Genomic DNA, 72,089 nt, shown 5'->3' on the forward strand with positions numbered 1-72,089 from the left:
ATTAGGCTGTGCTTTTGGGGGAAAGAAGACTGGCCATTCTGGACCTGGGCAAAGGGAGAAGACATTGCTAGTAGTCAGGATAATCTGAGTAAAGGTATATATGACAGGGCATGAGCAGGAAACAGGCTCAGTTTGGGTAAAACACAGTAGATATGAAGCCCAGTGGAAGCTGGGAAGGTGGGGTGGGAGAAGCAGAATGTAGGTCTGTTTTAGGTTGGATGTTCTGGATGTGCATAGGGGCTGGATCAGAGTAAGGATCAGGGAGGAGGCCCACAGGTGGGTCGTTGCATTATGCCTGACCTAGGGGCCAGATGCTGAACTAGGTCAGTGTCAGTGGGGAAGGAAGATGGACTGAAACAGATCACCCCAGTGGAAATGCAGAAGTTGATAATGGGATTTTACCTGTCCCTAACTGGGGAAGCACTGCCTTCTTTTGGCTCTGATTGTCCAGAAAGGAAGTGCCACATGGGAGAAGTCCAGGTGTGGATAAAACTCTAGAGGCCATTTTAGGCCATTGGTCATCAGAGTAGAACAGATGGGGGTGGCCTCTATGATCTATATCTGTGAGCAGGGCAAATTCTGTTTTGAAGTGGCTGAGGTGAGACTATAGCTGGGCTCAGTGACCTAGGAGAAGCTACTTCAGTGGTCTCAAATCATTCACAGGTTTATGGGCACACAGTGCCAGATCTGCCTCCAGAGTCCTAGTTCAAGTAGGTCTGGAATGGGGCCTGATAGTTTCTATTTCTAAAGAGTTCCCTGTTTGTGGACTAAAGTTGAGGTTTCCTGGTAGTTGGACTTTTTCCAAATGGGTTGTGGGGGTGAGTTGGCCTGAGTGAGGACTGTGAAGAAATAGAATGGCCAAAATAATCCCTGGGTAAACAGGGTGTTGGCTTGGCCAGCTGGGAGTTCAGGGTCTGTCTGGAGGGCTCCCCCAACCTCTTCCTAATTAACCTGCCTTCATCTTTTAGATCTGAGTGGACACTGCTCCCATGTATATTCTGTCCCAATTTCTACCCGGGGCCAGGTTCACTTGTAGCCCCCTACCTGCCCAAGGCATGCTCGACTTTTCCTTTTTGGAAGTTGGAACATCTTTCAGTTATGTATTGGTTTGTGTGCATTCAAACCACAGGCTGTGTCTGCTTTACTTAGTGAAGCTCAGGGCAGCATCCAATGAATATATGTGGATGGAACAAGTAGAACAATGCTGTAATTTGGATTTGAAATGTCCACCAAAGGCCAATGTGCTGAATGTTCAGTCCCCAAAGTGGTGCTATTGGGAGGTGCTGGAACCTAGTGGAAGGAAGTTAGGTCATTGGGATTGTTCCCTGGAAGGGAATATTGGGAGTCCAGGCCTTCCTTTACCTCTGCTTATAGTTGCAATGAAATGAACAGCTTGACTCCCCCACACAGTCCTGTCATGATGTTCTCCCTTGCCAAAGCCCAAAAGCAATGGAACCAACCACATACTGGAACCTCTGGAACTGTGAGCCCGAATAAACCTTTCCTCCTTATAAGTTGTTTAACTTAGGTATTTTACCACAGTGATGGGAAAATGACAATCCAGAGTTTGACAAAGGACATTTTTGGTTCACACAATTATGAGCATTTTTCTAAGGAAGCTGTGTGGACAAAGACTAGGGATATCTGGTCCTCAGTGCCTACCAGCAAGTTCTGTGAGCCTCTCATCTAGCTGGGACTCTCCCCCACTAGTTCTAAGATTGACTCCAAAGCTCTGTCCTAGTCTAAACTCATTCTTACTTCTCTATTTAGCCTGGTTCTCCTCACACTTGCTCCCTGGCCCCCACCCCAAACCAGCCTACTTGTTTCTTTCACTGAATCGAAGACACCATTATTTTATGCACTGCTAAGAAAGTCACACTGCTAATTAAACTAGGTCAAGCTGCTGACTGTGACACTGTTATCCTGAAATGCCAGAGATTTTTGCCTATTGAATGTTTACCTTTCTAGGTGCAACTAAATGCATTACTTGCCCTGCAGAAGCCATGCCACATCCCTCTGAGCCTATACCACTTCATCTGAAGTTTGTGTCTAATTTCATGCCTATTATTATAGTGGCTTATGAACTCAGCTTTGCTATTCTAAATGTATCAGGGGCAAAGATGGTGTCTTATTTATGTTTATATCCCACTGCCCCACCCTCCCAGCATGGTTTCTCCTCAGGCAGAGGTAATACCCCAATAACACAAACTGCAGGGCTTGCACACTTTCACTTTATTGTAGTTTCCCACGTACCCCCTGCTCTTCAACAAAGGAAAAAAAACTTGAAATTACATTTCAATTAGGTGGAGAAGAAACTATATTCTACAAACAGATAATCATCAAAAGATAGAAAAGCCTAGATTATTATATCTGCTATGCCCTTTTGAAGTTGCTTGATGGATTTTATGAGTGTGATGTGCAGGGATCTCTCTGCATCATCTCATGATTTTCTGCCCAAACTCAAAGAAGATTAAGGAGGCTCCCTTTTCTTTGGTTTACCATCAACCAGCCTGATGTCCCATGTTAGATAAGAGCTAAATGGCTAATATGGCATGTCATTGAGCCAGAACACCACTGTCACTATAAATGACAAGACTCTGCTGATAAAAGGAAATGTTTTATGAAACAACATTGCAGGTGGGCACTGGTAGAGTCCCTGAGAGACAACCTGGAAGGAAGTAAAAAACCAGCTGTGCCTTCCAGAATGGCAGGGATCATAGTAATTTATGCCCTCGTGTTTTTTTTTTTTTTTTTTTTGCTCCAAACTGTGTTGATATGAAATGTACATCTGAAGTCTCATTTACAACTTCTGCTTTTCTTCTAGGATATTGTCAAAGCCATGGTTCCTTGAACAGACTCTAGTGGCTTCCACTCTAGTACTGGTTTGCATGATAAATATTCTGGTCTCCCATTCTCAATCAGCAAATGGATTGTTTCTTACAGGTACCTTGATTACGTACTAGAATACTAGAATGAAATGGATGATTTCAGGGTGGTCCTTGTGATAAAGAACCTTGGGTGGGGAGAGGGATTGTGAGTAGAGAGATACAGAGATATAGAGGGAGAACAAAACAGTACAATATGAAGCTGCCTGTTTTAAGAAATTCAAATCCAATGCTGTGAAAAGAGGAATGTCTGCTGTTCTTGTCACCCTCACAGGCACAGAGGGAGCAGGGCATGGTCTCATTTAACTAGCAAGAAGTCTTAAGCTCAGAAGGAACTCATTTGAAGGCTATTAGTTCATCAGTGCACAGGGGAAAAGGTTAGTGGCCAGAGCACACACTGAGATGGCCCAGTCTCCAGGGTGCCTCACTTGACCTTCCGCAGGTGGTGAAAGCTCTGTACGGTCCTCTCCACGGCGTCATCCATGGTGACCAGTGGCTGGTACCCCATGACCTTTTTGGCTTTTTCACAGCTGTAGTAGTGGAAGGTGCCAGCCAGTGCAACCCGCATTGGTGTGAAAGTGGGCTGGAGCTGGATGATGGGACTGACCACCATTACCAGCAGGGACACCAGAAGGGCCAGGTAGTAGGCTACCCAGTAGGGGATGTGGTATTTGGGGGCCTCATAATTAAGGCCTGTCAGGATGCGGGACAGGAACGTCCAGAAAGGGATGGGTTCATCGTTGGTGATGTGAAATGCCTGGCGAGGGAACAAGAAGTTAGAAACCTCTCCTCAGCTGCAGGGGTGAGAAGGCAGCTGGGACCCAGAGCCCAACCACAGCTACTGGCTCATCCAACACTCTCACTGTGGGAAACCAGAGGCTGCTCCCTGTCTACCCACCCGTCCAGCTCTTCTTCAGGGCAGCTAAACACTGAGGTGTATATTTGGCCTCCTCATGTGTCTGGCTGCTCCAGCATGTCACACGGTCTGTCCTCAATTCTGTAAATGGGCAGCATTCAGAGGTAGAGAGGAAAGGCAGTGCAAATTTTATCTATGGTCTAGGATTTTAAATGGAATTTAACTTGCCCTAGGAAGGTACATTCATTAATTTAGTAATTGTCAATCATGGTAAAACTCATCTTCTTATCTTCGTATGCAATGAATGGGTGGTTCATTTCTGGAACATACTATGTTTGTTCTAAACCAAAAGCCACTCCCCCTTTACTCCCAACCACCTGCAAGGTTATGAGTGGGAAAACTGGCAGAGGTGCAGAGTGAAAGAGGACCAAGCAGTGAGGAAGGATTCCAAATCTAGGTGTGAGAACCAAAGATGATGGGGGTGCCTAGGAGTGGGAGATAGGGTAAAGGGACTAATCGGGCTCTCCGATCTTTGCTTAAGAGCTGTTGTTTCCTGCCATATCCACCCCACTTCAGAGAAGGCCATCATCCCAACCCTGATCTGCCCACTGGACACCAAATGCCAGTAGATTCAGCTATATTACCCTTGTGGAGGGGTGACAGGCCTGAGTGATGTGAGCATGTGTGGGCCATGGGGAAAATGGAAACTTGAGGAACAAGTGGGAGAAATGGTAGGAAGCAAGCACACGATCACATGGTCACGCTCCAGAGAAGGTATGGTTTGGATATGGACTGCTCCCCAGAGGTTTGGGTGTTGAAAGTTTGGTCCTTTGCTCGTTGTACTACTGGAAGGTTATGGAAACTTTAGAAGGGTGGGGCCTAGTTGAGACAAGTAGGTCACTAGGGGCATGTCCTTGAAGGGAATATCTTATCCCTGGTCATTCATTCGTTCTCTAGCTTCTATCTCCAAACTTTCTAAACTCCTTCCATAAAGCAGTTACAAAAGCTTCTGAACCACATGGTCAGAGGTAGAGTGCTATAGATTGGATATGGAATGCCCCCCCAAAGGCTCATGTGTTGAAGGCTTGGTCTCCAGAGTGGTAATATTGGGAGGTGATAGAAACTATAGGCAGTGGGGCCTACTTGGAGCAAGTGAGTCACTGGGGTATATCCTTAAAGGGTATATTTTCTCCAAGGGCCCTTCCCCTCTCTCTTTGCATCCTGGATGACATCATGTTCTGCCTCACTACAGGCCCCCAAATAATGGAACCAACCAATTGTGAGCCAAAATGATTCTTTCCTCCTTTAAGTTGTTTTTCTCAGACATTTTGCCATTGAATGGAAAGCTAACCAATACAATGGGGAACAAAGCTCTTAAGCTCTGCTCACTCCCACCTAATTAACTCATGCATTTTGTGATGCTCATTGACACAGCTCTCCTTACTAGAGGGCCTCAACACTGGCCCAAGGGGATAATAAAGCAGACTTGTCATGATATAGGATCACAGGGACAAGCAGTGAGCAAACCCAATGGCAGAGAGAAGAAATCTGAAAAAAGGCAAACATGCAGGGGCAGGAAGTGGTGAGTCAAGCTGGAAGAAGCAGGTGCCTTACCTTCCCACCCAGTGCTGCATCCTGGGAGAGGTGCTCTGCAGCCAGGATGTGTCCATGGACTACATTCTCCACGAAGGTGAAATCTACCAAGTTCTTCCCGTTTCTGCAGGTGCACAAGGAATGGTTCAGCTGTGCTGGTAGTGCTCAGCTGTGAGCCTCATGGAGCCCCTGCAGCACAACTACTGTCTGCCCTGGCAGTGCCCACCCCCAGCATACCTGGATGTCTATAACAGATAAGGAAGTAGAGAGGGCTAGGACTCTTGGAGCCGTTACACTAGTGGAATATTTGAGGGCCAAGCAATGAATGTGGAAGTGGGGTACCCTGCCCACACCATCCCAGCACAGTCAGCACTGGTACTGTCTGTTTAAGCTTCAATTTGGGCAGCGACTCTTCAACAACTACTTCCCAAGATATACTGGGCCAATGCACAGCTCTTGGTAATTCCTCAAAGTGATAAGTGAGGGTGGTAATGAGGCTTAGCAAGATGCAGGGATAAGAGTGGGAAATGAAAGGGAGGGATTATGGGGTAGGAAGGATGATAGAATGAATCGGACATTATTACCCTTACATGACCAGTGTGATTGTACATCTCGTACAACCAGAAGAATGAGAAGTTATACTCCATTTATGTATGATGTGTCAAAATGCATTCTACTGTCATGTATAACTAGTTAGAACAAAAAAAAAGATAAAAAGAGGGGAAAATGAAGGAAGAAAAGGTGCATTTGGGAGATAGCCACAGTTGATGTCACCGGTGGGAGCCCTCACCACTACTTTTCTTGAGAAGGAATGTAACACCTACATCTGACTTCTAGAAACAAAGATTTGAGGCTTTAGTGTGTCACTCTGGGCCAATTGCTTCTGCTCTGAGCCTTGGTTTCCATAATTTCCAAATAGGGAAAGAGATATTTTCCCAGCCTTCCTGAGAAGGCACACCAGGTTAAATACTGGCCTTCAAAAAAAAAAAAAAAAAATCATGTCCTTCTGGATCTTTTGAATGCAACCTTATATAGAAATGGGGTCAGATTTTCCTTCCCCACCAGCAAAAGGAACAAACCTTACTAACATCTGAATTTTGGACTTCTGGATTCCACATCCATGAGACAATCAATTTCTGTAGTTTTAGGCATTAACTTTTTGGTAATTATGGCAGCCCCAGGAAATGAATGGAGGTCACTGCTATGGTCTGAATGCTTATGTGTCCCCAATATCCCCGATGTGATGCTATTAAGAGGTGGGAAGTTTGGGAGTTGATTAGGCCACGAGAGCTCCACCCTTGTAAATGGGACTAATGTCCTTATAAAAGAGGCTTGAGGGAGCCTCTTTGCTCCTTATGCCTTGTGAGGAAAAATAGCAGGTGCCATCTTGACAAATTGGCTCTTATCAGATACCAAATTTGTTCATGCCTTGATCTCAGACTTTCCAGACTCCAGAACTTTGAACAATATATTTCTCAGTTACTATTATGGTTTAGATGGTTTGAGGTGTCCTCAAAAGACTCACATGTGAGACAATGCAAGGAGGTTTATAAGTGAAATGAATGGGTTGTAAGAGGTTTGATCTAATCAGTGAATCCCTGACAGGGATTTACTGGCTGGTAACTGTGTGGCTGGAGGAGGTAGGTCACTGGGTGCATGCTTTTGGGGTATACATTTTGTACCTGGTGAGGGATTCTTTCTCTGCTTCCTGGTGTCCTGTCCTGAGCTGCTTCCCTCTACCATGTCATGATGTTCTATCTCAACTTGGGCTGTGTGGAATGGAGTTGGCTGTCTATGGACTGAGACCTCTGAAACCTTGAGCCCCAAATAAATTTTTCCTCCTCAGTTTTTGTCAGATCTTTTAGTCACAGTGACAAAAGAGCTATCTAAAACAGTTACCCAATCTAAGGTATTTTGTTGTAGCAGCCTGAACAAAGTAAGACTGGCATGGAAAGCTGCTTGTGCACTGCATGGGTCAGGGAGAGGTGAAGAGCAATGGGGGCAAACTCACCCAATCATGAACTTCATCTTGCCCTTCTTGGCTGCCTCAATGAGGATGGGGACCAACTGGGGATCTCCTGGGCCAAAAATGCCATGAGGACGGATAGCTGTGGTTAAGAAATTTCTCTCAGGATCATTGGCGTCCAGAACTGCCTGAAGGAGAACAGGAGGAGTGTGTCCATTGCAAACTCTCAGCCCAAGCTAAGATGGCTCCTCACTAGCTGGGTACCATTTACCATAGGGGACTGACAGATGATGTGTTCTGTTGGTATACAGACTACTGGGCAGTAGTCTGCTTTGGGATGACAACCCATATCAGTCACCAGTACCTCTATATTCCATCCATCATCCAAAATGTGACATGCAGGAGAAAACTGAGTAAAAACCAGTGAGCTCAAATTGAAAGGCTTGGGTTTGGGTTCAAAGGCTAAGATGCACAAATGCTGCCAGGTGGAATTGTATCTTGGCAGCAGTTTGTGGAAAAGGTCGAAGGGTTCCAGTTATTGAGCCAGCAGTGAGCCTTCAGCAAGGCTACTGCCACAAAAAGGGCTTGGGACTTAATGACATGTGCCAGACTGGGCTGTTTCGTCAATGCTGAGTGTACCATCTCATAGGAAAGGACTTAGACAAATGCAACTGGGCCCAGGAGGAGGGTCAGAGTGAGTGAAGAGTATGGAGACCCCTGGGGAAACAGGGCAGCAGTGATGAGAGTGAAAGATGTAAGTGGCAAGTGCCCCAGAAAAGGCAGCCATTCTTCCTGTTACCACCTCAGGAAGAGAGAGGTGTCTTCTGTGGGGCTATGTGAACACAATAAAACCCAAGGGTTTTAAGTACAGTCATGTGCCAAATAATAATGCTCCTGCAAGTCTGAAATCACCTAACAATGCAGTCCCCCAGTTAACCTGTACAGGAAAGAGGTTTTGCTTCAAAAGTAACAAAAAATCTTAAAGGAGTTGTTGCACTCTTGGTAAAACAGGGATGATTATGGTACCCACCCTGACAAGACTGTAAGAAGGCTAAATGTGACAACTCAAGCCAACTGCTTGGGAATTATAGTAATTGTTGGGGTGTGTCATCTAGGAGTTCTATTCCATGGTGGCAAGATGCTTGTACAAGTTTCAGTCCCATCAACTGTTATTTATTGATTAAATTTATAATAATCAGAGCTGGCCAACAATGGAGAAGCTGCCTCTTTCAACAGATTCCCAGAGTTGCTCTGCCTCTTGCTGTCAGGCCTGTGGTCCTCATGACCATAAAAGTAATGACTAAATATGGATTCCAAAAATGTCTACCAAGGTTCATCTTGATTACTAAAGGCATGTGACTGAAGGGGTCCTGCACTGACATCAAATTTGGTTTATTATCAGTAAAGAGATTTAAAACCCACACAGGTATTGATCTTGGCTGAAACTAGGCTCTAGGTAAGTTACTGCTAGTGTCACCCTCAGGCTTTGCTGATTCCAGTTGAGCACCCAAAAGTCCACACAAGCAAGACACTGATGGTCTGAGCCCAAGATGCCATTTGGAGTTCCTGAGCCTACATGGGCTCAGATGATAGTTACTAAAGTTGTCAGGGCCCAGCAGAGGCTTCAGTGTTCCTTGGGCATAGACTGAACACAGCCTGGACATGGAACTTCAGCTTATCAAGGCCAGGCCTGTACATCCAGGTTTGGGGAGGTCTCTGAGTCTCTCTACACCCAGTTCTACTGGGGCTTTCTGAGCTGAAGTAATAGAAAACAGCTGGGAGACACCTGGCTGTCAGATCACAGAGGACTCAATGCCAGTTTGGTGGTAAGATCCAGTTCATTAAGCACTGGCATTGAGGGAAGACCTAAGTGGGTGTGGCATGCTACAAATGCCTGGGAAAGGTAAAGTCATAGCTATCCAGTTAAGGTGGGCTGTCTGGGGCTCAGGACACCCATAGCCCACAGCTTAGGACTGTCTCAGGGTGATGGTAATAGCTCATCCAGGTCCCATGCAGCCTGAAAGCTCAGTGGCTATTATTCAGTCCAGTGGCTGCCTAATCTAGCCACATGCAAAGTAGGTGCCCCTTGATGAAGGTTCTGGATCCCTCTCTGCATCAATAATCTGGTGATGATAACACTGCCTGCCTATGGGATCATTGTGAAGGTAAAAGGAGGCAGGTCCCAGAAAATACTCAGACTAGTATCCAGGAATATTAAGCTATACTGTTCTTATTTTTTTTTTTTTTTTAAAGAGAGAGGCAGAGGCAGAGGCAGAGACAGAGAGAGAGAGAGAGAGAGAGAGAGAGAGAGAGAGAGAATTTTTTAATATTTATTTTTTAGTTTTCAGCGGACACAACATCTCTGTTTGTATGTGGTGCTGAGGATCAAACCCGGGCCGCACGCATGCCAGGCGAGCGCGCTATCACTTGATCCACATCCCCAGCCCCAATATACTGTTCTTATTTTAAAATTTAATTCACCTATACATTTTATTTCCCAAGTTTGATACTCAGGCCTCACAATGCTAACTTTCTATGTTCCCACATTTTTCTTAAGAATATAAACCCTTCAGATGTCCACTCACTCAAGTGGGTCTAAGGTACATACTCTCTCTTGTAGGATCTTAGTCTCTGTGTAGTAGTCTATGGGTTTCATGGCATAAGGAAGGTCTTCGGTTCCATTTTTGATGTCACTGCCCTCAAAGATGACACTGGCACTGCTGGTCAAAATGAGTTTCTGGCAGAGGAAGATTTAAAGAAAAATACGAGTCATAAATTATTACAATTCCAACAGCCTGAAAGTCGTGCATGTGTGAGAATGAAATGGCGCCTGTTCCCTAGCCTCACATGTGAGTGTCTGCAATATTTATTAGCTGCAATGTCTTTGCTTTTTGGTCCTTCTTAAGATAATCACCACCTTCTGCAGCTATGTGGATTCCAGATACTTCATGGTATTACAATCTGAAACACTGGACCTCCTGTTTTTTTCTATCTTGTCACACCCGAGGGACAGAACAGATTCCCATTATTCATAGTATATCACTATCAGATATATTCTTCATGGGGAAAAAACAGCCCACAAACTTCCCTCCCAGCACGGGCACAGATAGAGGCCAGCACAGCAGAGGAGGGAGCATGGGAATAGGCTCAGTTCAGATACAAACACTGAAAGCATGGCTTGCTGCATGCTGCAGGTGGCGCTGAACAGTAAGAAAAGAATTATACAGTGACTGGGCTGAACTGGTCATCTGTGTGGAGAAAAAGACTTGATTTCAACCTCACTGTATATAAATATAAACATAAATCGATTCCTGGTAGATAAAAGGACTTCAATGTGGGAAGCAATGCTTTAAATTTTTAAGATAAAATATATTAAATAATCTTTTGATCATCGTATTGGAAATATTTTCTTAAATACAACACAGAAAGTCATTTCCTACACCCCTACTCACTAAGCTATTCTTCTCTTTCAGCAAATGAACAACAGTTCTGTATTCCAAGATGAACAGAACCCCAAAAGCATAATACTGGAAAAGAGCAAGTTGCAGGAGGACATGTTCAATATAATACCATTTTATAAGGTTTTATAACATGCAGAATAATACTTCATACTGACTGCATATGGAACAAACAAATGATAAATCTAGATTCAGAATATTGTTACATGTGGGTAAAGAAAGGGAGCAATGTTACTGAGGAAGGGTACACAGGGGACTTAATCTCTGCCAAGATGCTGAGATCTTTAAAGACTTTGATGAATGTATGGGTGTTGTACTATTCTGGAATCTTCTTTTAGGCCTGTTCCCTTCCATTTAACCATAGCAGTAGTGGACTTTGCAGAACTTCAGTTATATAAGACAAAGTGGAGAGTCTGGAACTTGGCATCAAAGGATATGCTTGAAATCCCACCTGTTCCATTTACTGGTAGACTTCACTTAGCCCCTGGCTACCTATCAAGGAGAAAAATAGGAGGGAACCACAGAAGGGCAGGGTGTCTTTTCAAGTGCAAAGTGTAGGAGTTGCTATTATTAACACTGATGGGAGCCCACCTATTCTTGCTGGGCCAGACAATCATGCCAGAGACTAGCTGATAGTACCCAGAAGGAGCACTGGGAGAAGGATTCCCAGCTCACTGAAGGCTTTTGTTCTAGTTATAATTGTCTCTTGCAAGCATCACCACGGGGAAGCTGTTATATCCACTGGCTTGAGTCCCACAAAGGTCATTCCCAGGACCAAGATTTGTAACAACAGTGCAGAAAGCTACCACATGGCACAAATTCATATCTTCTCAGATCCAGCAATCCCACTTCTGGATGCAGACATCAAAGAAATGAAAGCAGGGCCTGGGACAGATGTTTTTACAACCTTATTCATAGCAGCATCGTTCACAACAGCCCAAAGGTGATGATAACACAAATGTCCACAGGTAGATGAACAAAATGTGGTCTATTCATAAGATGGAGTATATTCAGCTTAAAAAGGTGAGAAAGTCCCAACACACACCACAACATGGATGAACCTTGAAGACATTAGATTAAGTAAAATGAGCCCATCATAAGAGGACATATATTGTATGAGGTCCCTATAGTAGTCAGGTTTCATACAGACAAGACAGTAAAATGGTAGGTGACAGAAACTGGATGGAGGGAGGAATGGAGAATTGTTCAATGGAGGCAGAGTTTCTGTTGGGGAAGAAGAAAGTCCTGGAGATAGATGGTGATGATGGCTGCACAACAATGGGAACAGCCATAAAGCCACTGAACATATACCTAAAATGGGTAAAAAATGTTATGTGTATTTTGTCACAATAACAATAAAAGCAATTATCTCAATTTTGTAGTTCTTTACTCAAAGACTAATAGGCTTAGGGTCCTTAGATGGTCTACTGATATGTGGTTAGAATATTAAATCTCTAACAGGCCTTGGCATGATTGTAAGTGACACCCAGGGTTTAAATGCTAAGATCTTTAAATTTAAGAAACAACAGACTGTGGCTAAGCCCAGGAAGACTGTAAGAGGAACTGTAGCTCCCACCCTTGCATGGGGTCACATGTTCCTGACAGCACTTTCCACTGCCTTTGCCTTACCTGAACTCCAGCCTTTTTGCAAGTTTCAATGACATTCTTGGTGCCAATGAAATTCACTCTATAAAAGAGCTCCTTGTTGTTACTGGATGGTGGGGGTGATGCACAGTGGAAAACTGTGTTTACACCTTTCAGAGCTGGGTACAGGTCCTCGAAAAGCAAACAAAGACAAAAGAATCATTTGTGCTCTGGGCAGGTCAACAGTCTTCTCCTATTCTGACTCTGTAATCTGTATCTAGTAGGCTGCTTGCCTTTTTATAATTCTACAATCAATATGGAAACACATTCTTGTAAAAGATTCAAACAATACAGAAGTGCATGCACTAGAAAGCAAGTTGTCCCTTTGACAACCCCCTTTCCACGAACTAGTCCCCAGTAAACAGAGTTTGGGGGCATTGGAAGACTATGGGATCTGGAGACAACACACTCTACATGTTTAGGGAATCTGGGGGAGGGGGTAGAACTCCCACTAGGACAAGGTGAGTTCATATGCAAAAATTATAAGTCATATGAAAAAGTCCTACACTATCAATATAGAGACCAGATACAATGTACAACCTGAAAGAGAGTTTAAAACACTAAATTTACTACTTAAAGGAATCTCCTGAGAGAAATGAGGCGGTGCATATTTGGGGAAGGAAATATATAAGTTGAATTAGGAACACCTTGTCATTATCAGAAAGTAAGAAAGATTGCCAAGACTACCAAGGACATGTAGAAGGTACTCAAGAGCCAACATGAAGAGGCCTCAACTGGCCAAAGAAGAGGTGGTTTGATCATCAGTAAGAACAACTCTTTGTGAGATAATCAAGTACAAGGGGAAGAACCAACCATTTAATATGTGCAAGGTACAAAGGTACAAGTGACCAAGGGAAGAGAAAATAAGGGTACATCACCATTTCACCAAATCTTGATGAAATAATGGGATCTAGGTATGATTACTATCAAAGAAAGAAAACTATGAATGATGTGTCAAGATTCACTAATCAATGTTTTGCCACAATTTCCTCTCTATTTATACAAACATGAATCTTGCCTCTGAAATTTTTATCATACAACTCCTAAGAACAAAGATGTTCTGAATAACCTCAAAACAGTGATCACAAGGCAAATTCCAACAGATTGGTTACTCCTATCTAACAATGAGTCTATATTCAAGTTTCCCTAATTGTGCTGACGATGTCCTTTATAGCTGTTTTTACCTGGAGTCTAGAACTCTGTTTTTTCTTTATCTTTTGTAATAGTGCTATTTTTCAAAGAGTCAAGTTGGTTATTTTACTGATTGTCCCTCAATGGGCATCTGTTTGTTTCCTCAGGATTATATTCAGGCTCAATAGTTTTGGCAAAAATTTCACATTGGTGCAGGTATATCTTTCTCAGGGTAGGCATACCTTGTGAGGCACATGTTTGTCCCATTGATTATGATGCTCAGTTGGAACGTTCACTGAAGTAGACAGCTGCTTGATTCTGGCCATCCAAAGGTAACTTTACTCCTTTGCAATCAGTAAATCATCTGTGAGGTGATCATCCCATGACTGATTTCAACATATATTGATTGATCTTGCCTGGAACACTTATCAATGGACTGGTTGCAAAATGGTAACATTCTCATGCTAAACATGTCTTTTATACTTATTAACTGTAATTCCTCTGTAAAGTAGAGCTTCCTTTCCACTCAAAACTAATTTTCTTTTCAGTATTTCTATGGTCACATACATTCTTTCTTTTTAATTCAATATATTAAAATCCACTACTATTACCATTTTCTCAAAGTTGGTCAACCTTCAGGTTGGCTACTTTGTCCTTTGGTCATGTCCTCATTAATTTGGTCCTAAGAAATTTGGGGTTCTGGTGATGTTGAGGAAAAGCTAACTCCAACTCAGTGTCTCCTACTCTGACAGACAGATCATTTCTGACACCCAGTGTGTGGAAAACCCCCTAAGGGTCTCCCTTTAAAATTGGATTTAAGCAAAAATGGAAATAATATACCAATAACCACAGCACAAGCAGTTGGGGGAATGTTTTGGAGAGAAGTTAAAAGTTGGCTAAGGATCCTGTCTCTTTAGAGGAGATGTAACAGTGATCAAAAAAAGAGTCAAAATCTCTATGTTTGTGGAGATGATGTTCTCTGGTGGAAAGAACAAATAAGGATACAAACAAGTGGATACTGAGTATATCAGCTCTTGCCAAGTGTTATACAGAAAGAATGCAGAGTAAGAGGATTAGGAGGGGCAGGCTGCTTAACATATAGTGCCCACAGATCTATAGGAAGTGAGGAAGCAGGCTCTATGCTTCATAAAACATTCCTGCAGGGAATGTGTGAGGCACTGGGTTCAATCCTTAGCACCACATAAACATAAACAAATAAAATACAGACATGCTGTCCATCTATAAGTATAAAAAAATTAAAAAAACAAAAAACAAATCCTGCAGAAAGGACAGCAAATGCAAAGTTTCTGAGGCAGAAACTTGGTTGGTCAGTTAGAGAAGCATTAAATGGCCAGTGTGACCGCAGCACAGCAATGAGGGGAAATATGGGAGGGAGGGAGGCTAGGGAGGGGTAGGGACATATTGTGCAAGTGGTGATGTTTGTTATTTGCTCTAAATGGGACTGGATGCCATTGGAGGTTGCAGGACAGAGGAGTGATAGAATCTCAGTTCTGCATTAAAAGGCTCCCTCTAACATCTAGGTGGGAGATGATGATCTATTATCCTTGGACCAGGATAGTATCTACAAAAAGGGTGCAAAGTTGCTGGATCACAGTAGAGTCAACAAGGTTTTCTGTTGAATGGGATGAGACAGAAAGGAATCAAAGATGAATCTGAGGTTTTTGGCCAATGAGACTGGAAAGACAGAGTGGGCCACTTTTGGGGCTTGAGAAGACTTCAGAAGGAGTAAGTTTGCTTGGTAAGGAAGGAGCCTATGGTAGGGACAAGTATGGACATGGCAAGTGTGAATGTCCAGCAGGTAATTAGACATGTGCAAGGCTGGACATACCCAGCTGGGGACTTAGAAGCTTCTAGAGAATATTAAATCCCTGAGGTGGGATGGATTCACCAGGACATAGAATGTAGTTAGAAAAGAGATTCATGGAAAGCCCTGGAGCCTGTAAAGTTTAGAAATTATAGAGCTATGGAGACTGAGAAGGGGAAATCACCAAGGTAGTAGAATGAGTGACTGTGACATCTTAGAAGGCAAACGAAGAAAGCACCAGATGCCACTGAAGGGCCAAGGTCTTATGAGGATGAGACTCAACCACCAGATACAGTCACCTCAAGGTCCTTTCAGAAGGATTGCAGAGGTCATGAATACAAATGACTCTTTGAGCTCTGCTATCCATGGCAGCAGCTGGGCTGGGGCATGGTGTTAAGATGGCCAACACAGGGGTCTGTGCATTGACAGCTGATCTAATGCAGGAGAGAGTGGGATGGATCCCTAGTGCACTCACTGAGTATGGAAGGGGAGGGTCATTCCAGCTGGCACCAGATGGGAGCTTTCCCAAGGATGAGGCATGTTCTGGCAGGGCAGGGGAGGAAGGATGCAGATGCAGGGCTGGGTGGCACTGGGGGAGGCTTGAGGGCCATGGCCAGAGATAGAGCAAGAAGCGAGCACATCTCCTCCTCTCTGGCCCAGTCCAGCTGCCCAGATACACAGGGAAGAGAGAGAACTGGATTTTACCAGGGATGGGATGACAATGTTAAGTACCACATGACAGGGATTTTTATGTGTCTGGCTCCCAGTGATCTCATCTAGCACTAGTCTAGGGTTAACATCCACTATCAGCTGATGTTAGGTAAAGGACACTATCCTGGATAATCTGAGTGGACTGCACCTAACCACACAAAGGCATTAAGAGCAAAACTGAATTCAAGGGTGCTCTACCACTGAGCTACATCCTCCCCGCTTTAAAATTTTGAGACAGGGCCTCACTAAGTTGCTCAGGCTGGTCTCAAACTTGCAATCTTTCTGCCCCAGTCTTCCAACTCTCTGATTTTTTCCCCCTGTAGGGACTCATAGTGATAAACTTCCCTCTTAGAACCACCTTTGCTGAACATGCCAAAAAAAAATTTTGGGGAAAAGATAGGTTTTTAAACAAATGTTGCTGGAAAAACTGGATATTCATATGTAGAGGAAGGAAACTAGATTCCTATCTCTTACCCTACACAAAAGTCAATCAAAGTGGATCAAAAACTTAGGAATTAGACCAGAGATTTTGAAACTTCTAGAAGAAAACACAGGGTCAGTATTCCATCATATTGATGCAGACACTGACTTCCTTAACAAGATTCCTAAAGCTCAAGAAATAAAACCAAAAATCAATAAGTGGGATGCCATCAAATTAAAAACCATCTATACAACAATGGAAATTATTAAGAGCATGAAGAGAGAGCCTACAGAATGGGTGAAAAATCTTTGCCAGATACTTTTCTGATAGGATATTAAAATCTAAAATATGGAAAGAACTCAAAAGGCTTAATATCGAAAACCAAAACAAACAAAAAAACCCAAACAAATAATCCAATTAATAAAAATCAGAGAGATTTCAAATAAATAACCTAATGATGCATCTCAAGGACTTAGAAAAACAAGAACAAACCAATACTAAGCCAGGAGAAGGAAGTAAATAATAAAGATCAGAGATGAAATAGAAAATAAAAGAACAATACAAAATGTCAATGAAACAGAGTGGGTTCTTTGAAAAGATAAATAAGGCGATAAACTCTTATCCCAACTAACCAAAAGTTAGATTCTATACCAACAGAGTAAGTATGGCTATCGTCATGAATAAAAACAATAATAAAATCTGGGGAGGATGCAGGGAAGAAGAAACCCTGATATATTGTTGTTGTTGGGAATATAAATTAGTATGGCCACAATGGAAAACAATATGAAAATTCCTCAAAAAGCTAAAAGTAGAACTACTGTATGACCCAGGAATACCATTTCTCAGTATTTATCTGAAAAAATTAAATTTAGCATACTTTAGAAATACATGCATACCCATTTTTTTAATGGTACAACTCACAAGAGCCGAGTTATGGAATCAGCTTAGATGTTTGTCAACAGATGAATGAATAAAGAACATGTGATTTAGATGTCTATCATATATGTGTATATATATCACGTTTTTCATGTAGCAGAGTATTATTATTCAGCTACAAGGAAGAATAAACTTATATCATTTTCAGGAAAAAGAATAGAACTGAAGATCTTTATGTTAAGAGAAATAATCTAAATTCAGAAAGACAAATACTTTATGTTTTCTTTTATATGTGGAAGTTAGACGGGAAAGGATGTCATGAATGTAGAAGAGAAACCATTAGTCTAGAAGAAGGGGATCAAAGAGAGAGCAGAAGGTGAGTACTGAGAAGTGAAATTGATCAATTTATGTTACATGCATGTATGAAGAGCCACAATGAAACCCTGTATTCTGTGCAATTATTATGCATCAATACAAAGTGAAATGTAGAGTTACCATATCACCGATCCTGTATGTGTACCTTAAAGAAATGAAAACATACATTCATGCAAAAATTCAGACACAGAATATTCATAGCAGTATAATTTATAATAGCCCCAAGTAAAAACAACCCAAACATTCCTCTATAAATGAATAGCTGAATACAATTTGATTCATCCACACCATGAAATATTATTCAGCAATAAAAATAAATGAAGTACTGATATGTGATATAATAAAATCTCAAAAAAAATTAGGTTAAAGAAGCCAGTCACAAGAGACCATATGGTATATGTTTCCATTAAAATAAAATGTCAAGAAAGATATAACTGGATCAGTGGTCGTCTAGGGCTTGAGGGGAGGGGAGGAGGGGAGCAACTACAAATGGGTATGAAGTTTTCTACTGGGTGATGAAAATGTTCTGAAGTTTGCTTTGGGTGATGACTTCATAATTTGGAACCTATCAAAAACCACTGAATTTTACACTTTATATTGTAAAGCTTAATGTATATAAATTGCATTTCAAGGTGTTTAAAATAAAGAACATACAAAGGGGGAAAAAAGAGCAAAACTGCGGGTTTAGTAAGAAGAAATTCTAACTTGGGTTGCCCCATAAACTTCTGTCTGAGCTTCCTATCAGTCCTGCAAATTAAATTTCAGATGTTCCCAGCCAGCTCCCACAATCACATAAACCAATTCCTTCAAATAAATCTCAACCTCTCTCTCCTCCCTCAACAACCCTACCTTATTGGTTGCTTTTTGGGAGAACCTTGACTGATACACATAATGAGAAGAAAAAGGGGCAAAGACAGGTAAAGGTTATGCAGGGGAGTAAGGGACAATGGAACCAATGGCAGTGAGCACAGAATGGGGTGAGGGGCAGTGGAAATGACTGCATGTATGAGTGGAATCATGAGTTGTTCAGGCTGGGATATTAATTAGAGGGTCTGAATTGAAGAAAAGAGGAGATGCCTACAACTGAGATTAAGGAGAAGATGTGTTTTCTAGAGGTGATCTAGGAAATGACAATGGGAGTAGAGGATGAGATCATTCTTTAAAGAGGCCAAGGAAGAGAGGCAAGGGTATTGGTAGGGTCATCTTCATGAATGCAGTCTTCACCAATGATAATGCTGGAAATGTGGTTGATGTAGTTGGCATTAGCCAGGAGATAAAATCATTACAGAATGATGAGGAGTCACCTGGGTAGCTGTGGGTAGCTGCCACAAGGAAGGGTTTGTACTGTCATCAATGTTGGAGAGGCTAAGGGCACAGAAAGGGAGGAAGGAAAGCATCTACCCCATCTCTAGGCCCTGAAGAGTAATTTATATAGCATGGGAGAGAAAGCACACATGGCTTTGCAAGAGTAGGATCAAGGAAGACATGTGACTTTAAATAGCACCAAGTTACATTTCATACTCTTCAGAATGGAAACACCAAAAAGTCTAATAATTAGGCCAATGTTGGCAAGGATGTAGAGCCATGGAGATCCTCCCACATTGCTGGTGGGAAATGACAAACAGAGCAAGCAGCTTTGTAGAGCAATTTGGCAACGTTTGATAAAATTAAAAATATTAATACGCTTACAACATGAATGAACCTTGAAAACTGATGTTAAGGGAAAGAAGCCAGTCACAAAAAGGTCACCTATTGGATGATTCTACTGCTATGAAATTTCCAGAACAGGGAGATCCAGCAACTGAAAAGCAGAGTGGTTGTCAGGGGCTAGTGGGGAGGGAATGGGAAGTCAGTGTACAGGATTTCCTTTTGGGGTGATAAAAATGTTTTGGTACATGACTTTGTGGATACAGTCAAAACCACTGAACTGCACACTTTATAATATGAAGCATACAGTATGTGAATTCTACCTTAATTGAAAGGAAGATGAACTCTGAGGCCCAGCATCTGCAGTCAGCACACTACAATACATGACATTTTTGGTAAAACTTTTGGTTTTACCAAAAGTTTTATTGGTACACAGACATATCTGGTCATTTAAGTAGGGTGTGTTGCTGCTTTTGCTCTCATGACGGAGCTGAGCTGCTGTGATGTAGATGCCAGTTATTCATTATGAATACTAGCAATGTGGTGTGTGTTAAACTCTTTCCTATATCTTTCAAAATAAAATCATTTCTCCCAAACAATTTGGTTGGTCTCTAAGCACAGGAAGTGCTATGGTTTCCCCTGAGTGTGTGTGGGAGATTGGCAAAGGTGCAGAGACCATTACCTCTTGGTTGCAGAGGTCACCCAGAAAGAACTGCACCCGGGGATTATCAAAACCTTGCCGGATATCGAATACGTTGACGGTGTAGCCCCTTGCAAGCAACTGCTCCACCATGTGCTGCCCCAGGAATCCAGAGCCTCCAATCACTGTGCAGTTATTAACCTACAGAAAGAGAAAATTGTCAGAAGAACCAGCATGGTGATGACCAGAAGCTAGTGGGAGGCTAGACTTATGTGAGCCACTGCAATGGCAGGTATGTTTGTTTGAAACTGTAAGCCCAGGGAGATGCTTTATATAATTCAAGTGTTCCATCATCAGTGCCACCTTCTCTGCTGGGACCAGCAAGAAGGAAAGACAGAGCAAATAGTATTAAAATAGAACTTGGTGGATTTGATGACAATTCTCATGCTTTGTATTTAGTGAAGGGAAATTAAACCACCTATGATCAAATCTGGATGATCTATTTATTTTTTTCCTCAGTGCTGAGAATGGAACCCAGGGCTTTGTGCTTGGTAGGCAAACACTTTACCACTGAGCTACATTCCCAGCCCCAACCTGGACAATCTAAAAGAAAAAAAAAAAAAAAGAAAAACAAAAAACAAAGATGATACTTTCTTGCTCCTGATATTTGATTCCTGGGCACTTCTCTAATACAAACAAAACAAAAACAAGAAACAAAAAGCCAGTCATTTAAGAGTTTGCACTTAAATCATCAGAAAGTAGCAGTCTCCATATTGATAGGACAAAGTGCCTTCTTGACCACAATAAGGCTTGGACTTGTCACCTAACCCCTTCCTGCTTCAGCTTAACCAATGAAGACCATCCCAGTGAGATCTCCTGGTAGCACTGCAGACACAATCAGACACCTGCTTGGCACCCAGGCCCATGGCTTTGCTTCCCTTCTCTGAATTCTGAAGAGCTGACAAATTAGGACTAAGCTGTGATGCTTACATCTCAGCCTCCCAAGTGTGCCCAGATTCTTGGCTAAATTACAACTCTGGGAACTGGAGATAATGGAAGGACAAAGCACTACATGCAGACACATGCATATTTGAACTCCAGGCTGTCAATGCAAAGTTGTTGCTGTTGCCTGCTGAATATGTTGGCTATAAGTGTCCCCAAAGATGACGTGTGATATTCTTCCTTCCTAGGATACTGCCAAAATTATATCTGGGTTTCTTTTCAACATAATAAACCCCCATTTTCCTTAGTTTATATAGAATATATCAAAGTTGAATGTGTGAAACTAAAGACTTTAAAGAATTTCTGTTCTGATTAAAAACCAACCAACCTCCCTACTTATTCCTTAAACATCAACACAACTGAGCTATGTGAAACTCAGGGAATGCCAGGGCCAGCCACCTTCTACAGATCTGCCTCTCTCCCAGTCTGGGTGTTCTATCTGAAATGGCACTTTTACTAGATTCCACCAGACCTACCTAGAGATAGCAGCACAACTTTACCATCATTTGTTCTTGTATAATCCACTGACATAACTGGCCTCACCATTCAAAACCCAAAAAGTAGGGCCGGGTGTGGTGGCATATAGCTATAATCCAAGTGGTTTGGAAGGCTGAGGCAGGAGGCTTGCAAATTCAAAGCCAGCCTCAGCAATGGCAAGGCACTAAGCAACTCAGTGAGACTCTGTCTCTAACTTTTCTATATACTGTTTCCTATGCTAGTCTACTAGGAAGCCCCATCTAGCCTACTGCAGGCAAACTGAACTGCCTGACCAACAGCCAACAGTTAACTGCCAAAAAGGGCATAAGAGGCACCCTGGGAACACACACCTCAGGGGTCCTCTGTGTGCCTGCTGCTACACAAGTGAGCCTGGGCAAGACAATCCCCTAACTGTACTCAGCTCAAATCACAGAGTTGTGAATAAAGGAACTGTTGTTCTTTCAAATCACTGTATTCTAATATTGTCTGGTACACAGCAGTAACAGATACATCTTAAATATGTGTATCTTGTTAAAAATACCTGCATTTCATTGATGTAATAAATGTAATAAATGCATATTGCAGCCTAGAGGTAAACATCAGTGTCTTGCTGGTAAGTATGTACTCGACATTTTCCCTACCCGACTTTAGTTAACCTTTTTATGCCTGTACTTACCTTGGGAATGTCCTCTATCACATGGGTCCGCGTGACCTGTTCTCTCACTGGCTCTCCAACTGCTTGTTCCATTATGGCTCAAAATATGGTCTTGTTTACACTCAACTTTTCTTCTTCCTGAAGACATATTTAGAGATAGATACTAATGTTATATAAAGCATGCCATCCCCATTTCAATTGCTGTTTTCACAAATAGTTGAACTGCAACTATAGCTGTTGGCTGAAGCAGTCAGTTCATGTTCCGGTGATGAAAGTTGCACTCTTAGGGTATGGCAGGGCTCATAACTCCATATACTTGGAACACAGGCACAGTGGGAAGTCAGTTACATGATCTCATTTACCAGTTAGGAAAATAAGAACATTGTGTTGTAGCTTTTGCCACATGCCAAACATACTTTAATCATTTTTGCTTTCTCTTGGGGTACTTGTTAGATGGTGGCAGTGCACAGGCCTAGGGAATCCTGGATTCTGGCCCTGGTCTTGTCATGAACATCACAAATCTGCTCAAGTCATTCCTCTTTGCTGTGACTCTGTTTGCCCATCAATGAAAGGGATTTGTGTGCTCATGCCTATGATGTCAGGGCATGGGATGCTGGGCAGGTGGTGGGCAGAGTGTAATAAGAGACAGAACTCTCTTGATGTTAGGTCAAAGCCATCTTGACTTTGGGTGAAAGAACTCAGAGTGTCTGAAACCCTCAGGAAATAATCAGAGCATGGCAGGGACCAACCAGCTCAAAACCAGGAGAGAATAGTGACAAAGTCCAACCATGTTACCACAAGTACAACTCTTAGGGTATGCTTCCCTCTTCCTTTACATACAATATGGAATTGCCAACACAATTCATTTATGAGATGTTTATTCTTGCATCTCTGTTTCCTTTTTACTGGCCTGTGAAAGCTTAGATTCAGAGAACACTATTTGAGTGAAGAGGTGGCAGACAGGTGGCCAGCATCATATCTCAAACATTACAATTTCTCTAATCTGATCACACACCTGGAGTTTCACACCCACCCCACCCCACCCCCCGCCACCATGTTCAACAAGTGGGCTAACATGTGTCCCCAAAGGAGCTGATTATGTGAGTGTATGGATTTTGTGGGAATATGGAAGGATGAAGTGGCCTTGAAATGGATGTTTGGACTCTCAATGTCTGATGGGGCCATTTGAGGTGCACAGTTCTCTGAACTCATAATGGAAGTTATTAGAAAAATGTATTTCAAAGTTTGACTATGCCTGGGCCTTAGTACAATACATCCAATGAAAAAGCAAAGTCAGTCTGCAGTTCTTTGCTTTCTATGACCCCCCCTTTATCCCATAGTGCCATGCACACTGGCTGGGGCCCTGTCATCTGTTTATCCCAAATGCATATAGGTAAAATTTGACTCATTTGGCTCAATGTATAATAGGACCAGAGTAAATGGAAATTGGATTTTGGTACCTTGTTCCAAAAAACCTCAGAGTCTGAGCTGTCTTTTTTGGTGTTGTATCACAGGCACGCAGCCCAGTACCAAGTGGGCACCTGTGTGTCTGCCAGACTCATGGCTATGTATGTGTATATGCACACACCTGCACAGAGCCCCTGCTGCTCAACATCACCTACAGAAATTCTCATCTAAACTTCCATCTAGGAGCTCTGTTAGGCATCTGGTTTTGTTTGTACTATAATCAAAATATCCACTGATTCTCAGGGAAAGACAAGCAAACAGGAAGGCATATGACATCTATGGGGTAAGGACATTCCCCCACCCCAATCCAACTTCGGACCCTGCCAAGGTCATTATTGACCTCTGTTAGGAAGAGGTCTGAGGATGGGGCCATGATGGTCTTCTGCTCAGAAGCTTGCAGGATCCAATGACAGGGCTAACCAGGCTATGTTGGCCCAAGACTGGAGGCCTTGGCTCCTCAAAATCTCTGCTCCCCTTTGCTGCCTATGAAAAGCATAAATTACCCAACTCTTCAACACAGTTGGCAATACTTTAATGAATCCAGAGCTGCATGAGTTCAAATCCCAGCTCAGATTCTTACCAACAGGATGCCCTCTGGAGAGTTATTTGAAGATCTGTGCCTGCTTCCTCATCTGGAAAGTGAATAGCCTCATAAGATCACTATAAGGAGTAAATGAGAAAATGCATGCAACACCCTCAACACAGTGCCAAAGAATGTGACCACACCATTAAAGACCACTATTACTATCATCAGAAATGTTACTTCCTCTGCAGTACCCCACCTCCTTATTGGTCATCTTTGAATTTTTCCATTGCTTTATACCTCTGCTGGGTAAACAGCTTCCAGGCCTCAACAAGCCCATGCTGCCTAATGGGTATACTTTGTAAAGTATATACACAGAATGTGAAAAAGGAATAACACAGGGCTGGGGTTTAGCTCAGTGGTAGAGTGTGTGCTTAACATGCTCAAGGCCTGGGTTCCATCCCTAGCACACACAAAAGAATAAGACAGATTGAGACTTACAAATTTGGGTAGAAAGAGGTATGACCCCCCTTTCTTCCACCTCTTCAAAGAATAACACAATGAATGACCTAAATATGCTTTATTCAGTTCTTAATTAAAGCAAAAGATTAGATTTAATCATCCCTCAGCCATGTGAAGACACTGCTGAACTATTACAGAGGGGTGAGTGGTAACCCCCTGAAGATGTGTTTCCATTCTAATCTCTGGAACCTGTGAATGTACCCTGATTCAGAGAAAGGGCCTTTGTGGAAGTAAAGATGATGAGGAGGTTATTCTGGTAGGCCCTAATCCAGTGACAAGACACAAAGAGAAGAGACACAGAGAGAAGAGGAGGATGCCAGGAGAAGATGAATACAGTGACCAGAATGAAGTGGCCATAAGTCTAGGAAAGCCTGGGGCCAGCAGAAGCTCAGAGAAGCAACAAAGGAGTCTCCCAAAGAGACTTTGGAGAGAGTCAGGTTAAAGAATATCAAGAGTAGCTCTGATCCAACAGACATTTATCTGAAGAAGATATACTTCTCAAGATGGCTCATGAGTACTTGAAACATTGTTCAACATCACTAATCATTAGGGAAGTAAAATCAAAACCCCAAGGAGAGACCACCTCACATCCATTAGGATGGCTATTATCCAAAAGTCAGTCAGCAGAAAATAATAAGTGTTGATGAGGATATGGAGAAACTGGAACCCTCATGGCATGCTCATAGAATTTTCCTGGTATGTAAAGTGGTGTAACTGTTGTGGAAAACAATATGGCAATTACTCAAAAATTAAACATAGAATTACCATATGAGGCAACATTTTCACTTGTGGGTATAGACCCCCCAAAATGGAAAGCTGGCACTGCCTACCCTAACCCTAATCCTATCTGTACATCCATGTTCATAGCAACATTATTCACTATCAGACAAAAGGTGAAAGCAACCCAACCCAAATGTCTTTTGATGGATGATGAATGGTTAAACAAAAGTGGTGTATCTATACCATGGAATATTATTCATCCATAAAAAGGAATGAAGTTCTGATGCAGGCTACAATATGGATAAACTTTGAGAACATCATACTAAGTGAAATAAATAACCCAGGCACAAAAGAACAAATGCTGCCTGGTACCATTCATGTGAGGTACCCAGAGTAGGCAAATAGAGACTGACTGACAGTTGCCAGGGGCTGTGGGAGGGGGCATGGAATGACTATTAATGGGTATAGGGTTTCAATTTGCAGGATAAGAAGAGTTCCTAGCTGGATGGTAGTGAGGGTTGCACTATGATGGGAATGTATTTAAGCCACTGACATGTACACCTAAAAATGGTTAATGTACATTTTCAGCTATGTCTATTTTACTACATGTTTACATTGAAAAATAGCTCTAAAGTATTGAATATAGGACCCTCAATGAGCAAAGTTCTAGGGGCTTATACATCAAAAGCTTCTATGAATCCATTAAAAATCAGGATGTGCACTCCCCATTTCCACTGGAACAGAGTCTTAGGCTAATAATGATTTAAGAAGAGAGATTCATCTTGTACTGGTGAAACTCAAGCTCCTTGCTCCACTTTTGGGCTGCTGACAGGATTTGATGAAGAGAGCAAGATAGCCCTGATAGTTCCAGGTCACTGACTCCTAGAGACAAAAGGGACAGTGTGTTTCAAACCAAACAAAGAGAGATGAGTGCCTCCACCTTTTAAAGGAGTGTAGTGCAGGAAGCAAGAACTTGGCCACCAGGAGCTCATCACTGTAATCCACAGGCAGGTAGTACCCACTTGGAGGAAGAAACAAGAACAGGATTCCAGGCAAAATATACTCCCCAAAAGGACTCAATTAGTAGAGTGTGGCCCTCCAAGAAAAGCAAAGTAACATTTCTCAGATCTCTGTTTGGAATCCTGGTATGGGAACTGAGTCTCAGATTATAAAGGAGGACTCCCTGTCTCCCCTCCCTGCTCGCTTCATGCTCAGTACCCTGGTGATACTGGGTTTAAGGATCTAATGAAAAGAGAGGGATTCTCCTGGTGCTGGTGCATGCTTTCATTATGGATAAGTTTCTTTGAGAAAGTATTGCAAAGCAGGAGCCCTGTGCAAACAAATGTAAGGTCTCCCCTTTCACAACTCCAAGATGTGATACAGGGGAGAAACCATGCAGATTAGGACCAGTGAGGCCAGCAGCTAGGTCTTTAGAGCTCTCAGGTGAGCCATTACTTCACTGGTACAATCTGACTTGACTTTGACTTTCCCAGACCTCAGGGGTGTGTGTGTGTGTGTGTGTGTGTGTGTGTGTGTGTCTTTTAGTGCTTCCTATTCATGGTGTGTTTCCCTCATCCTTCAAGCTCAATTGCCCCCTCTGGAAAGCTCTGTCCCCCAGCACCTGTTGATGTTCTCATCCTGGGTTCAAGTGACAACTGAATGACCCTGTTGCTGCTGGTTAAGAGTCCTCATCTGCCTACCTCAGAGCTTCTGTGGGGCTTAAGCAAGGTTAAAAGTGGAGGCTCATTCACAAGTCACTGACTACTAGCCACCATCAGGCAGATGCTGCATAAAAGACAACCTCAACCTTCAAGGAGGCCACCTTCTCATGTGGGAGACAGGAAGCTATAAAGAATTACAGAAGTATTTTTGAGCCTCAAGGAGGGTAAGACCAGACCACCAATATAGGATGCTGGGTCAGTAAAAGTAACCCCAAAGCTGAGTTGTAAGGCCCCCAAAGAATGAGTCAAACAAGATGGTGGCAAAGATCCAGCATATTCTGATACCTGACAAGTTGTGTCACGGCAAGTGTGAAGTAAGACTAGGAATAAAGTTGACAACATACAGGGGCTATGTGACCCTGAAGTTGTAGGCGGGGGTGTGGGTTATGATCAGATCACTCAGGCTGTACAGTGAAGAGATTTTAGCCAAGCCTAAGGGCCCCAGGCATGCCAAGTAGTGAAAATCATTAGAACATGTCAGAGAAAAGAACTTAGTATTGCCTGGAGACCTGCTAAATGTCAGACTCTTTTATATATGAGTATATTATTCCGTTAAGATCCAAAAAGTAAGCTGGGCATGGTGGTGCATGCAATCCCAGTGGCTCGGGAGGCTGAGGCAGGAGGATTATGAGTTCAAAGCCAGCCTCAGAAAAAGCAAGGCACTAAGCTACTCAGTGAGACCCTGTCTCTAAATAAAATATAAAACAGGGCTTTGGATGTGGTTCAGTGGTCGAGTGCCCATGAGTTCAATCCCCAGTACCAGAAAAAAAAGGTTCAAAAAGTATCTAGTAAAGCAGACAGCATTGGTTTTACTCAACAGATGAGAAACTGAGGCTCAGAAATCAAGGGACTTGCCCAGGGTCACACAGTTGGCACAAAACCCAGATAAAACTTGTGTTCATCTCTTCTGTGTGAGGCTGCCACCCTGTGGACTGGGAAATAAGGTGTGTCAGTCAGCTTTCCATTACTCTAACAAAACATTTGAAATAATCAACTTAAAAAGAGGAATGGTTTATTTTGACTCACAGTTTTGGAAGTTTGATGTCAGTTTCTTGACCCTGTTGCTCTGGGCTTGTCATGAGGCAGTCGGTACAGATGGCAGAAGTGTGTAGTGAAGGAGGCAGATTAGCAAAGAGATAGAGAGGAAGGGGCAGGGGCTCCATATCCTCTTCTACAGTACATCCACAATGATCTGACTTCCTTTCCTAAAGGTTCCACTACCTCCCAACAGTGATACAGGCTGGCAACCAAGACTTCAGCACAAGGGCTATGGAGGGAAAGCTGGAAGCATTCGAAGGGATAAAAGAGCAGGAGGCTTTTATGAACTTTACTTCACAGTTATGGGAAGCCTCTGAAGGGCACTGACCTGATAAGAGCTGTTAACTGGGAGAATTCATCTGGTGGAGCAGGGTGGAATAGATAGGTGAGAGGTAGGAAACAGGAGGCTACTGGTTAGTTGTTTGACACAGGTTTACTAAGTCCCTATATGTGCCCCTCCCTATTCCATGGACTGGAGCATCAACAGTGAACAAAACAAAGATGTCTGCCCTCAGGGAGCCTGCCTTTTAGTGGCAGGGCAACAAAGAACAAAACAAATAAAACTGACAGTTGGTTACAAGGTAATAAGTACTATGGGGAAAAAAGTAGAGTAAGGTGAGGGAGTGTACTGAGGGTTGCAGCACTAAACAGGGTGCTCAGGGTAAGGGTGGTCTCACTGAGAAGAGAGCTGAGTGAAGACCTGGAGGAAGAAAAGATGTGGGCACAGAAGACAGAAGGGACAGTTGGGACAAAAGTTCAGTGCCTGGCATTTGACGCCCAACAACAAAACCAGCATTCTGGGTCTGAACTGAGCCAGGATAGAGGAAAAGAAGACCAATTGTGGGGATGATGGTTGCGGGGCACATCATGCCAGGTTTGCATATCGTGATGAGAACTATGACTGCGACTAGTTGGGAGGCTGAACATGAAGTCTTGAAACGCAGCAGGGGCAAAAAGAGAAAGAAAGGGCATTTCAGCGGCAGTGCTGTTTGAACTTGGAGGCTCAATATGTGGTAGGGGACAAGAAAAGTGTCAAATATAACTGAAAGCTTTTAAACCTGAATCACTGCTCAAGAGGCAGAAGTTCCACCTGTGGGGTGCTAATAAGCCCCAAGCCTTTGTCAGCCAATAAATTTATATTCTGTCCTCAACTTGCCTAAATTATTGTCCCACTGCTTGGAGGGGAAGCAATGAGCTAGTTAAGGAGGCACGGGTACAAATTCATTTCTGCCATACCCTTGCATGTGCTCTTTTTTAATTTTCCAAGCCTGCGACACATTTCCTACACTCCTGTGACTTTGTTCATGAGGGTGTCTTGACCTATGACGCTCCCCTCTGTCTACATTGTGAGGGTGGTTGCCAAACAGGATATTTTGAAGACCTCTCAGGCTTCTCACACTTGCTATTATCTTCTTCACTCCATTAACAGTATGTTCCCAAGGTCCTCCGCTCACTATCCTGGGCTGGTTTTACCCAGGTCAAAACTAAAATGATTCTTCCGTGAAGGCACACTTTTAAAGAAAAAAAACTTTGGCTGAATTAGATTTTTAAGTCCCAGAGGTCTGACCCTTGACAACAAAGCTCAGCACGCCTCTTAACCTTTCCTAGTCTCAGCTGCCGGGTGAATACAGTTCCCATTCCCACTTGTAAGTTCACGTCTTTTCTGGCCCCTCTGATGTTGGGAGTCCCTCACTCAGTCCTAGGCAGACCAGAACCCCCCACCCCCGACCCGAACCGCCCCACTCAGCCCCTCGCCCTCCTGCTCGGTCCAGCTGCAGACACAAGACGGCCCCCCAAAGACAAGGTCATGACTCTTACCCGTCTGTCTGTAGGCGCTCTCTCAGCCTGCCTCCGCTTGTCCGTGGCCTACACCCACAGAGTTGCAGCTGCCGACCACCACTCTCTTTTCCTAGCCTGCATGAGCTGAGAATCAGCCGAGTTTCCTCCACCAACGGGATTGGTCCGGTTCGGCATAGGATCAGCCAATGGACGTTTGTAGCGTGATCTTGCCCAATGAGGATAAGTCTTAGTCGTCAGCACACCGCCCCTTGCCCTGATCCTGGGCCTTGCCGGGTTAGCCCCACCTACTCCGGCCCTATGCCAATGGGAACCCGGGGCGCGCGCGCGCAGGACGGTGGGAACAGCGGGCACCTAATCTGTGTGTACGCCGTTGCTGTAACAACCAACAGTGGAGTTCTTTTGCAATGGTGAGTACTGGCCGCGCGGCCACTCCGCGCGTCCCCAGATTGAGCCCTTCCCAGGCCCTTGTCCCGCCAAGCCGCCTCTCCTGCGCCTTGCTTGGCTTTGGCGCACCCGTTCTTCCTTTGAGCTCTATCCCGGAAGGGTAGGGTAGAGACTAGAGCCGCCCGCCGCCCCTCTGGGCCTGCGCTTAGCTATTGTCCCCCAACCCCCCTCCACCCACAGCTGGCCTCTACACGGCCCTTGGGCTCCTCTGACCTTTCCGAAGTCCCTCGGTGACCCTCCATATGCAAAGAAGACTCAAGTTCCCCTTAGGCCCCAACTCCTTTCAGACCCTGGCTTCCTGGCCACCGGCTTTAGTTAAAGTTTTTCCATAGAACTGGCCAGGTGGTGTATTGTTCTGATTGTTAATCCATATTTTGCAATTTAAATATGGGGCACTCAGGAGGTGCTTCCATCTTCTTGGAAAAGGAATGAAGGTACTGAATGGATTGGGTTTTATGGCATGATATTGACAGAATACATATCTTAATAATATTTGGGAAAATTTAGAAGTAATTGGAAAATTCAGAGTCTTCTTGGGAACCAGTACTGTAAGTGGGTGCATCACGAAAATCAGAGTTAGTTGAGCATCTCTAGTTGTTCACAGTCAATTCCTTGGCTAGCTGTTTTTCTGGATGATTTTTAAGATCAAGGTATCTCTTTGCTTCTAACTACACTACTAAACAAAAGAGAGGGGATGGGAGAAGATACAGACGAAATTATATTGTTATATTGTGTGCAAGTACAAATTTGTAACAATGAATCCCACCATTGTGTATAATATGGAGAAAAGAGGTCTCAAAAAAAAAAAAAAAGAAAAAAAACCATGAAAGAAGGAGGGGGGGGGGTAGAGGTTCATGAATAGATTCGTTGTTCTTTCCAGTAAAACTTCCTCTTTTTTGTTAAGCAGAGCTTTAAAATTGGTATAAAATATTTTTAAAATATACATGGGTGTCTGTAACTATCTTACACAAAATAGGTACTGTATCATACTCATGTGTTTGTATAATGTTTAAAGGCCTCCAATTTTAAGAAGGCAAATATAGCGTCAAGTGCCCAGCGAAAAAGGATGAGTCCTAAGCCAGAGCTTACTGAAGACCAGAAGCAAGAAATTCGGGAAGCTTTTGATCTTTTTGATGCTGATGGAACTGGGACCATAGATGTTAAGGAACTAAAGGTAAGCTCTACATTTTTTTTCTACTCTACTGGCTTTCCTCCTCCTTGTCGTTTTCTTCTCACTACATGATCCCTTGGACCCTCTTCTCCCTGCAGAAATTAATGGGAGGATGTACTGTGTTTTTTTCCCCTGCTTTTACTTACCTCAAGTGTTATTCAGTAAAGATGATTGCAAATATCAGTTAGATCTACGTTAATGTGTTCTTCAATCACTTTAATATTATTGTAGCAGTTATTTTTGCCTCTGCTTGGCTTCCATGTGCTTATTGAGATGATCCTGTTTTAATTATAGGTGGCAATGAGAGCCCTGGGCTTTGAACCTAAGAAAGAAGAAATCAAGAAAATGATAAGTGAAATTGACAAAGAAGGGACGGGAAAAATGAATTTCAGTGACTTTTTGACTGTGATGACTCAGAAAATGGTAAGTTAACTAAGATAATCAGCATGTTGTCCACCATAATGGCAGATACATTTAAATGTACATTTAAACATGACTTCACTGAAGAAAAGTCAGTCAGTAAAATCTGGAGAGTTTGCCTGATAAATGATAGTATTTTCAACTGAGAAGTTGGATGCTTGAGTTTTACTTGGTTTTTTTCTTTTTTTTTTTAATTTAATTGATTTTATTTTTTAAATACACGACTATGGAACACATTACAATTCTTATTACACACAAAGCACAATTTTTCATATCTGTATATAAATATGTTCACACCAATTCATGTCTTTATACATAAATTTGTTTTTTTTGGCATTACAATTCTTATTACACTTATATACCACAATTTTTCATATGTCTGTTTACTTGGCTTATTTCAAGGTCACAAAGTTAAGAAATCATTTTACCCTCTGTAAAGTAGTAGAAGTTCAGCTGCTTTCATTTTTTGGCAATTATCCGTCTTTAGCTGATGGGATAATGACAAGAAGAAAACCTGTAAGCCCTGACAGTTTTAAATACTTATCATTTTAACAAAACAAAACCCATATACTTTAACATTCAGAACCCTTCTCTCCAGTTTTTATTCTGGGCAACTCAGGCTAAGGGTACTTACTTCAGCACCTGTGCTTTCTGCTGCAGTGAGGATATGTTTTACCAGCACATCTAAGGTTGCACTCATCCATTCTCTAGTTTCTCAGGTGTCACCCTTTTAAATGACCCAAAGGGTCAAGAGAACATAAGCTATTCTCACTGGGCCAACATCTAAGGCCTTGTTCTTTCATTGACCACCTGGCTCCTTAATGTGGCTCATCTTCTCTCTGTTTGCCTGTATATAGGTTACCCTCTATTATCCTAGGTGTGTTTCCAAGGGCGCAGGTCTTACCTCTTTCTCTGCCAATTTTGTTTCTTTGAAATAATCTAGTCATGCCTATGTTTTTCTTTGTGGACTAATATAGGAGATCAGAAGACTCAACATTTTGTAGCCACCTAGTAAAGCTCTCCCACATTCAAAGTAAGTTCCCAGATTGCTCTTATTAGGGGCTCTCTCCATTTATAGCTATTGGCAGGTACCTTTTGAAATATTTGGGCTTTAATAACTCTGCAATATAATGAGTAGAATAACCTCTCTTTCTTCCCTGCCTGTTCTTCCACCTCAGCAGTGTATTTTCCCTAATTTTAACTCTACCCACTGCTCCTTTAATTTAAAAATGAATCCTGTATCTCCTTAGTTTATATAAATAACCTTTTAGGTATAATCTTTTATATTTTTAATAATTTTTTAGTTGTCAATGGACCTTTATTTTATTTACTTATATTCAGTGCTAAGAATCAAACCCAGTGCCTCACACATGCTAGGCAAGTGCTCTACTACTGAGCCACATCCCCAGCCCTATATTTTCTTTTTTTTAAAAAATATTTTTAGTTGTAGATGGACACAATATCTTTATTATATTCATTTATTTTTATGTGGTGCTTAGGATTGAACCCAGTGCCTCATATGTGCAAGATAAATGTTCCACCACTGAGCTACAGCCTCTGCCCCTATATTTCCTTTTTAACCTCTAGGTTTTTAATAATTTTATTAAATTTGTCCTCTTTTTCTATCCTGGCTTATATTTGCTCTCTGCAACCTAGGACCTATGTCATGAAGGCAATCATTGAGACCATAGGGTAAAGTGGGGAGAGGAGGGTAGAGGGGTTAAGGAATGAATCCAACAAGCAAGTTCTCTTGTAAGTTCCTCCTTGGCTTCAGAATTGGGGAAAGTTCTGAACAAGAGACAATTAGTGGCAGCTGGTGTAGATGTCTAGTGTTACTTGGTGCTGCACATTAAAAAGCCTGGCCTTGGTTTGCTGCAGAAGCCTACAGCTTCTACCTATGGTAACAGTACTTTAGGCCCCCAAAACAAGTCCTCATGTCTATTCCTCAAAGACTCTTGGCTTATTGCACCAAGCAGATAGTTCTTTCCACTGAATTCTGAAGCAGTTATGAACTAGATATGGGATAGGGCAGTAGATTAGGAGGCAATGTCACCTCAGATTGGAGAACATGGCTTGTCTAGCTTCCTATTGCCCCATATCTAGACTCATGTTATGCTGTTGGAAAAGACAGAGTGAGTGGGCTGCAGGACATGACCAGCTGTGGTAATTTCTTACTCATGTATTTTCTGTTCTACTTGTTAAGTCTGAGAAAGATACCAAAGAAGAAATCCTGAAAGCTTTCAAGCTCTTCGATGATGATGAAACTGGAAAGATATCATTCAAGAATCTGAAGCGCGTGGCCAAAGAGTTGGGTGAGAACCTGACTGATGAGGAGCTGCAGGTCTGTAATACCTGAGTGTAGAACTAAGAATTCCTACCTTTGAGCCCTCTAGCTTTTCTGGGTTCCATTTTATCTGGTGGGAGCACATCTTTGAAGGAAAGCTAGTGTCTTCTTGTCCCTCTACTGACAACTTAATTCTCCTTTGTGAATGTGACACACCTTATGAACCCTGCTTCCAGAAAAACACATATATGCTTTTTTATGTCTAGTTAAGGTGATCTTCAAGGTCCCCTCCAATTGATATGTATGACAATGTGTGACTTGATTTTCAAATAATTTATTAGGAATAATTTTAAGTATTTATCTATCATATCTGCTTAGGTAAACTGCAGTCATGCTTTCACATAACATTTTTAAAAGCCCATTGCTTAATCACCTTTTAGTTAATTAATTAATATAACCTGAATCCTTACTGTCATGCAGGAAATGATTGATGAAGCTGATCGAGATGGAGATGGAGAGGTCAATGAGCAGGAGTTCCTGCGCATCATGAAAAAGACCAGCCTCTATTAACTTCAGTGTCTTCTGTTCTACTGCAAGCACACGTGACTAGATTTAGTGCCTGCCATTGTGTGAAATCTGGCTTTTGAGAACACAACCCCCCACTATCCTGTATAACTTTCCTCATGACCTTGAGTCTATTTTAGATTTTTGGAAGAAGTCTTTGATATTAAAGTTCTTTGTAAAATGACCTACCAATTACTTTAATTCTCAAAAGCAGAATGAGAGCACATTAGAGTGGAGAAAAGGGGCTTAAAGTTTGACTACCTGCCATTTCACCTTGCATTGCTTCACTTTTGTCATGCATTTCCACATAGATGCAAACACAAAACAACTTCTTAGACAAGCACATGTTGTACTTATGTCACCACAAGCAGTGGTCATTCTGCAGTGGTTCTGATTGCTAGTTGAAACCTGTGTGTGGTTTTCTCTTTTATAAAATCCAGTGAACTCTTTCTCTGGCATTTGTATGTGTGTTAATGCTATTTATTTTGTCAGGAAAAATAAAACCTTTCTTAATTTGAGCTGTTGTTCTCTAAGGATGACTTCTTTAGCCTTGATTTGCGAATTCATCTAGACACATGTGTTGAAGGTAGCATGGTACAGAGAAAACTCCTTACCAGCCTGTGAACAGGAAATGAAATAATGTTTTGCTGCTTTTCTGACTTGAAGTATTTCTTGCTTTGAGAATCTGTGGGTTTGCAAAAATAGCAAAATTTCCATTTCATCTAAGTCTTATGATGCCCTAAAATAGTTTTAGCGAAAATATAAAGCCAAAAAGGAGTCTCATGGGTAATTTGTGCTTTGATAAAATGTGGAGAGCCAGGCTATACCAACAATAGGTCACACTGGTGAATTCCTTTGCTTACAGTGTCTCATAGACTCTTGGAGTTGTGTTGGAAAGGAAAAGGACTTTGTCTAGCTGCTCTCCTGGTCCTATGTAGGATTATTTGCAAGAGAAGCATCCTGGTCCCCTGGAAATAGGGTTGTCTGATTGAGCTACAAGAGAACAGCTATATAAATTTGAATTTCAGATCATCAGTAAGTTACACATATTAAATATTTTTTTGGTGTGGTGCTAGGGATTGAACCCAGGGCCTTGTGCATGTGAGGCAAGCACTCTACCAACTGAGCCATATGCCCAGCCCATTAAATATATTTTTTTAGATTTTTAAAAATATATTTTTTTAGTTGTCACTGGACTTTATTTACATGTGGTGCTGAAAAATCAAACCCAGGGCCTCACACATGCTAGGCAAGTGCTCTACCACTGAGCCACAACCCCAGCCCCCATTAAATATTTTTATTTAATAATTTTCACATATCCCCTTTGGACTTTATACTGTTGATCTGAAATTTAAATTTATCTGGGCATCCTGTATTTCAACTGGCAACCCCACACAGGAAATGGGTTAAAGAGGTGTAGTCCTGTGCCTCGTCCTTGGACTTAGTGGCACAAAAATGTGGACTTTGCCATGCCTCCCAGCTGAGCCTTACACAGAGTGTCCTTAGGTACTTTGTGTATGCAATGAAGAAAAGAGCTGTGCTTAATTCAGAGTAGCTGGGGTTGAATCAAAACATACATAAAAGATCTGACTTTATAGTTGTTCAAAGAATTGGGTATTTCAGAAATGGCCAGTCTTACTCTCATTCTTTTGTTAGTTATCACATAAATTTTATTGTTAAATGTAGGTCCATGAAACTTACATGTTTATTGTCCCCAAAGTCAGTTGACAGCATTTGCTAGGAGGATTTGGCCTTTGTCACATTGCTTTTCTCTTATAAGGGTCATGTGATCTCATAATAGACACAATATTAGAAAGAAATGGACAGGATCCCATTTCCCATTTGTTTTTACACAATTATGTCTTGAAATGCATACATTGCAGGAAGGCTAATCAATTGAATTACCCTCTGTCACACTTAACATTTTTATTTTGAGGTCTTTCATTTTTTAAAATTCTACCTTGACTGGGATAATAAGAAAGAACACACATTTTACCATTTTCTTAGGCAGCCTAAAAGATTGTGAGATTAGATTCAAGTCTTTCAGGGGACATAGGGCTTGCAGCCATGGGCTTCTCCAGAAGCCACTGGGGGTAATTTCCCTAAAGTTAAGTGGCTTCTGAGAGTGCTGATATTCCAAATGCCACCAAAATAACAGGATCTCTGGCTCTTCTTTGGCCACCCTTAAAACTCAGCCTCAAAAGAGGAGCTGGCTCCTGCATTCAGCTACAACCATGTGCCAGGGCTGCTCGACTTTATGTTTTGTCACACTTTGAAATACTAGAGTTTTGGCAGCACAGAGTGGGAGTAATATACTCAAAATAACAGTTTAACAGCAATCACAACTTTATCATCACTCCACAGAAATGGCCTAGATGCTTCCACACCCTTGAGTTTGACTGGAACTCCTTATTTCCTAGATGGTACTCACTCATGAAGTCAAGTTCCCCCACAGCCCATGAACTACCTTTTTAAAAAAAATTTTTTTTTGATAGTTGTAGATGGATAGAATGCCTTTATTTTATTTGTTGATGTTTATGTGGTGCTGAGGATTGAACCCAGTGCCTCATGCATGCTAGGCAAGTGCTCTGCCACTGAGCTACAGCCCCAGCCCTGAACTACCATTTTTGAGCCTGCTATCATCATTGTGATTAGTGCCCTACTGCAAATTGCTGTCTTTTCCACTTGGTCTTATAACCTGCTTATTGCACATGCTGCAAGGGGCTAGAATAGCCTGCACTATTAATTGTAGCAAAAATAATCTATATGCATCAACTGCAGTTGTGGAGCAGTATCACCATCCTGGTGTGCCATGCTGGGACATATTGGACATATTTGGCAATCTAAATCTCCATCAGCAGCCCCCTGAATTTACGAGGGTTCTGAGCCCATTGCTAAGAATATCACTGTCGGCACTTGATGTGGCTGATGCTCAAGTCTCCCTCTCTTCTGACTGTTCACTGACTCCTTAATCACTGCCTTTTGCTTTTATCTCTCTGATTGCTTTGGTTTAGAGGCTTGGTGTCATTTTTATTTCTTTTCTCCTCTTCGCCCTGAATATCCAGTATGTCACCAAGGCTTTCCCTCTAGTAGTTGTTCTGATCCACTCTTCTTTTTTCATTTCTAACGCCATCACCTCAAGCCAAATTTGCATTTCTTCAGTGTCCCTGTAGCTGACTTTTCAATGTCTTTTCCCAAAATAATCCATCTAAGCATTTAGATAAGCATCTAAGCATTTTGTGCCATTATTTTACCCAGCAAAGGAGTATGGCCTTTAGATTCAATCACACCTGGTTCAAATCCCAACTCTTCTACTCAACAGCTGTGGCCTTAGAGGATAGAAATTATCCCTCTTGAGCCTCAGTTTGCTCATCTATAAAATATGGGTGCTATGAGGTCAAAGGAAGTGGACAAGTTACCAGGTACCTCACATAGAGTCTAATGCACCATGGGTACACAGTGACTGATGGCCTATCTGCAGATTTGAGCACAGCCAACCTACTCCTCCTCACCACTAATGATCACTGCCCATTAGCCTGTTTTTCTTTTTTATTTTTTTCCTAAATTGGATGCTTTTTTCTTAGTAAGTGCTGATGTGTATTGCCCTTGATATAAAGTTCATTTCTCTCTATATATTTGGCATCTTTCAACGTCCCAGTTGGCTTCTCCATTGTCTCAATTGACATATCCCCCATCTTTTCCCTAGGTCTGTGTTTTTCTTATATGTGTAAATTCCTCCGCAGTGCTTCCTCCTTCCTGAAAACGTTTAGGCATAGAGAGGACTTCCCTGGCTGTAATTCTGGAAGGCAACAGTCTTGCAAATAGGTCCTTAGCCACTAGATGGAGTGCCAGGACAAAGAGGTCTTGCAACAGTGCCACCAATTCCTTTAGAGCTCTTGAGTGGTTTAAACTGGATCTTCCTAGTGTTCAAACAGCCTTGGAGCATGATGGAGAGTATTCCCATTGGGAAGAATCCTGGTGGGGCTGGGAGTCCCTTGGAAATGGCTAATAGGCGTGGGCACTGATGGAATGATAGGTCTTTGGATGGATGCCCCACTGAGTCTAATTAAAAGACAATACAGTGACACGTTTGCATTTCTGAGTGTGTGCAATCAAAATTGTTTACCTGCTACGCAGGCTTATTGAGATTCCACAGCTATATCCAACACTTCTCAAGGGAAGGACACAGCTGTGCCTCAGGTTCCTTCAGGGCTGTGCTCTGTGCTTGGTACAAGGCTCCATCCTTGATCAGGTTTACTCAGTTTGTTCTTCCTATACCAAGGATTTACTGTCATTAAAATTTTCTAGACTTCTGTAGCTCTTTTTTCAACCATGATCCCTTGTTTCAGTTTAAACTGTGGCCTCCCAAATTCTTATGTTGGAACCCCTAACCCCCAGTGCCTTAGAATGCAACCGTATTTGGAAATACAGACGTAATCGAATAAAGATGAGATCATTAGGGTGGCCCTAATCCAAGGGGACTGGTGTTTTTATAAAAAGGGGAAGTTTGAATACAGAGATACAGAAATGGGGAACATATTGTGAAGATACACAGAGGAAGGCAGCCATCAAGTCAAGGAGAGAGGCCTGGAGCAGACCTTTCCCTCACCACCTCAGAAAGAACCAGCTATGCCCACACCTTGGTCTTGGATTTCCAGCCTCTGGACCTGGGAGACGATGCATTTCTGTGGTTGAGGCCCTAAGTCTGTGGTACTTTGTTACAGCAGCCCCAGGACACTCATATGTTCCTATCTCAGACAAAAAATCTTCTTCTTATACCCCAAGTGTCTTGACCAGAAGTGCATACAGTAATGCTGAGGGCAGTTTTGAGGATTAAATAAACAAATAATCTGAAGAGCAAACAACAGGGCCTGTCACATGATTGTCATTCAGTAAATGTTTGTTGAATAATTAAATTCAGAATTTAGCTGCAATCTTCAACTATAGTGTCACATAATTAATCCCAGCATTGTAATTTAAGTGTGTCCCTTTAACAGTTCTTTTTTAAAATATTTTTTAGTTGGAGATAGAAGCTACCTTTATTTTATTTATTTATTTTTATGTGGTGCTGAGAATAGAATCCAGTACCTCACACATGCTAGGCATATGCTCCACCACTGAGCCACAACTCCAGCCCCAGTGTGTTCCTTTAAAACAGAGCTTCCTAACCTGGGACATATAGACTCCAAGAGCCCATGAATTGCTCTGAGGAGGTTCTTAAATCTCTTAAAATAATGTGCATGATTTGCGGGTATATGCAGGTGGGAAATTTGTATCACATTTGTTCAAAGAGTTTGTGAACCAAAAAGATTCAGGCTACTGCCCTGAAAAGAGGTGTGGAGAGAAATGTAAAAACCCATAGCACTGTGCCATAGTAGTGTGTGTGTGTGTGTGTGTGTGTGTGTTTGGGGAGAGCATCTAGTTTTGAGATTTTTCATCCACACGGGAATTACCTGAGTTCTGCTGGTTTCCTGGCCCTGCTTGAATTTTTCTCCTGAGGCGGCAGCTCTAGCACCATTTCCACACTGTGCCCAAGGCAAGAGACTACTGCTTCCTTGCTGCTCAGGGGCCTGGGGATCTCTATGACACTCTGTCTGTTCCTATCTTGACATTTCCTGCAATCATTCAGTCCTGGGACTCTCTGAGATCCAGCAACCTCACCACTCCCCTGGACTTCCCACTATCCTTCTCTATTCTCCAACGTTTTAAGCTTGAAGATCAATCTTCTTGAATGAAAAGTGCCAAAGAAAGATGATTTATTTTCTTTCAAGAAATTGCTCTTTCCATTTCTTACACTAAGAAGCATTTTACTTATCTGTTTTTAGACTTTTTGAAAGCCTCAATTCATTTTCAGCTTTAGCCTTCTTGAAATTAATTATTCTCTACTACTCATACCATTTTGTGATCCATTCATTTGGTCATTTTCTCAGCAAATACTTAGCACCTATTCTAACCCAGGCCCTGCAATGAAAAAATAAATCCTCATGGAAAAAGGAGAAGGCAAAGCAAGCTCAAAAAAAATAAAGGAGGGTAAGAAGGTAGAAAAGGATGGAGGGGTTGCTATTTGGCTCAGGGTAGTCATGGAAGGCCTGGCTATGGAGATGACATTTAAACAAGGACCTGAAGTCCTATGGAGACCTGCAGAAAGAGAGGCCAGGCAGAGGATTCAGCAAGTGAAAAGGCCCTGAGACAGCAGCAGCAGCAGCCTTGGCACAGTGAGGAACAATGACGAAGCTCATGTGGTTGTAGCAGAAGGAGAAAGGGGTCGGGGTTAATATTAATAAATTCCATATGCAAAAGTTGTTAGGTGCAGGACAGGCTGAATAAGTTGTCTGCAGGGCATGCCAAACAAAGTTAGCTGCAGGATGACCTGGCCACTCAAACCCTCTGTCTGGTTCTTTATCACCTGTTTGTGCTTTAAGCCCAAATGTCCAAGCCCCCACTCAAGGCTGAGCACTTCGCCCCCCCCCCCACTCAAGGCTGAACACTCAACCTACCGCTCAAGGCCGAGCACTTGACCCCTTTGTGTGCCAACAAGACAGCTTGCAAACCCAGAGACCCTGTTAGATTTAGGCAGCACAGCAGAAGAGCTATAAAAGCCTTCCCCAGCCGCCCCACCCCCACTTCTCTTTCTCTCTTTTCTCCTCTGTTGCACTGCTGCAATAAAGATCTCTTGGTCGCTCCCAGTGTTGTGGTCACTTTCCTTTCAAAAGTGACGTTCTGTGGGTGATGGGGGTTAATCATGGGATTCTGAGCAGGAAAGTAAAATGCCAGATTTATTTGCCAAAACTTTTTCTTGCTTAGGATTCTCACAAAATGGTGTCATTGCCTACAACTGGGACATGAGCTTTTTCTTGCCTCTAGACTTCAACTGTAGCATTGGCTCTTCTTGAGTCTTAAGTTTGCTGAGCTTCAGACTGGAACTCCATATCCAATCTCCTGAGTCTCCATATTGCTGACTCACCCTGCAGGTTTTGAGAATTGCCAGTCTCCATGATTGTGTAAGCCAATTCCTTATAATAAATCTCTCTACATATATTTGTACAATATATATTATGTATACTTATATATCATATAGAATATATATTATGTAAATATATTTACATGTTGTATTAGTCCTTGTATGATTTATCCTATTGGTTCTGTGTCTCTGGAGAACCTTGACTAATCCAGCCAGCAGAGGGCGCACTCTTATCAAACATTGCCTATTTCCCTTGTTGTCCTTGGACAGTTGTTTTCTTCAAAGGGGAAGAAAACCTTTCTAATTCTTTTTTTTTAATTATCCAGCAAAAATAACGTAATTTCAGAGAAATAAAGTAGCATAAAGAGTTGTTAGTATATGTGATAAGAGAAGATCAGCCGGAACAGGTCCACCTAGGCAATGAATTCTGCAAGAGGCAGACACCAAAATTCTGCTGCTAGTGACAACATCACCCAACACAGTTTATTCTTCCTGCAAATAAAAAAGTCCACATTACAACCAGTGGGCTAAGTTGTGGGGATGGTTTCAGAAGTGAAATTTCCTTAACATACAGAACAATGAATTGGATGGAAAGAGGGAGGGAAACTGACAATATTTATAGAATGAACATGTATACACTGTGCATTATCTTACATCCATCCACATGTAAGAATCCAAATGCAGAGAACAAGGTCTGGAAGTATGTACATCAAACTTAACTGGTTTTCTCTGAATAGGGGAGGAGCTTGGAGGTGGCTATAGTAAAATGGACTTTCTCTGTGACTCTATTCTGGGATTGAATTTCATGGAAGATTATATTCATGTTCAAATTCTATACTCTAAAAATATTTTTAGATACAACTTCACATGTGTTAGGATGGCCCTAATTTTAAAAAAGGAAGATTACAAGTACTGGTGAGGGTGTGGAGGGAATTCATTGCTGGTGGGAATGTAAAATGGTATAGTTTCTTTGGGAAATGGTGTGGTAGCCCCTGAGAAGATTAAACATAGCTTTATTTTATGGTCCAGCAACTATACTTCCAGGTACATAGCCAAAAGAATTGAAATCAGGGTCTCAAAGAGATGTTTGTATAGCCATGTTTACAGCAGTATTGTAATAGCCAAAATGTGAAACAACCTAAGGATTCATTGATGGATAAATGAACAAAATGTGATCTCTTCATACACTGAAGTAATTCTCATCCATAAAGGGATGAAATTCTAATATATACTACAGCATGGATGAACCATAAAAACATTATAGTTAGTGAATAAAGCCAGACAAAGAGGACACATATTGTATGAATTAACTCATACATGGTACCTACAATAGGCAAATGCATAAAGACAGAGAGTAGATGAGAGGTTATCAGAGACTGAGAGAAGGGGAATTGATATTTAATGGGTACAGAGTTTTGTCGGAGAGAACAAAGAAGTTTTGGGTGCAGATAGTGGTGATGCCTGCACAACGTTGTGAATATATTTGATGCCACTGAATTCTATACTAAAATGATGAAGATTATGTTTTACCTATTTTCCAATAACAAAAATCCCTGAAAATATTCTTAAGAAAAAAGGTATTATACTATTAGAGCCAGTTGTATCTTTTCACAAAGGGGAAAGAGTAGGTTCCAGGAACTACAAAGGGGCAGCCTTTCATTTATTAATTGTATGCTTGTGTGAAACAGCAAATACTGCATAAGTTTCTAACAGCAGAAACATGATAGGGACATGTGACTCCTCTGTCATCCAGTTCATAGCAAATGCTGTGAGCACAGGGACTGAATCCATTTTACTCATCTGGTACATTGTGGGCACCAGGTAAATATAAGTTGGATGAATGACTGAATGGATAAATAAATAGATAAATCTTGGTGATTTTCTAATAAACCACTTAAATAAATTCTTCTCCATCTTATCATTTTGGGCACCATCATCAATTATTTGATGCACAATTAGAAGCACAAAACTGGACTTCAAATATTTGGTTGTCATTAGCATAAAGATAGGGTATTATTTGGACCAGGCTAATTGCTGCATCAAATGATTTCTGCATTTTAGTGAGCTGATTCAATAAAGGATTATTTTTTAGTCATGTTATAGTTCATGGGTTGGGGTGCGAGTTGGGTTTGGCTCTACGCAGGCTACTAGGTACCCAGCTTCCTCTTAGCCCTCTAGGCACCCAGGTACCTTGTTTTGTACCTGGCTGGCAGATGAATAAAAGGAGAGAACATGGGGGGATCGTGTGTGGAGTTTGAGTGGCCAGACCTGCAAGCGTCATAAATTACTTCTTCCCACATTCCATTGGTCAGAACTCTCACAGAGCTATACAGAAGAATCCTAATCACAAGGAATACAGGGAAATGTTCAGATAAGAATGAAATGATATCACAGGCAATGATGGGAACCATAAATGTGAAGAAGAGCTCCTATGGAAACTGTATAGGGAGCATGTTAAGACACGTAACCCAGAACTGAGATCCTTGCAGCTTCAGTGTTTAAGACAATGGAAAGACAGAAGCAAGGGGCGAGTGTGTCCAAGTGTGAAAGTGGTCTGATGTGTCAGATTAGTGAAGGCTGGAATTTCCTCTTTGGATTTAGCAACATGGAATTCATTGGTGACCTTAGCAAGAGCAATTTCTGTGACATGATAGGGGCTGAAATATGGGTAAGGAAACAGAAGAACATATGCAGAAACTTTCTGAGAAATTTGATAGGAAAAAGGTGAAAAGATATAGGATAGCTCTCAGTGGCCATGAGAGGTGGCATGGAGGTGGATTTTTTTTTTAATCAGAGAGACTTGAGAAGGTTTAAATAATTCAGGGAAGGAACCACCATAAAAAACCTGGTAAAACCAAGTGCAGTTGTGCACATGTATAATCCCAGTTCCTTGGGTGACTAAGGCAGGGGGATCTCAAGTTTGAGGCCTCAGCAATTTAGCAAGACCTTGCCTCAAAATTAAAAAAATAAATAAATATAAAGGGTTAGGGATGAGGCTCAGTGGTATAGCACCCCTGAGTTCTGTCCCCACTATTGCAATGATTAAATGAATGAATACATAGGCCACATCTTAAAAAAATACTACAAGTCCAGGAACAAGTAAAAAGATTATGGAACAGAAGAATTAGTCTTGAAACAGACTCAAGTATATCTGGCAATTTGGTTTATTGTAGGATTGGTGTTCAAATTGGTGTGAAATGATTGGGTGTTTCTGAGGTAGACAGGTGTGCATCTATGTATGGGGTCATCTATGGATATATGTATACCTTTGTTTTTCTTTTTTTAAATATTTATTTTTAGTTGTAGTTGGACACAATACCTTTATTTTATGTATTTATTTTCATGTGGTACTAAGATTGAACCCAGGGCCTCATATGTGCTAGGCAAGTGCTCTACCACTGAGCCACAACCCCAGCCCATACCATTGTTTTTCTAAAAAGGCTTTTGAATAGCTTCAAAAGATATGTTCTTAGAGACAGAATAAAACAACTGTTTAAAGAAGGAGAAAACAACATAATGGAAAGACAAAGTGAAACATGTATTTTGATTTTATAACTTTAAATATTTCTTTGATACTGACTGCTTTAAATGTCAGTGCTTATTTTAGATACCTTGATCAATTAGTGCTGTGATCTGTTATCTAGATAGTTTATGTAACTTGCTTTACGGTGTTACCTTTCCAGCAGAGATTCCCATTGATTCTGGCTGTTGCTCTGAGAAGTCACACAGTCCCTGCTCTTTGCTCTGGGTATTGTGCAATAGCCTTTGACCAAAGCAATAAAACCTGACATGACCATTAGACAGGCACTGACTGTTCTGGCCTTGGAAATAGCTTCTAAGTCACACAACAAGCTTGGTTTCATTCTTCTATAATCATATCATGTTCCTGGCCCCAAATGGCACGTTCTGAGCCATCCTTTGATGGATTTACACTGAACTCTTTCTCCTGAGGCCTTTGTACATCTGTATGTCCCTTCATTTCTCCTTTCTTAGCAGACTCCTTGTTCTCAGACACAATTTGCTGATCATGTGTTCTAAGGGAATGTTTCAGGATTCCTGCAGGGTTGATCTGGGATCCTTTCCCAGTCCCTGTCTTCTCCACTATAGATCTTTGTGGCTGTGTTAGAACTGTCATATACTGCACTGATCTTGTGCTTCAACTCTGTGTCCTTGAGGCCCAAGACGTGGTGTGGCCAGGGTTGGCACACTCAGCATGGAGACCTTGCAGCAGAGAGATGAAGATTTCTATTTAAAAACACAGCCACCATCTCAACAAGAATGCTGCTAGGATGGGAATGTACATTTGTTATACATTTGTTAAATTTCTCATCAAGCTGGACACCCAGGGAGCAGTGTGTCTGGGAAACGGCTGCAGATGTTCTGAATTGGGTGGCCTGGAGTGCAACCCCACATAGGCTGGGCAAGTTATAAACACAGACTGTTGGTCCAGACCAAGCTGGGTTCAAATTCTGTTGTGGCTTCCTAGTAACTTGTATAGTTCTGAGTGAGATGCTTCACCACTCAAAATCTTAGGTCCTTCCTTGCCTGAAGTATTCTTAGTTCTAACTTCTGAGGAGTGGGAGGTGTGGAGGATATTTGATTAGTTTGCTTGGGTCACCATAACAAAACACCACAGAATGGAGGCTGGAAGTCTGAGATCAAGATGTGAGCAGGGTTTAGGTCCTTCTGAGGCCTCTCTCCTTGGTCTTCTCCATGTGTCCTCACATGGTCATCCTCTGTGCATGTTTGTACTCTAATTCTTTTCTCCTCCTAAGAACATCAGTCTCACTGCATTAGGGCCCACCCTGAAGACTTCAGTTTTCCTTAGTTACCCCTTTAAATGCTCTATCTCTAAATACACTTAACATTGTATTCCCAGTACCTTCTCCCAGATTTAGTCCCTAACAGGTATCAGTCTAGGGTCTGACATGAAGGACCTCACCAAATATGTACAGAATGTTGCATGGAGCTTTCCCTGTTTCCCTAGAATTAATTACTGGGGAACAAAAAGATGTGAAGTGTCCACTTTGGACAAGAGCCAAGGCAATAGGAAGCAGAAAGGGCGGATAAGACATGGGAGGAACCCACGCCACACCACCTGCCATGGCCTCTTCACATCTTGTTCTAATTGTCTTTTCTTTTTCTTCCAGTGCTGGGAATGGCATTCAAGGCCCCAAGCATGCTAGGTAAGTGCTCTACCACTGAGTGACAATCCCAGATAATTGTGTTTTCTTAATGCTGTCCATCTTTCCTATGAGACTGGGAGCTCCCCGAAGCCTCGTTTTCTCCAGTTCTGAGTTCAACTCCTAGAACAAGTAAAGGGACCATGAGTCTGGTCATCCCTACATTTTCACCATGGAAACCCCAGGAGGGTCTACCTCACTGAAGGTCTGTTTGGAGCAAGCCCTTCTGGCTGCTGATACTGAAAGTAGCTAAGGCAAATTCAGTGGCATCAAGGGTGTGCTTTCTGACATGTGAACTTTGTTTCATCATACCTGCTCCCTACAGGTCCATATTTCCTCTGTGAAGTGGGGGGTCTAAGTAGCACTGTCTATATAATTTGTGAACCCCAGTGCAAAGTAAAAATTCAGGCCACCTTGTTAAAAATTATTAAGCATGTCAATTTAGTTTTAGCAGAGCATTAAACCAAGCACGTGGAGCCCTTCCAAGTGTGAGAACTTGTGTGACTATGTAGGTTGCATATTGATGAGACCAGCCTCGTTTCTAGTGTTCTCTTGAAACTGAGCAATATATGTTATGTGATAATTGTGATGAAAGTGTTGATAAACAGCCAAATACTGCACTTAAAGATTGAGGAGCTTCCCAAACTCTAGTGTCTTCCACTTCTTGGCATCTATTAGGCTCATTTGAACTTTTTTTCTTTTTTGGTACCAGAGATTAAACCAAGGGATTCTTAACCACTAAGCCACATCCCCAGCATTTTTATTTATTTATTTTTTATTTAGAAACAGGGTCTTGTGAAATTGCTTAGGGCCTCAATAAGTTGCTGAGGTTGGTTTTGAACTTGTGATCCTCCTATCTCTGCCTCCTGAGCCACTGGGATTATAGGCATGCACCACAGCATCTGGCTCATTTGCACTTTCAAAATGAGCTTGCTTACCCACAGCACTCCCTTTTCAGATGCCCTCACAAATCCCCTCACCCAGTGTGCAGCCTCCTTTCAATTTGCTTTTATTCTGAGTACCCCAAAAGGATCATAGTCAAGAGGAACCATCTATCCCTTAAGGCCCAGACTCATAGCTAAGCTCCTGTCTCTGCCCTGGAGCTAGAGCACTCTTGCTCATCTGGAAGCCTGGGAAATCCCAGCGTTCCCTAGCAACAAGACCCATCTGGAGCTGTTGCTAGGGAAACCCTGGGATTTCCATAGTTACCAAGAGCACACAAGCATCTCTGCTGTCACTGCTGAATATATCTAGTGTCAGCAGAAGAGGAAGAAGAGAGCTGATCTGCTGCCTCCGGGGGGTGGGGCAGAGCTGGTTTCTCTGTATCTCATTACTCTGCACAGAGGGGCAAACAGGTCACGAAGAGCAGGTCCATGCCTCAAGGCATGGAGTCAGTGGATACTCCCCCCTCACACAGAAACCTCAAAGAAATGGCTGGTCAGTTTGGAGTTGTGTAATCTGCTGGGTTCCCATAGTACCAAGTGCCCCCACATAGAAATCACCAGACTATGTTATATCTATTTATCTGTTGTGCCCACGCATCCTTAGAGGATGAGATGTTTCCAAGGCTACTGACAGAGCCCGCATGTTGGGCTGCTATGACCCCAGAAACCAGTGCAAGCATTGAACCTCTCCTTGGTTGTCTGGGGAAACCTGTGGCACCCTCTTCAGAGCAATGTTTTTGAATGCATGTAATAAAATAGGTAAGAGTACAAAGGAAATAAATTCTTATTGAAATACAGTTATCAAAATATTTTTTAAAAAATCACAATTATGAGAAAACATGTGCTTCTTCATTAATGCATTAAATAATAAAATGGACTGACAGCTATTATAATTATTATAATTTGGAAGTAGTGACAAGTGTAAAGAATATTTGGAGAGAGTTGCTGCCATAGTCAATGTGATACAAAAATACCAGGAATTTATTTTTTTCATTTTCTTTTTTTTTTTGGGGGGGGGCACCAGGGATTAAACTCAGGGGCACTTGACCACTGAGCCCTATCCTCAGCCCTATTTTGTATTTTATTTAGAGACAGGGTCTCACTGAGTTGCTTAGTGCCTCACCATTGCTGAGGCTGGCTTTGAACTCATGATCCTCTTGCCTCTGCTTCCAGAGCTCCTGGGATTACAGGCATGAGCCACAGTGCCTGGCTAGGGATTTCTCTTGATGATAAAGTCAAAGGTACTGCTAATCTTTCTGTGATTGATCATTTGCTTCATTATCTCTAAGGCTAAATTTCACTTAGAGGTTGGTAAAAATATTCCACCATCTAATTCTATAGATTTCCTAAATTTTATGCAGGTTTTGGATTCTAGGTTTGAACACTGAAGCATGAGTGAATGAATGAATTCATGCCCAGGTTCCTCAAGTGAGTGAGTGCCTCAGCAAGAGGAGGGGAGGGAATTGTCACTCTGCTTCTTATCACTTCTTTTTAGAGCTGAAATTACTTACAATTAATGTATCTAATAAGGGTTATTATACAAGATATATAAAGAACTTTTTACAACTGAACAACAAAAATAAAAACAATTCTATTAAAAATAGGCAAATGACTTGAGTAGATACTTCTCCAAAGAAAATATACAAATAACCAATAAACATATAAAAAGATTTTAACATCACCAGTTATTATGGAAAGGAAAATCAAAACTACTATCTTATACCTATAAGGATGGCTACTATTCAAGAATCAGAAAATAATAAGTGTTGGTGAGGATGAGTAGAATTTGGTCCCCTTGTGTACTGTTGCTGGGATTGTGAAACAGAGTTACCACTATTCTGGACAAATACGGAGTTTCCTCAAAAGATTAAAAAATAGCCAGGTACAATGGTACATGCCTATAATCCCAGTGGCTCAGGAAGCTGAGGCCAGAGGATTACGAGTTCAAAGCCAGCCTTAGCAACTACAACACTGTAAGCCCAAACTGTCTCTAAATTAAAAAAAAAATGTATATATAAAGGGCTGGGGATGTGGTTTAGTGGTTAAGCACCTCTGGGTTCAATACTCAGTACCCTCTAAAAAGAATTAAAAAATAGAAATACCATATGATTCAGCAATACTATTTCTGCGTAGGTATCCCAAATAATTGAATATAGATTTAAGTGGCATTTAAACACTCATCTTTAGTACAATAGCTAAAAGGTCGAAACAAACCAAATGTCCATTAAATGTTGTCTACACACATAATAGAATATCATTCGGTTTTCAAAAGGAAGGAGGTGCTGATGCTTGCTACAATGTAGATGAAAACATTATACTTAATAAAAAAAAGTTACAAAGAACTGATACTCTATCACTCCACTTCTAAGAAGGACCTAGAGTAGTCAAAGCCACAGACAGTGAGTGGTATTTGCCAGGGGCTGGGGAGAGGAAGATGGGATTTAGCATATTTTGGGGACAGATTCACTTTTGAAAATGAAAGGAATTCTAGAGATGGATGGTGGTGATGGTTTTATATTATGAAAATATTTAATATCATTGAACTGTGCACCTAAAAGTGGTTAGGAGGGTGGCCTTATGTGTATGTCACAACAATTACAAATGAAGACTGTTAAGGAAAAGGATCAGGCAGCCTTTCGGCTTGAAAATGCTTTGTCATGAATCCAGGTGGGGGGCTAGCAGGGAATTGGCAGCTTCCCTTCCTGCTCCACTTAAAATAGAACAAAAATAAACAACAGCTATGACAAAGAAAAAAGAGAACGTGTGAGCTAGTATTTGGGAACAAATGACCCCAACTCCCCTAGAGGGATATTGGAGAAAGATGCTTGCTACGAGTGTCTCAGCTCTCAGGCATTGCAGGCTTCTCTTCCTGGCTCCTTATATCCTGCATGCTGGGATGAGACTCATGCAGGTATAATGGCTTCTTAGTCAAACACTCAGGGAAACAAAGCCAGAGGAGGCATTGTTCTACAATCCCACAAGAGTCAGAGAGAACAGCTGCTTAGTAATTCTGGGCCTTTGGACAGCACAATCTTCACAGACCACAGAAGCTCAAGCGCATATAGACAGTGTATCTTCTTAGATTCTATTACTAAAAGCACTGCTTTTGGCCTCTAGTACTGTGAGCCCAAATAATGAGGTAAATCATGCATTTCTAGGGAGGTTCTATTTGAGGTTTCATGATTTTAACTGTTATCTAGCATTGATGTCACATTCTGCAGTTATCTAATGAGAAAAACACTGAACACCAGCCACTGTATTTGGCAACAAAGAGTGGAGATGGAGATTACATTAATTAATTAACTCATTGATTCATTTATCCAAATAAAATGTATTGACTATCTACTACGTAACAGTCACTGCTCAGGAAACTGGAAAATAAACAAAAAATAAGAATAGGAAAGAGGTAGTTTTCAAAAAAAGGAGAAAAATGCAGGGCCAGAAATCTTAAATTCCTAAAAGAGCCTTTGGCAACCATGAGTCCTATCAAGGAGTCAATGTCATCTAATATTCCTCCATTCCCACAGGTGAGTTTGGCCAGAGAGCAAGCCTCTGGGAGAAAGTGTGCACGGGCCCTAGTCCTCAGCCATTGTGTTGGAATGAGGGTAGGTGTTCTCTTGCCCTTCCTGCTGGTGGGAGCAGGGGTAGAATTTGAGACAGTTTCAGGGGTTAGGTTCAACAATCTGATCTTTCCATCACAGATACCTACAGTAAGCACAGTGGTATCCAGGGGCCCTCTGTGAACAAAGCCAGTACATCCCAGCTCTGCTCTATTGTCTTCTAGGTTCCAGATAGTGCCCCTTTGTTTCCATTTATTATATTGTGATTTAGTTCTCACATCTTATTTTGTGCTTTCTATTTCTCCTTTCCTGACATCTATTAGATCAAACAAAAATTTTTAAAAACGTACTTATTTTCTCCATAGCACATTTGAAAGTTAGACTTTCTATTTCTGTATTAGTTTAACTATTAGTAGTCAACTTTCATAATTGACTAAATAAAATCCAAGATTAATCTCTATCTCTATACTTCTTTCAATGATGTTTGTTCATTTCTGGAAGTTCTATTTGTTTTCTTGTCCAAGATTTTATCTTTTAAATCCATTTTTTATTTCTTTAAATATGTTTATAACATTCACTTTATTGTGAATCCTATATTTTTTTTCTTTTTGCCACTCTTCCCTGACTTCTTTTTATTTGCTCTTTTGATATGCATGTGTTATCATTCTTAATATGAAGGTTTGACTGCTGGCAGGGGCAGCCATGAGGGGTTGCCCAACTCTCACTTTTTGGACACAGAAATGAACAGTGAGGGGCAGGAATAGCAAAAGAACAACACACCTTGGATTCCAGTCTAAGTGTAGATGAGAGACTTATAAACTTGCGTGTGCCACACTCTGGACATCTCAGAGGTCTCTTGGTGAAGAGTTGATATCACTGATAGGCTTTTGTTACCAGTTGCAGACAACTTAAGAGTATGACCTCAATGAAGCATACCCCCATGGTCAGATTCTACATGTCCTGAAATATTTACCAAGATGTATAAGTTGAAACCCAGAAATTTTGTTGGGCCTAAACCCATTGACCTCCGCTAACACAATCCAAACAGGCCCAGAAATGGGCAGTGGCCTGATCAGAATCATAAGAGCACTTCAGGACCATAATCCAGTTTTTTTTTAAATACTTTCTATATCCATGTTGTTTTCACTATAACATGTTGTTCTAAATTTAATGCCTTATATCCCCTACTATGCTGTGCCTCCTCCCAAATGTTATATCTCAGTTATTGGCATCAGTTTGGTCAACTAACAAATATTTATTGACAACCTTTGCTTCAGAGGCACTATTCTAGATACTAGGACACAGCAAGTGAACAAGACAAAGCCCCTGTCCTCAAGTACCTAACATTCTGATGTGTGTGCATGAAAGGGGTGGAAGGAGTGTCAGTAGGGGGAAAAAGTGACATGAACAAACAAGTGCATGGCTAAAAACATTGTGTTGTAATTGTAGTTTAAATGGATGACCTGTATGAGATGTGAATTATATCTTAATATAGTAATTTAATGCCTATGGATCTTTCATTCCTTTCCTTTTCTCTTTTTCTTTGTCAAAGCTGTTGTTTATTTTCCTTCTATTTTAAGTGGGCTATTTGTCTCCTTGTTAATTTGTAGGCATTCCTCCTATTCAGTGTTTCATATACCCAAACTTTGCTTAGCATATTTAAATTTTGTGTGAAAGGTACATGCTAACAGACAACTGCAAATGCATCCAGTTTAGCAATGATTATGAAAATAATATCCATCTATCTACCATACCAACAATATACATGCCCCCCCCACTGTGTGAATTATTTATTTATTTTTTTGGAGAGAGAGGAGAGAGAGAGAGAGAGAGAGAGAGAGAGAGAGAGAGAGAGAGAGAGAGAGAATCTTTTTTGTAGATGGACACAACACACTGCCTTTATTTTTATGTGGTGCTGAGGGTCCACCCACCTGTGCTAGGTGAGCACTCTACCACTGAGCCACAATCCCAAGCCCCCCACTGGGTGAATTATAACCAACTTCCTCCACAATAAAGGAGGATTTTGTAGTAAACATTTTAATATTTCCTTCAGTTTTTTTTTAATTTTTTATTGTTGGCTGTTCAAAACATTACATAGTTCTTGATATATCATATTTCACAATTTGATTCAAGTGGGTTATGAGCTCCCATTTTTACCCCATATACAGATTGCAGAATCACATCAGTTACACATCCATTGATTTACATATTGCCATACTAGTGTCTGTTGTATTCTGCTGCCTTTCCTATCCTCAACTATCCCCCCTCCCCTCCCCTCCCCTCCCCTCCCCTCCCCTCTTCTCTCTCTGCTCCCTCTACTGACATTCGTTTGTCCCCCTTATATTATTTTTCCCCTTCCCCTCACTTCCTCTTGTATGTACTTTTGTATAACTCTGAGGGTCTCCTTCCATTTCCATGCATTTTCCCTTCTCTCTCCCTTTCCCTCCCACCTCTCATCCCTGTTTAATGTTAATCTTCTTCTCATGCTCTTCGACCCTACTCTGTTCCTAGTTACTCTCCTTATATCAAAGAAGACATTTGGCATTTGTTTTTTAGGGATTGGCTAGCTTCACTTAGCATAATCTGCTCTAATGCCATCCATTTCCCTGTAAATTCTATGATTTTGTCATTTTTTAATGCACAGTAATACTCCATTGTGTATAAATGCCACATTTTTTTTATCCATTCATCCATTGAAGGGCATCTAGGTTGGTTCCACAGTCTAGCTATTGTGAATTGTGCTGCTATGAACATCGATGTAGCAGTGTCCCTGTAGCATGCTCTTTTTAGGTCTTTAGGGAATAGACCGAGAAGGGGAATAGCTGGGTCAAATGGTGGCTCCATTCCCAGCTTTCCAAGAAATCTCCATACTGCTTTCCAAATTGGCTGCACCAATTTGCAGTCCCACCAGCAATGTACAAGTGTACCCTTTTCCCCACATCCTCGCCAGCACTTGTTGTTGTTTGACTTCATAATGGCTGCCAATCTAACTGGAGTGAGATGGTATCTTAGGGTGGTTTTGATTTGCATTTCTCTGACTGCTAGAGATGGTGAGCATTTTTTCATGTACTTGTTGATTGATTGTATGTCCTCCTCTGAGAAGTGTCTGTTCAGGTCCTTGGCCCATTTGTTGATTGGGTTGTTTGTTCTCTTATTGTCTAATTTTTTGAGTTCTTTGTATACTCTGGATATTAGGGCTCTATCTGAAGTGTGAGGAGTAAAGATTTGTTCCCAGGATGTAGGCTCTCTATTTACCTCTCTTATTGTATCTTTTGCTGAGAAAAAACTTTTTAGTTTGAGTAAGTCCCATTTGTTGATTCTAGTTATTAACTTTTGTGCTATGGGTGTCCTATTGAGGAATTTGGAGCCCGACCCCACAGTATGTAGATCGTAGCCAACTTTTTCTTCTATCAGACGGCGTGTCTCTGATTTGATATCAAGCTCCTTGATCCATTTTGAATTAACTTTTGTGCATGGCGAGAGAAAGGGATTCAGTTTCATTTTGTTGCATATGGATTTCCAGTTTTCCCAGCACCATTTGTTGAAGATGCTATCCTTCCTCCATTGCATGCTTTTAGCCCCTTTATCAAATATAAGGTAGTTGTAGTTTTGTGGATTGGTTTCTGTGTCCTCTATTCTGTACCATTGGTCCACCCGCCTGTTTTGGTACCAGTACCATGCTGTTTTTGTTACTATTGCTCTGTAGTATAGTTTGAAGTCTGGTATCGCTATACCGCCTGATTCACACTTCCTGCTTAGCATTGTTTTTGCTATTCTGGGTCTTTTGTTTTTCCATATGAATTTCATGATTGCTTTCTCTGTTTCTACAAGAAATGCCGTTGGGATTTTGATTGGCATTGCATTAAACCTATAGAGAACTTTTGGTAACATCGCCATTTTGATGATGTTAGTTCTGCCTATCCATGAACAGGGTATATTTTTCCATCTCCTAAGATCTTCTTCTATTTCTCTCTTTAGGGTTCTGTAGTTTTCATTGTATAAGTCTTTCACCTCTTTTGTTAGGTTGATTCCCAAGTATTTTATTTTTTTTGAAGATATTGTGAATGGAGTGGTTGTCCTCATTTCCATTTCAGAGGATTTTTCGCTGATATACAGGAATGCCTTTGATTTATGCGTGTTGATTTTATATCCTGCCACTTTGCTGAATTCATTTATTAGCTCTAATAGTTTCTTTGTAGACCCTTTTGGGTCTGCTAGGTATAGAATCATGTCATCTGCAAATAGTGATAATTTAAGTTCTTCTTTTCCTATTTTGATGCCTTTAATTTCCTTCGTCTGTCTAATTGCTCTGGCCAGTGTTTCGAGAACTATGTTGAACAGAAGTGGTGAGAGAGGGCATCCCTGTCTTGTTCCAGATTTTAGAGGGAATGCCTTCAATTTTTCTCCATTCAGAATGATGCTAGCCTGAGGCTTAGCATAGATTGCTTTTACAATATTGAGGTATGTTCCTGTTATCCCTAGTTTTTCTAGAGTTTTGAACATAAAGGGATGCTGTACTTTGTCGAATGCTTTTTCCGCATCTATCGAGATGATCATATGATTCTTATTTTTAAGTCTATTGATGTGGTGAATAACATTTATTGATTTCCGTATATTGAACCAGCCTTGCATCCCAGGGATGAATCCTACTTGATCATGGTGCACAATTTTTTTGATAAGTTTTTGTATCCGAGTGGCCAGAATTTTATTGAGGATTTTTGCATCTAGGTTCATTAGAGATATTGGTCTGTAGTTTTCTTTCTTTGAAGTGTCTTTGTCTGGTTTAGGTATCAGGGTGATGTTGGCCTCGTAGAATGAATTTGGAAGTTCTCCCTCTTTTTCTATTTCCCGAAGTAGCTTGAAAAGTATTGGTATTAGTTCCTCTTTAAAGGTTTTGTAAAACTCTGCTGTATACCCATCCGGTCCTGGGCTTTTCTTAGTTGGTAGTCTTTTGATGGTTTCTTCTATTTCCTCAATTGATATTGGTCTGTTTAGGTTGTCTATATCCTCCTGACTCAATCTGGGCAGATCATATGACTTAAGAAATTTATCGATGCCTTCACTATCTTCTAATTTATTGGAGTATAAGGATTCAAAATAGTTTTTGATTATCTTCTGTATTTCTGAAGTGTCTGTTGTGATATTGCCTCTTTCATCCCGTATGTTAGTAATTTGAGTTCTCTCTCTTCTTCTCTTCGCTAGCATGGCTAAGGGTCTGTCGATTTTGTTTATTTTTTCAAAGAACCAACTTTTAGTTTTGTCAATTTTTTCAATTGTTTCTTTTGTTTCGATTTCATTAATTTCAGCTCTGATTTTAATTATTTCTTGCCTTCTACTTCTTTTGCTGTTGTTTTGCTCTTCTTTTTCTAGGATTTTGAGATGAAGTATGAGATCATTTATTTGTTGGTTTTTTCTTTTTTTAAGGAATGAACTCCAAGCAATGAATTTTCCTCTTAGAACTGCTTTCAATGTGTCCCATAGATTCCGATATGTTGTGTCTGTGTTTTCATTAATCTCTAAGAATTTTTTAATTTCTTCCTTGATGTCTTCTATAACCCATTGATCATTCAGTAACCTATTGTTCATTCTCCAAGTGATGTATTCTTTTCCCTTCCTTCTTTTTTTTTTTTTTTTTTTTTTTTTTTAATTTTTTATTGTGGGTTGTTCAAAACATTACAAATTTCTTGACATATCATATTCCACACTTTGATTCTACTGGGTTATGAACTCCCACCTTCACCCCATACACAGATTGCAGATTCACATCAGTTACACATCCATTGATTTACAAATTGCCATACTAGTGTCTGTTGTGCTCCGCTGCCTTTCCCATCATCCACCCTCCCCCCTCCCCACCTCTCCCCTCCCCTCCCCTCCTCTCTCTCTACCCCCTCCACTGTATAACCCTGAGGGTCTCCTTCCATTACCGTGCAATTTACCTTCTCTCTCCCTTTCCCTCCCACCTCTCATCCCTGTTAAATGTTAATCTTCTTCTCCTGTTCTTCGTCCCTACTCTGTTCTTAGTTACTTTCCTTATATCAAAGAAGACATTTGGCATTTGTTTTTAGGGATTGGCTAGCTTCACTTAGCATAATCTGCTCTAATGCCATCCATTTCCCTGTAAATTCTATGATTTTGTCATTTTTTAATGCAGAGTAATACTCCATTGTGTATAAATGCCACATTTTTTTTATCCATTCGTCTATTGAAGGGCATCTAGGTTGGTTCCACAGTCTTGCTATTGTGAACTGTGCTGCTATGAACATCGATGTAGCAGTGTCCCTGTAGCATGCTCTTTTTAGGTCTTTAGGGAATAGACCAAGAAGGGGAATAGCTGGGTCAAATGGTGGCTCCATTCCCAGCTTTCCAAGAAATCTCCATACTGCTTTCCAAATTGGCTGCACCAATCTGCAGTCCCACCAGCAATGTACAAGTGTACCCTTTTCCCCACATCCTCGCCATCACTTGTTGTTGTTTGACTTCCTAATGGCTGCCAATCTTACTGGAGTGAGATGGTATCTTAGGGTGGTTTTGATTTGCATTTCTCTGACAGCTAGAGATGTTGAGCATTTTTTCATGTACTTGTTGATTGACTGTATGTCCTCCTCTGTGAAGTGTCTGTTCAGGTCCTTGGCCCATTTGTTGATTGGGTTGTTTGTTCTCTTATTGTCTAATTTTTTGAGTTCTTTGTATACTCTGGATATTAGGGCTCTATCTGAAGTGTGAGGAGTAAAGATTTGTTCCCAGGATGTAGGCTCCCTATTTACCTCTCTTATTGTTTCTTTTGCTGAGAAAAAACTTTTTAGTTTGAGTAAGTCCCATTTGTTGATTCTAGTTATTAACTTTTGTGCTATGGGTGTCCTATTGAGGAAGGGAAAAGAATACATCACTTGGAGAATGAACAATAGGTTACTGAACGATCAATGGGTTATAGAAGACATCAAGGAGGAAATTAAATTCTTAGAGATAAATGAAAACACAGACACAACATATCGGAATCTATGGGACACATTGAAAGCTTGGAGTTCATTCCTTAAAAAAAGAAAAAACCAACAAATAAATGATCTCATACTTCATCTCAAAATCCTAGAAAAAGAAGAGCAAAACAACAGCAAAAGAAGTAGAAGGCAAGAAATAATTAAAATCAGAGCTGAAATTAATGAAATCGAAACAAAAGAAACAATTGAAAAAATTGACAAAACTAAAAGTTGGTTCTTTGAAAAAATAAACAAAATCGACAGACCCTTAGCCATGCTAGCGAAGAGAAGAAGAGAGAGAACTCAAATTACTAACATACGGGATGAAAGAGGCAATATCACAACAGACACTTCAGAAATACAGAAGATAATCAAAAACTATTTTGAATCCTTATACTCCAATAAATTAGAAGATAGTGAAGGCATCGATAAATTTCTTAAGTCATATGATCTGCCCAGATTGAGTCAGGAGGATATAGACAACCTAAACAGACCAATATCAATTGAGGAAATAGAAGAAACCATCAAAAGACTACCAACTAAGAAAAGCCCAGGACCGGATGGGTATACAGCAGAGTTTTACAAAACCTTTAAAGAGGAACTAATACCAATACTTTTCAAGCTACTTCGGGAAATAGAAAAAGAGGGAGAACTTCCAAATTCATTCTACGAGGCCAACATCACCCTGATACCTAAACCAGACAAAGACACTTCAAAGAAAGAAAACTACAGACCAATATCTCTAATGAACCTAGATGCAAAAATCCTCAATAAAATTCTGGCCACTCGGATACAAAAACTTATCAAAAAAATTGTGCACCATGATCAAGTAGGATTCATCCCTGGGATGCAAGGCTGGTTCAATATACGGAAATCAATAAATGTTATTCACCACATCAATAGACTTAAAAATAAGAATCATATGATCATCTCGATAGATGCGGAAAAAGCATTCGACAAAGTACAGCATCCCTTTATGTTCAAAACTCTAGAAAAACTAGGGATAACAGGAACATACCTCAATATTGTAAAAGCAATCTATGCTAAGCCTCAGGCTAGCATCATTCTGAATGGAGAAAAATTGAAGGCATTCCCTCTAAAATCTGGAACAAGACAGGGATGCCCTCTCTCACCACTTCTGTTCAACATAGTTCTCGAAACACTGGCCAGAGCAATTAGACAGACGAAGGAAATTAAAGGCATCAAAATAGGAAAAGAAGAACTTAAATTATCACTATTTGCAGATGACATGATTCTATACCTAGCACACCCAAAAGGGTCTACAAAGAAACTATTAGAGCTAATAAATGAATTCAGCAAAGTGGCAGGATATAAAATCAACACGCATAAATCAAAGGCATTCCTGTATATCAGCATTCCCACATTTTGCTGGTGGGAATATAAAATGGTACAGTGACTCTCAAAAAGAGTTTGGTAGTTCCTAATAAAACTAAACATGCAATTAATATATGAACTTGAAATTACATTGCTGGATATTTATCACAGAGAAATAAAAACTTAAGCAATTTTGTCTTTAGTGCTTTTAAGGCCTTCTGTTGATTTAAATGTTAATCATATGTACAAAATTTGAAAACTCACATCTAGATGAGTGAGCAAACATCTAGATACCAAAGCCTCACACAAAAGGACACATAACATTAACCATTCCAGGGTGAGATGCAACAAACACCAATGAGAGGTAGGTATTCTGACAGAAATTACATTGTGTCCTTTTGGGGAGACACTGTCTCCACACATACTACACCCCTCCCATCTCATCCGCCTTTACACATGAGCAAAATCTCCTCGTCTTTGCCCTCCTTCCTGGTAAACCTGTGTGGAGGAAATGACTCTTCAGTGCTCAGCGCCCATCTGTCCTCATGCTCCACGTCTGGTTCTGTGGCCCTGTTGGAAGACCCACAGCCCCAAAGGACCCACCTCCCTCTTCCCACACACCAACCTCCCCTTGCTCCTCTGTCCCCCACCGTCAGAGGACACAAACACACACACACGCCAGAGAAGCTGATTTTATTTTCACAATCTCCTTACTCTTGATGTACACTCTCTTCTGAGCAGTTACCACCTCTCTGTGGCCAGGCCTGTGGAGCCTTCAGGGAAGGTTCTGAGGTCTCAGGCCTCGCTGGTGTTACAGGTCCTCACTGCAGCAACCGCAGCAGCTACTTTCCAGGCTCCGGTCGTCCCCCTTCCGGCTCCACGGTGGACTTTCTTCCTCAGCGGGAGACGGTGGCTGCCTCGGGTTGCTCCTCTCTTATTGCTATCAGCTGCGGTGGTCCGAGCTCTGGCAGCTTCTTTGTTCCTACAACGCCCTCGACGGGGCTTTCCAGACTGTCTTGTCATCTTTCGGCCCTGGAAGGACAACAAGGAGATCGCAGAGGGGCACTGGTTTGGGGGCAGACGTGGAGGAGGGTGGCAACAGGGGCTTTGTGCAGGGGGAGGTAGGGAGGGCGGTCCAGGGGCAGAAGAGCAGGACTTGGGTGGCTCGGCTCACCTTGCTTTTCTTGTACTTGGTTCGATGATGTATGCACGTCTTCTTTTGGCCCGCTTTGCTGCCAGAGTTGCATTTTGCACAGTGTGGAATGGATGCCATGGGTCTCCTGCCCATGTTTCTGGACCAGCACCTCCAGGTAGTCTGTCCAGGCCGCTGACCTCCCTCTATTTATGGTCCCCAGGACAACAGGTGGCCACACCCTTGGGCTTTGTTGGCTCAGCAAGTCACACCCCAGGCCACACCCCTAAGCCTGCCGAGGAGGGGGAAGGGCTGAGACATCACAAAGCATCCCCATCTGTCAGGTCCATAGGGAAGGGGCCCGTGACCTGGAGGCCAGGAGAGTCAGTCTGGTTGGAGAACGGAAGGATATGCCCAGCCCCCTGGAGAGGTTTCCCAAACTGATGCGGGATGCCTCCTCATGTCCCCACGCTCAATTGTGGTGCATCACAAGGCCCAGAGAGGGCGTTTCCTTCACACCTCTCCACAGACACCCCCTGCAATGGTCCAATCTCTTTTGTTGGCCACCGGCACCTAGTTCAGGTCTGTCGCACCTGAAAGCACTCTGTGTTTAAGACACACCTTGAAGTCTGGTTACTTCCCTTGGTTTGAGGAGCTCACAGTCGAGATTTTGTCCCTGAATGCAAGGGATGGGATGCTAGAGTTTGCCACGGGCCACAGTGGCTATATGAGACAAGATAGATTTCAGAGGAAGGAAAAGGATTAAAGATAAAGAAGTCATTTCATATTAAAACTATCAATTAAAAAATAATAAAAATTCTTGATTTAATGTCACTAATCACAAAGCTTCAAAGTACATGAGACAAAAAATGTAATAACTACAAGGAGAAATATAAGTACGAGTCCACACTCACAGAGATTTGAGTACCCTTCTCTCAATAAGTGGAAAACCAGGTAGACAGAAAACCAGCAAAGACTCACAAAACTTAAACTACACCGTCAATTAAACTGACATAATTGACATTTATGGCCTAATCACAATAACATTAGAATTTACACTCCAATCAGATATTGGATATTTATCAAGATAGATAATATTCTGGATCATAAATCAACTCTCAATAATTTAGAAAGGTGTTAGTGATGCAGAGTTTGTTCTCTGATCACAATGGAACTAAATTTGAAGTAAATATGGGAAAGGTGTCTGAGAAATCCCCCAAATATTTGAAAACTAAAAAATACACTCTAAGTAACTTATAGAACAAAGACTAAACTAAAGGAAAGCTAGAATATATTTTAAGCAGAATAAAAATAAAAAACAACAGGATTTGTGTGAAACCACCAAATCTGTACTTATAGGGAAATTTGCATATGCCTATAATTGAAGAGGAAAACTTTAACAATCTTAACTTCTCCTTAAAAACCTAGAAAAAGGGCTGGGGCTGTAGCTCAGTAGTAGAGCCCTTGCCTAGCCTATGTGAGGCACTGGGTTCAATTCTCAGCACCACATATAAATAAGTAAAATAAAGGTCCATTGCAACTACAAAAAAAATATGTTTAAAAGAACCTAGAAAAATATGTGCTCATTAAATCCTAAGAAAATGGCTGGAGGTGGGGGCACACACTGGGAATGTAGCTCAGTTGGTAGAGTGCTTGCCTTGCATGCACAAGGCTCTGGGTTCAATCCCCAGCACCAGAAAGGAAGGAAGGAAAGAAATGGGTGGGGGCGAGTATTGAAAATACAAAAACAAAAGAGAAAAATACATTTAATCAAAGGGAATTCTATTGAAGTTGGTTCTTAAGCCTCCATGATGGAGAGTTGGACCTACTTTTTCTTCTAGTAGGCACAGGGTCTCTCGTCTAATGCCCAGGTCCTTGATCCACTTTGAGTTGAGTTTTGTGCAGGCTGAGAGAGAGGGATTCAATTTCACACTGCTATATATGGATTTCCAGTTTTCCCAGTACCATTTGTATGTTTATGGTGCCTTTGTCTAGTATGAGATAACTGTATTTTTGTGGGTGTGTCTCTGTGTCTTCTATTCTGTATCTTTGGTCTTCATGTCTGTTTTGGTGCCAACACCATGCTCTTTTGTTACTATAGTTTTGTAGTTCCATCCATTTACCAGCAAATGCCATGATTTCATTCTTCTTTATGGCTCAATAATAGTCCATTGTATACATATGCTGCATTTTCTTTATCCATTCATCTGTTGAAAGGACACCTAGATTGGTTTCATAGCTTGGCTATTGTGAATTGAGCTGCTATAAACATTGATGTGGCTGCATCACTGTAGTATGCATATTTTAAGTCCTTTGGGTATAGACTGAGGAATGGGATAACTGGGTCAAATGGTGGATCTATTCCAAGTTTTCTGAAGAATCTCCTGTTTTCCATAGTGGTGCACCAATTTGCAGTCCCAACAACAATGTATGAGTGAACTTCTTCCCCACACCCTCACCAACATTTATTGTTACTTGTGTTCTTGATAATTGCCATTCTGCCTGGAGTGAGATGGAATCTCAGTGTAATTTTAATTTGCATTTCTCTAATTTCTAGAGATGTTCTTCTGTGAAGTGCCTGTTCAGTTCCTTTGCTCATTTATTGATTGGGTTATTTGGTTTTTGGTGTTTTTTGAGTTCTTTGTATATCCTGGAGATTAATGCTCTATCAGAGGTACAGGTAGCAAACATTTTTCTCCCATTCTATAGGCTCTCTCTTCATGCTCTTGATTGTTTCCTTTGCTGTGAAGAAGCTTTTTAGTTTGATGCCATCCCATTTATTGATTCCTTTTTATTGTGGTGCTGGGGATTGAACCCAGGATCTTGTGCATACAAGGCAAGCAATCTACCAACTGAGATATATTCCCAACCCTATTGATTCCTTTTTAATAATATTTTTATTAGTTGTTTATGGACCTTTATTTTGTTTATTTTTATGTGGTGCTGAGGATTGAATCCAGTGCCTCACACATGCTAGACACGTGCTCTGCCACTGAGCCACATCCCCAGCCCCCCATTTATTGATTCTTCATTTTACTTCTTATTCTTTAGGCGTATTCTTGAGGAATTTGTTTCCTAAGTTGATATGATGGAGATTGGGGTCTACTTTTTCTTCTAGTAGGTGCAGGGTCTCTGGTCTAATGCCTAGGTCTCTGATCACTTTGAGTTGGGTTTTGTGCAGGATGAGAGATAGTTTTTTTTTTCATTTTGCTACATATAGATTCACCGTTTAGGGAAAAGTATTTCAAAATCACATTTGATAAATATCTTGTATCTCAGATATATATAAGAATTCTCAAAACTCAATAAGAAGGACTCAAAAAACCCAATGAAAAATGGGCGGAAGATTTGAACCCTTTTCCAAAAGTATATACAGATGGCAAACATTCATATGAATAAGAGCTCAACATCATTATTCATCAAGGAAATGCAAATCAAAACCACATGTGATGTAAGTATACCATCTTTAGGTAATAATAGAAAACTTTTCCAAAGGCAAAGAATGTATTGTGACAGAAGGCATATCAGTGACTGCAGGGAGGGGCATATGAGAGGAATGAAGGAACAAGAGAAAACTTTTGTAGGTGATGGATGTCTTCAGAATTTTTACTGTGGTGATGGTTTCCTGGAGTACATACATGTCAAAGCTTATCAAATTTACATGTTGAACATCTCTTAATAAAGTTGTTTTTTTAAAAATTACATTTTCTCTAGGAAAAAAAAAACTTTTGAAAAGATAGATAAAAGATTGAGGAGGGAAAGTGTTTAATTAGTGGACTTTAGAAATAACAGAGTATGGTGTTAATAAAAAATAAAGTTTAAATTGAGATTATTACTATTTAGAAATCCTAATTCTGCTTCCAGGAAGACGTACTTCTAGTATTCTTCTTGCTAAGTGCAACTAAACAGCCTGGGCATTGTATTTAAAACACACATAAGAAGATTGAATAATAGAAAGAAGGCCAATTTTCTAGTGACCTGAGGACCCGAAAAAGTACATGATGGTGGATACTCTCATTTTTATTTTTGCCTCATATATTCCATGCATGGAGTTGAAGAAACAGAAATCTGGAAATGCCAATAGGCCCAAAAAGAAAACCCCACCCCAAACATTCTCACTTTATCCAAAGGACCTGGAAAGGAAGAACCCACTATTGTACAAAACTTTTAGACACTAATTTGTCTAGTCTGGCCAAACACCACAGAAAAAAATGCAGTTCTGTTATCAATGAGATGTTCAGTTGGAGTCCAGGTTCTTGGTGTCCCCAGTCTGTAAAGTAGAACAAGTACACTCAGTAAAGTGGAGTGGACAAGAGCCAGAGAGAGAGGCTCCAGGCAATGATGATATGGGATTGTCTTATATGATGAATTGTGAGGTGTTCCCCCTTCCCCTCACAGACCTGATTGAAGACGCTGCCTCGTTTTTTTCATTGGTCACTTTATTATATCTAATTAGAATCCTGCCCACTTTGCCCCCACTGGTTACTTTATTATAATTAATTAGAATAGCGAAGCTGTGGTGGGAGTTGCCATGATAATGGAACTTACCCTAAACAAGGATATAATGATTCAAATTCTGTCTTTTACTCCAGACATTTTCTTGTACTTGCCTCCACCATCTTGATGGATGGTGAACTCCTAACTCACAGTTTCACCTCAAAAACAAGCTAGAAAGAACAAGTAATGAGCCTAGATTTCTACCTTTGCTGGATCGTAACAAGTCATATGATCCCCTACCCCACCATACCTCACCATAGGTGGTGATAATGAAGACTCAGTAGAAACACAGGAGTTTTATTCCCCACCATTTGGTAATGAGTCACCCAATTACTACTTTATCCTCCATCAAACTATCCATGGAGACCATCTGGGGGAGCTTTGACTTTTATCATCACCCAGAAATAATGAGGCATCCCCTCTCTCCCTTTGAAAGCAGCAAGAGAGAAATGACACCTTACCTATAAAGAAATAACAATTTGAATGACAGGGGATTTTTTATCAGGAAACATGGAGGCCAGAAAAGTGGTACAAGATCTTTAAGTATAGAAAATGTTTTAAATACACCAATTTTTTAAAAAAGAGAATGAAGAGTAGATTTTAAAAATGATACAACTACATGGTGTCTGTAAAAACTCACTTCAAATATAATGATATAATTAGATTGAAAGTAAATGTGAATGTTCACAGCACTTTTATTTGTAATAGTAAAATATGACAAACAACCAAAATGCCTTTCAACAGTTGAGTGGCTAAACCACCTTTGGTGTCATCTAAACCCTGGATTATTACTCAGCAATAAAAACAAACTATTGATATATGAATCTTGAGGGCATCATGCTTTAAAAATTTCCAATCTCAAAAGATCTCATACTGTATGATTTTTTGTATGCAGCATTTTTGAAATAAGAAAGTTGTTGAGATGGAGATGAGACAGCTGGTTTCCAGGGATTAAGGGTTGTGTGGGGAGAGGGGTGAGTATTATTATAAAGGAGTAGCACAAGGGAATTATTTGGAGATGGAATAGTTTTTTTTTTTTATCTTGATTGTGGTTGTGGAAACATTAAGTCTATACTTCTGATAAATTGATAGAACTATATAAATACAATATCAGTTTTCTGGGTGAAACTGGATAGAGGGTACTTAAAACCTATCTTTTTAGGTTACCTTCTATTACCATCATAGCTTCCTTGAATCTATAATTATTATTTTTGAGAGAGAGAGAGAGAGAGAGAGAGAGAGAGAGAGAGAGAGAATCTTTTTTTTGTAGATGTACACAACACAATGCATTTATTTTTATGTGGTGCTGAGAATCGAACCCGGGTCATGCCCGTGCTAGGTGAGTGCTCTACCGCTGAGCCACAATCCCAGCCCTATAATTATTTTAACATCTGAACAACTCTCATTATGATAGCAACTACTGCTGAGTACAGAAGTCAAATCTTCTTATGTACATCACTGCTTGGAATTGAAATACAGAATTCATAGGAGCCATGAATAAAATGACAATGGAAATCCTGGGAAGTGAGAGTTATCAAAGACAGCTTTCATTCTTGGGTTTTCAGATAGATGTATGACATAGGAATTTGCTTGTAATGGTGTTTGTATTGAGTAGAGGGAAAAATAACCCTCTGAAAAAAATTATAATATTAAATCATTTGTAAATCATACATTTTTGACATACTTTATATACCCAGAGTATTTAAAGAACTCATACAATTCAAAAATAAAAGAACAGATATTCCAAATAAAAATGGGTGGAATATTTGAATAGATATTTCTTCAAAGAAGATATGTGAGTGGCCAATAAGCTCAATTAAAGAAGTTTATCCTTGTTAGTCATTATGGTTTGGATCTTAAAAATTCTCCAAAAGGCCAGTAACGTGAAGGTTTGGTTGCCAGCCTATTGGGTGCTATTGGGATGTGGTTGAACCTATAGAATGTGGGGCCTAATGGAAGGAAGTTAGGTTGCTGGGGTTGTGCCCTTGAAAGATATATTGGGACCCCAACCTTTCCCTCTTTTTCTTTGCTTCCTGGGCACCATGAGGTGAATAGCTTTGCTCCTCCACACACTCCCTGTCATTATATTCTGCCTCACCACAGGCCCAAAAGCAACAGAGCCTGCCAATGTGCACTGAAACCTCTGAAACTGAGAGTCAGAAACACTTTTCCTCATTGCCATTTTTTTTAATCTCAAATGTTTTGTCACAGCAATGGAAAGCTGACTAATATATTAATTATTTGGGAAATACAAATCAAAACCACAGTAAGATACTACTTCACATCCACTAATGTGGCTTGAATCTAAAAGATAATAACAAGTATCAGTGAGGATATGGCAAGATTGGAACCATCATACATTACAGGTTAGATTAGAAAATGGTGTCACTTTGAAAAATACTTTGGCAGATCCTCAGAAGGGTAAAACATTGAGTGACCATTTGATCCAGCAATTCCACTCCCAGGTATAGACCTTACAGAAATGAAAACATATGTCCACACAAAAATGTGTATACAAGTGTTTATAGCAGTATGATTCACAAAGTACAAAAGGTAGAAATAATCTCAATATGTCCACCAATGGATGAGTAGATAAACAAAATGTGGTACATCAAAAAAGTTTCTCTTCCCATCTTTCCTTCAAAAAAGTATGGTTACTATTTTCTCAGATGGCAATTTCAAACTGGTTCTTTATAGTCAACTGGAATCAGGGCCAGAGTTTCCTTTCAATCCACTGTGATTCCTCAGAGTGTCAGATTTATCCTTTGGGGATCACTTTATGAGCAGTCCAAAAATGTGACACTCACAGATCTGGGAGAGGATGAACATAGGAATGGGGTGTGGGCAGGTTGTAGTAATCACCATTCCATGCATGTCTGAGGATCTTGGTTTCTTAGGACTGCTATTTTTTCTCCTTAATAGTATATCTTATATTTGCAGCCCTTATTTCTGATTATTTGGAGGGTAACTTATGCCTAGCTGTTGGAATGAGGGGGGGAAGAGACCTTCTAGAGCAAGCAATGTGGGTATAGGTAGAGAAGAAATTCATATATTAATGCCTAGATCCTATCTTGCCATAATATAGAGATAGTCCCAAGGAGGAAATTGGACCTAAAGCAATGGTGTGTTCTTTGTTAGATGATATTGCTCTAATAGCAGCATTTCCCACAGCTTAGGATGTGTGGTGTTTTCAGGGAATGAGGTCACTTCTGATTTGTGTACTCTCTCTGTTTGTCTGAGATCCTCACTGTTCCTTTCTCAGCACCTACATAACACTACTAAATCTGATCTCTGCATTTGTAATAAAATCACAGTGGAGTTGAACAACTCCAGGAACTCACTCTTACAGACAAAAGGATTGCTTTTCTTTCTTGTATTATATAGCTACCTATTTGAGCAGTCTTTTAGGCAACCTAAAGATCAGGTCTACTCTTACTTCTTCCTTTCTTTTCTCACTTTTTTTTCCCTCACCATTGTATCTGGAGTTTTAACGGAGTATAGAGATGAAACAAGCAGGGCACTTCTACAGACAGTAGAAATGCTCTATGTTATGCAGAAGGCAAGTGATTCTGGGCTGTTCCATTGGGAGTAGAATACAGTTCTCAGAGGATAGAGCCATGAAGAGACAGGCAGCAGGGCCAAGTCCCAGAGTTGACTGGGAAGGCACATGGGGGAAGACCAGGGAAGAGCATTATAATGTGAGAAAGTGATGAGACTTCACAAAAGGCTGGCACCCAGATAGAGTTGTCTCTCAGAGAACCACAAACAACCCCCAAATTGGGTATGGTTCACATTGTTTTATCTTCCTTCTTTTCTTAGTTAGCCAAGGATTTTTGTTAATGGTTTAAAGTTTGACATAGTTCTTTAGGCTTGCTTCTAGTACTTTGACCTGAAGATCCTTCTTTTGGTTGCCTGGGAGACATTATGGAGTCATGGGAAGAGAAGTGAATTGCAAGACATAAGGTCTGCTTTAGGTTGGGAGAAGTGGGAATGGTGGGGGCTCTAGATGAATTCAGACCATGTGTGTATATTAGTCTTCTAGGACTGCCATAACGAAATATCAGACTTGGGAGCTTAAACAGTGGAAACTTATTTCCCCATTGATCTGGAGGCTAAAAGTCCTAGATCAAGGTGCTGATAGGGTTTGATTCTTCTGAAGAAACAAAATGGCAGCCAAATATTGGTAAACCTATTAATTGTAGTCTGTAGCATAAACCCCTGTATACTGGAGAGCTGAGCAGAGCAATAATGAAGGAGGAGTCTGGAGGCAAGTAGGCCTAGGGGTGGCTAACTACATAAATGGACCGAGTAAGACAAATCATATCTAAACAGATATAAAACTCATATCTAAACAGATATAAAATCATATCTAAACAGATATATGCACTCACCAAATACAGAAATGTTGCTCTTAAAGCATAAAATATATACATATAAATTCATATTGATACAAATGAGTGACTGAATATATAATGTGGGGAAAATATATAAGTCTCCTGGGCAGAAGAATTACAAATCATTTATATAGTTACTTCCCACTCTTTGCATGGTAGCTGTGCATAGTGACCTTCTTCCAAAGAAAGCAGTGTGGAAGGGTAGGGAAACAAGTAAATTCACAGGATAGAAGCCTGAAAAATACTACTTCATCCAGATGCTTAAGACTACCATCAACAGTGGTAAGTCATTGTTGATAGTATATATTCTTGTTATGATGTCATAAATGTAGCAATTCACCTCTATGGTCTTCCCCTCCCTAGACCCATACTCCCAGTCTACTTATGGCAAAAAATCACTTGAAAAATTGCAAGAGGGAGATATCCTACAATATATCTGACTCTTCAAAACTCTTAAGGTCATCAAAAACAAGCATTACCTAAGAAACTCTAACAGCCCAGAGGAGTCTAAGGAAACATGTTGGCTAAATGTTGTACAGAATCCTGAAACAGAAAAAGGATATAAGGTAAAACTGAGGAGATGCAAATAAAGTCTGGACTTTTAGTGATAACATTTTATCAATATTGGTTCATTAGTTGTGACAAAGGTACCATAGTAAGATGTTAATAATGGGGGTACTGAATGTGGGATATAGGGGAACTCTCTGTACTACCTTGGTAACTTTTCACAATCTTAAACTATTCTAAAATATAGTTTATTAAAAATGAAAAAAAGAAAACTTAGCCAAGTAGTTACAAAACAATATATACACACACATACAAATCATTGTATTTATTTATTTTTTATTTTTTGCGAATTTTTTAATATTTATTTTTTAGTTTTTGGCGGACACAACATCTTTGTTTGTATGTGGTGCTGAGGATTGAACCCGGGCCGCACGCATGCCAGGTGAGTGCGCTACCATTTGAGCCACATCCCCAGCCCCTGTTCATTGTATTTAAATAGGTAAAAGTTGAAAGCTTTATTTCAAAGTTGGGAATGAGACAAAGATTAGACAAAGACTTCTGCTATCACCATTTGTTTTCAATATTTTGATATTAATATCATACAGTGTACTAACAAGAAACATAAAAAAAAGAAGATAGGTATCAGAAAATGGGAAACAAAGTGACCACAATTAACAGATTATTAGGCTGCATGTTAAGAAAATTCAAAAGAACTAAGGTTAATGTATTCAATCAGTAAAGTGTATATAAATATTACTGGCTATATAACATCACTGTACAGAAAAGATATTTTATTTCTGCAGCGATAAATAATATGAAATGAAAATGACAGTAAGCAAAATGTATCAAAATATAAAATATCAAAAATAAATACCAAATATGTAAGAATAAGTCAAGCCAAAGATTGTCTTAGAATTTCATGGGAAAATATAAAAATTCCATTTAGATAGATTGATGAACACCTACAAAAATATAAAGTGTGATATTATCATGGATATGAGGATACAATTTTGTAAACATTAATTTTCCCTAAGTAAATCTATATATTGACTGCATGCAAATAAAAATTCCCAGAGTCTTTGTGGGTGAATGTGTATATTTATGTATGGGTGTATAGACCATGACCTAATGATAATAAGATTTAACTTGACATTCAATAGGCCAAGTATACCAAAACATTTTTGAAATAACAAAGAGGGTAAAAAAAGTTATCCTACCAGATGAGTAAGAATTATTAAAATGCTTTAGCCATTAATTTTGTAGTATGTGTGCAGTTATTAACAACTAGACCAATGGAGCTAAATAGAGTATTGAAAGAGATATGCAACTGGCAAGCCAGTTGTTTCACAAATGTTAATTGCAGAGGGCTTAAAGACCCACTTTAAAAATTGTTATGAAAATTTCAACTATGTATGAAATGATATAGAATGGTAAAATGAGCTTTCACATACTTCTATCATCTGTAGAACCAGTATTGTGGGGTCAAGGGGGACATGGATAATGGGCTTTAGGGGAAAGGACTAAAAGAGGTGGGGACATTGATCAGTACCAGAAGGATTGTAGAAGATATGAACTGAGGAGGAAGAAGAAAGACAAAATGGCAGCTCCTTCTGCCCCTTTTCCTGACATAGAAGACCTTGCTTCCTTCATGGGCCTCTCTTTTCAAAGAGCAGGGCTTGGCATATAGAAGTGGCTTGGGTTAGAAAGCTACCTAAACCAATGATCAGTTTATTCCACCTCCCACAGCACCCCCTGCTGACCTG

At 40.9% G+C, this 72,089-nt stretch overlaps 2 protein-coding genes across 3 annotated transcripts; one reads left to right on the forward strand and one right to left on the reverse strand.

Moving 5' to 3' along the window:
* Positions 1-2,217: 2,217 nt before the first annotated feature.
* Nsdhl (NAD(P) dependent steroid dehydrogenase-like) lies at positions 2,218-30,126 on the reverse strand. 2 transcript variants are annotated; one of them, XM_046453383.2, is made up of 8 exons: positions 29,972-30,126; positions 22,184-22,300; positions 20,071-20,229; positions 12,388-12,534; positions 9,909-10,037; positions 7,346-7,488; positions 5,356-5,458; positions 2,218-3,642 (listed from the first exon to the last, which is right to left on the reverse strand). In XM_046453383.2, exons 2-8 carry the CDS (start codon positions 22,253-22,255, stop codon positions 3,310-3,312), a joined length of 1,086 nt encoding a protein of 361 aa, XP_046309339.1. In that variant the 5' UTR covers positions 22,256-22,300; positions 29,972-30,126; the 3' UTR covers positions 2,218-3,309. The 2 variants fall into 2 exon arrangements, with proteins under 2 accessions (XP_046309339.1, XP_046309346.1); XM_046453390.2 differs by lacking the exon at positions 12,388-12,534.
* An 82-nt stretch (positions 30,127-30,208) lies between these two features.
* Positions 30,209-35,354, forward strand: Cetn2 (centrin 2). The gene is made up of 5 exons (XM_046453400.2): positions 30,209-30,360; positions 31,413-31,571; positions 31,863-31,991; positions 34,192-34,329; positions 34,753-35,354. The coding sequence occupies exons 1-5, from the start codon at positions 30,358-30,360 to the stop codon at positions 34,840-34,842; spliced, it is 519 nt and encodes a 172-aa protein (XP_046309356.1). The 5' UTR covers positions 30,209-30,357; the 3' UTR covers positions 34,843-35,354.
* Positions 35,355-72,089: the final 36,735 nt, after the last annotated feature.

Source organism: Marmota monax, unplaced genomic scaffold (genome assembly GCF_021218885.2).
Source record: "Marmota monax isolate L192 unplaced genomic scaffold, Marmota_monax_Labrador192_F-V1.1 WCK01_AAM20220418_F8-fsc00142, whole genome shotgun sequence".
Lineage (NCBI taxonomy): Eukaryota > Metazoa > Chordata > Mammalia > Rodentia > Sciuridae > Marmota > Marmota monax.

What these genes read in the sequence shown, in the direction of transcription:
- Nsdhl (XM_046453383.2), bottom strand. Translation starts at nt 22,255, where the DNA reads ATGGAACAAGCAGTTGGAGAGCCAGTGAGAGAACAGGTCACGCGGACC. An exon ending in GCAAAAAGGCTGGAGTTCAG is followed by an intron (nt 10,038 to 12,387) that starts GTAAGGCAAAGG and finishes TTCCTCTGCCAG; the next exon opens with AAACTCATTTTGACCAGCAG. An exon ending in ATGCAGCACTGGGTGGGAAG is followed by an intron (nt 3,643 to 5,355) that starts GTAAGGCACCTG and finishes TTCCCTCGCCAG; the next exon opens with GCATTTCACATCACCAACGA.
- Cetn2 (XM_046453400.2), top strand. An exon ending in TAGATGTTAAGGAACTAAAG is followed by an intron (nt 31,572 to 31,862) that starts GTAAGCTCTACA and finishes TTTTAATTATAG; the next exon opens with GTGGCAATGAGAGCCCTGGG. An exon ending in TGACTGATGAGGAGCTGCAG is followed by an intron (nt 34,330 to 34,752) that starts GTCTGTAATACC and finishes ACTGTCATGCAG; the next exon opens with GAAATGATTGATGAAGCTGA.